The following is a 56,756-nucleotide window of genomic DNA, read 5'->3' on the forward strand; positions in this document are numbered from 1 at the left end:
GGGATTTGGGGCTGCAGGTTGAAATCTCAGGCTTTTCTAAGATTTCTGAGAAACTTCACCACACGCAGATTGGAGGTGGGATGCGATAATCTGGCATTAAGCAACTTTATTTTATTGTTTGCACATAATTAAATTCCAATTTTATTTTGCTGTGTGGAGAATAGTGAGTCTCTTCAACACCACGTAATCAGTTTTGTACACACCTTCACACTGTTCACCTGTATCTAATGATAAATGAAACGTTCCATTGCTACGACTCTTCCATGTGGCATCACCAGACTCCGCCCCATAACATCATCAGCCCCGAGGCATCGCTTAGTCAGGGCTGGCGCCACCATTGAGGCAGTGAGGTGGGCGCCGTGGGCACTGAGGCGCCGGAGGGGGTGCCGGGGGCAGAGGTGTGCGCCATGGAGCTGGCGTGCCTGGCCCGCAGCTGGTGCAGCCGGCCAGCCCTGCACCACCACTGCCGCTGCTGCCACCAACACACGGCCCCGGCCGGGCGCAGCAGCCACAGGCCAGGCACGGCAGGCATCCGGGGTGGCATGCGGAACCTCCCCAGCCACCCACCGTGCCTGACTGGAAGTGCGGGCAGCCTCCATGCACCGTCCCAGCCACCCACCAGTCAATGGGGCCAGCTTGCTGCGTGTGACATCATCATGCAGTCTGGGGGGCACGCTCGCACACTATCTGTGTGCACATGTAGGGGCGGCCATGGGGGCCAGAAACCCTGGCGCCGCCCCTGCGCTTAGTGGCAGTGATGATCACCACCCCTGTGACATCACTAGTCCTTCCCCATGAGTCTTTTGGGACCCCGGAGGCCTGGCAGCCTCCCTTTCTGGACTTCCTGTAAACAAGAAAAAAGGACATGCCCCCAAATTAATAACAATAAACGGATGAATAATGATGTTAATAGTACATTGAGGAGAATGTAGAAGGAATGGCAGGAGGTGAGGCAAGAAGCAGCATGGGGTGAGGAGTTTAGATCTCGATTCCCCCCACCCAAGGACCCCTCGCTGCCTTACACTGAACCACAGATGTGAGTATTTCCTACTCGGGGCCAAGCTAGACATACAGGTTTCTGCAGTTGAAAAGTAAATGGTTGTTAAAAAATAAAAGAGAGCCTAAATGGCCTCAGAACGTCTCCACGAGGAATGGAGGGGTTCCTGCCTGCCCCCACAGAATACTCCACATGGAGCAGAAAAAACGGGGGGGGGAACTCCCTCCTGTGCTATTCGGACATGAGGAAGTGGCTTGAGGGGGGGGGCGGGAGGAAGGCCAGGAGTGTCATGGGGAGGTGGGAGGGGGACCAAAGCTGAATATAATAAGATTTTCTCCAGAGATCTCCTGCCTCCCAATGCAATGTCTAATGGAATATGCTCCAAGGTACACATCTCTTCCCTTGCAGGGCATATACGGGGTGGGGGTGGTGTTGAATTGAGGAAACAGCATGGAGGGAAAGAGTTACATTACCTCTTCTCAGCAGCAAGGCCCTGATCCAGTTTGGGGTGTTCTGGGTTGCTTTTTTAAAAAAGAACCCTTTGAGGACAGGTGATCATTCTAGATTTCTTCGTATTGTGTAGTTTGACCCCTAAGGTATCACATAATGTTGGGAATCCATGACTAGATCCCCTACCATACAGTAGCAACTGTGTGTGTGTGGCGGGGTCTTGATAAGGACAGTGGACTCATCTTTTCAATCAAAACCAGGGGATGCTTACTAGCCCTGGAAATTAAATCTACCAGGGACATCAGATGTTGGAAGGAGGTTTCAATCAGATAATCTCCCCTTCCCTCATGCTGTGGCTCCCCCCGCCCCCATCCAATGCCCTTTAAGGCTAAACTACATCTTGAAGCATCTAACCGCAGCTCCTCAAAATGACATGCAGACTTTATCAATGTATTGCATTTTTATTTCGCCCGCCCTCCAAGGAGCTCGCTTTGACCAGATAGCCCGGGTAAGCCTGATCTCATCAGATCTCAGAAGCTAAGCAGGGTCGGCCTTGGTTAGTAATTGGATGGGAGACCTCCAACGAAGACCAGGGTTGCAGAGGCAGGCAACGGCTAACCACCTCTGTTAGTCTCTTGCCGTGAAAACCCTGCCACGGGTCGCCATAAGTCAGCTATGACTTGAGGGCACTCTTCGCCACCACCACCAAGGAGCTCAGGGGACATTCGTGTTTCACCCCCTCCTTTACCATCACACCAGTGAGAGACGTCAAGCTGATGCAGACGATTGAAAATGGAACCGTTTTCCATTGCAGTAATGTTTTTTATTTAGAATACAAGAGAGCGAGAGAGGTACAAAGATATATACAGCTGTGTACATGATACAGTCAAATAATATATAATATCAAAGTTTTGTAAATAGCATTTTACACAAAGTATTTACAGGGTTAAAGTGACCATCGTTTCCTGGAAGTTTGAACACTCTCTGTGACAACTCTATAAAGCTTCTCATTACAAACTGGAATAGATATGATCAATATCATCAGGATCAAAAAAGAAAGAAACCTGTATTTTACAATATGCTGTGTTGGCAATGCCAAACCCTCATCTGGTGCCCTGCAAACAAACCGTGAAGGTACATCAAGGCTTGCTCGTGCAACCTCATTCTCTCCCAGCCTTTCATCTCTTTTGCACTACGAGTGAATTAGTTACCATCTGGATGCTAGAAAACCAATACTTTCCCTTGCAAAACCCCGATTGCAAATTGGGAACAAACTCTGGTTTTCTGTCTTACCTATCAGGACACGAACAAACTACAGAGTGTGAATTATTAGCTTGCTTCACAGGAGGAGAGAAGGGAAGAAAGGGGTAGGGAGATGGGAGCATGCAAATCTGAACCATGTCCTCCTTTTGTAGGCTTAAAGCAGATGAGTGCTATGAAGGTTTTGGGTGAGGGGTGTGTGTGTGTGTGACAAGATAGCTTGTGAGCCAATGAGTGCTCCAAAACTAAACCACCATATCCAGCACCCCGTCCAGGAGAAGTTTTACCACATGATTCAGCATTAGAGTGAGTGCCCCAAATTCAGTGGTCTACCAGCGGTCACAAATCTGAGGGTCTCAGATGGGAAGATTTGCAAATTCAGAGAGATGCCAGCAAAAGTTGACTGTCCTCAAAATAGAACTGACAGCCTTCACTTGTGCATGTTTGACAGAAGGAGAAAAATAAACACGTCAATTTGGAGGTGTTCACAAATTAATCAGAGACCATCAGCAGTCATGTGGGTGGGCTGAGAGACACCAAGTCTTCAGCATTCCCAGTACATTCATCAGAATCACACAATAAAGTTTTTCCTGGACTGTACCATTTCCAACTGGATGTACAGAGGAAATATAAGTTTGGATACTCTCACATCTAATAGTAATAATACATAACCTATATATTTCGCCTGTGCGTATTCGAAGCACTTGACACACATCAGCTTTTGGTGAGTTTCACAACAGCCCTGTAAAGTAGGTCAGTGTTACTATTTTCATAACGCAGACAGGGGGCAGGGAGGAGACAGAGTGGCTTGCCTAAGGCCATGTAGTCAGTTTATGGCAGAGGCAAGATTTGAATCTGGCCCTTTCTGTATCATCATCTCTCTTTGCCTTCCTATCTGATACCAAAAACAAAGCCTCGTGTATGGAAAAGCAGCAGGCCTGGGAGAAAGTATCCACCTAGCCTAGTCGACCTAACATACTGTTTTGTCTATGAACAGGGTTTGTTTATTCTTCTGTAGAGAGCATTCAAGCATACGTCACTTATCTCCCCTAAACTTAACCCATGTACTGTAAAGATGACCAACTTCTTTCCTTCGCCAATATAGATTGTTGTGTCTCTGCCACACCAAACATCCTTTCCCTCCTTCACCCTCCCCCGAGATCTTTGCAGATCTTTCTCAAAAACCTTGAGCAGTCCCAATGTGTGCCAAGAGGACCAAACTAGATGTTGTCTCTGTAGATGAGAGCCACAAGAGTATGCATTTTCCAAAGTAATGGTAGGGGAGAGGGACAGGATGCCCATTTTCCATTGCTGACCCCCACCCAAAGATGATATTCTCCTACCCAGATTCATTTCTGATTTTGTAGCCCAGCTAGGGAAAATGCTCCACGCATAGGAAGGAAGGAATAGCTTCTTTTCCCTGTGTTTGGACTATGCACACATATGTTGCAGCAGGCCTCATCTCAGAAGAGGCATCCCACCCTGTGTGTGAGAAAGAGGGGGGAATGCCTCTTCTAAGAGCGTTTCAGAAGAGGCATTCCCTCTTACATGGGTGTGGGCGGGGGAAAGAGGACACGCCTCTTCTTAGATGCCCCCTGCTGCTGCAGTTCTGTATTTAAAATAATTAGTCCTTTTTCTGAAGCTGCTACCCTGTAAGTTCCAGGAACTTCTTTAGTCCAGCAAAATGTTTTTAATCAATTAATCTGGCTGCTTAATTGTGTCATCGTTGCAGCTTGCTGAATAATGCCCAAATGAATCGTGTAGACTTTTTGTTATTCTTCCCCGTTTCTCCCCAGCATCGCTTTAACCCGGTTCTCTCTGCCACTGCATCATTCCCCCAAATTCTCCCCGTGATTCTTCCTGAGGTCAGGCAGCCCTGCAGGTCTCCTACCACAAAATGCAAGAAAATAGCTTCACTGGACGGACACTTTGGACGGACACTTCGGAAGAGTTTTTGGATTTCTTTCCTTGTATCCCCAAGTAAAATGAAACATGCCAAGACGTCCCCCCACCAGGAATGGTGTGCCTCACCTGAGCTCAGCCCTCTCCCCTCTGCCCTTCCTGCCGCCCCATAAGAACACCCTTCTGGATCAGACCAAAGGTCCATTCTGTTTCCAAACAGCCACTCGGAACCTCCCAAGCAGGTTGGGGAAGTGATGGCTTGCCTCTGTCTTTCTCAGAGGTACACTGCTTCTGAACATGGAGGTTCCATTTAGCTGTCATGGCTCGTAGCCACGGCTAAAACGATTTGCCATGAATCCCCAGCCCCCTTTCCCCACACCAACGGATTGGTGCCAAGCAGTTCACAATGCAGCAGCGTTGCCAAAACTATGTGATCATCACAGCACCATGGTAGGGATGTGGTGAGCCAGGGAGGTGGGGTGCGGCACCGGCAACGAGGGTGAGTGCGAGTGAGACTGCAGGGAGGCGTTGGGGGGCCGATGCCTGGCGCTCTTCTGATGGGCACGAAGCCCGGCCAGCTGGGAGTAGGCACTTTGGCAGACCTGGCACTTGTACGGGCGCTCGCCGGTGTGGAGGCGCACATGGTTGCGAAGGGTGGAGGACTGGCTGAAGCGGCGGTTGCAGAAACGGCAGACAAAGGGCTTGTCCAGAGTGTGGATGCGCATGTGGGACCGGAGGTTGCTGCGCGAATTGAAGCCACGGTGGCAGATGACACAGCGCATGCGCCCAGTGCTGCTGGCACCGGCCTCTGCCACATGGAAGTCCTCTGAATGGCAAAGAAGAGATAAAGAAATGTCATGCCCGGGATGACAAGCTTTTCTGTTGAGCGACTACCATAAGGGTAATATTTATACGTCCCTGTCTGAGCTTCCTCCCCTCCCTTTCCCCCTTGGCTGGATGCGCTCCACCAAGCCCTGGCCATTGTGCTTGCCACTAGAGGGTGCTGTGCTACTCCTGTCTGCATAGCCTGCTGTCCCTCTCTTCTCAAGGGCCGCACGGTTGCCCAGAGCCATGCGCTCAGTTCTCGTTTCAGCAAACACGTACACATCCTGTCTCTACACGCATCATCTCTTTGTAAGAAAAAACCCACAGGCATTCACTTTATGAATGAAACCGGGGACCCGTACCTAGATAAATATGGGGTTTGTATCACATGTTCAGCTTTACTTGCATTTGCTTTAACATGAGAATTACTCAATGCCCATACAAAAAACAATCAAGTGTACACTTCACACTGATTGTACGTGCGTTCACTGTAACTTGTGAACAACGCAACAGTGCCCTCAGAACAGACTGTGGCCATATCTTATCCATGAAGGTATTAATTGGAATTCTTTTATGAATTTCGCAAAAGATATTGAAAGAAAAGACAGTTACTTAGTCACATATTTGTAATTCCTTGTAGAGCCCTATCACAAGCGTGTGTGCTTTAATGGGGTGCAAGGTTGTAAAATACATAAATAAATGTGTGCACTTTGAGATGTAACAGGCGCTGTTGCAAGTGATCCTGGGCCTAAATCTTGTAGAGATTTATCTCCCTGTTTTGTCCCTATATTAGTCACCTAGGCAAATGTGCTAAAAGCCAAGAAGGGAGAAAGAGAATAGGCAAGAGGCTCTTTTTTTGCTTGGGGTAGCTAACTCCTTTACACTGGATTTTTTCCTGTATATAAATTTTATTTTAAAAAGAAATAAAAATAGCAATTGAAAGTGCGTAGAACCTTATACAAAGTACATTAGACTACATCAGAAAAAGTACACAGAATATATAGTAATAGATTTGAGCTACATGAAAGATATAATCAGAATATATGAGATAACTGGACAACATACTTTTACTCTGTCCTCTCCCTCACTTCCATTTTTAAGGAAGAAAAGAAAGAACGAGAGAGGATCCTTCTAAATGTATTTGATAACTCATTTCTAGGGTTTTTTTTGAAGTGAGATTCAACATAAGTGGAACTTTAAACATTTCATATTCAACATTATATTCTACCACACAATATTTGACATATTTTGTTGTTAGTTTCAGTATTTAACTTTACTGTTAGTCTGTTTGATATTAATTGTGCATTCTAAATCGATAGATTAAGCATATATATAATACATTGATCCGGTCACACAAAGAGAACACAGCAATAATTCGAATAAGAACATAATAAGAGGAATAATATTTTTTTAAAATGAAAATGATGATTTCTGTGGCCTAGTTATACATTAATGATAAGTAACAGAGAATATGAGCTTCAAAATAAGTTTTGAGAACGTTGGCAGCACAGAGCCTTGTGCAAGCAGAAGACATCAGCCACGGTGTGGTGTGTGTGTGTGTGTGTGTGTGAGGCTTCTGGCCAGGCCTCTGCTGCATAGCAGGGTAGGACGACAAGTTGCCAAGGGGCTCCGTCCTTACACCACTGTACAATTACGGGGCTGTGGCCGGCCCATTGGATTGGATCCTGAGGATTGTTCCACCAGTAAAGGCCCTTTCCTCCAGCTTGAAGGGGGCTTCCCTGATGCAAAGCCCTCTCGCATGGTGGAGAGCAGGGCTTTTTTCCAGCAGGAACGCGGTGGAACGGAGTTCCGGAACCTCTTGAAAATGGTCACATGGCTGGTGGCCCCGCCCCCTGATCTCCAGAGAGAGGGGAGTTGAGATTGCCCTCCGCGCCACCGAGGGCAATCTAAACTCCCCGCTGTCTGGAGGCCAGGGGGTGGGGCCACCAGCCATGTGACCATTTTCTCCCAGGGCAACCCACTGAGTTCCAACACCTCTTTTCCCAGAAAAAAAGACCTGGTGGAGAGGTTCCTTCTTCCAAAGGAAAAGCCTTTTGCTGGCCAAATGGAGCCATAGGATCCAACCCATTTTCAATATTTAAATATGAAGGCCGGCATCCCATCCCCCTGGAGCAAACAGCAGCTTCATAAGGCAGACCGTATGGCCCCACAACCTGCTAAGCCCCTCCCCAAACTCCACCCCATATCTCCAGGAATTTCCTATCCTGGAGTTGGCAACCTTACATCACTAATACTTTAGTGCCATCAAAGCCTACTGCACCATGCACCTTTTTTGGACTATAAAATCAGACACCCTCCCTTGCTTTCTACACAATGAAAGCAGAGTGGGATTTCAGTACATTCATCTCACAGTCACTTCTGATTTGGACTCCAGGCTCTTCGAAGCCTGGCAGATGAGGGCTTCCCACTGTAGCCTCATTAAAGAATACCTGTTCTCCACTTTGCAAAACTGAGGAAGAGCTCCCTGCAACCCGAAAGCTGACTTATCGAGTTATGAACCCAACTGAATCTATCCCAATGTGCATATTATTTTATTGTCCTAATGAATTTTGCTTTTCTGCCCACATCGTTTCAACTTACCATGCTTATTCTTCTTCTGCTCCTCTTCTAGGCCCAGCACTCCTGGGATGCCCAGGAAAGTGTTGTGGGAATTTCCATACCAGACTAGAAGTTCTTGGTCTGGAGGGATCATCTGCAGAAAGGGGGGGGGGAATAATAGGAGAAACGGGGTCATTTGTCTGAACGTCGACTCCATTTTTATCCCTTCCTTCCTTCCTGAGACTCAGAGTGGCACACACAGGGCCCGCTCTCCCCCATTTTATCCTCACAACGACCCTGAGGTTAGGCTGAGAGTGACTGGTCAATGTCACCGAGCTTCGCAGCAGAATAGAGTTTTGAAAAGAAAAACCCATTTCAGCCCCAGACCCTGGCTATCCTTATTCAGAGGTCACCACAACACAAACTCGGCCTGGACCTCCTTGATCCCCCAACCAACTCGTGCCTGGTCAAACTGGAAAATGTTAGAGGAACTTTTTTTGCAATCAATAGCAACAACTAGCCTTTGAAATAAGGTGTGTAAGGTACTTTATGAAGAGCCCCGTGGCGCAGAGCGGTAAGCGGCAGTACTGCAGCCCAAGCTCTGCTCACGACCTGAGTTCGATCCTGGCAGGAGCCGGGTTCAGGTAGCCGGCTCAAGGTTGACTCAGCCTTCCATCCTTCCAAGGTCAGTAAAATGAGAACCCAGTTTCCTGGGTAGATGACTGGGGAAGACAATGGCAAATCACCCCATAACAAAAAGTCTGCTGAGAAAATGTCATGATGCAATGTCACCTGATGGGTCAGTAATGACTTGGTGCTTGCACAGGGGGCTACCTTTACCTTTAAGGTACTTTATAGAGCAGCATAAGCAAAAACAGAGAGCACTGCCCTGGCCACAAAGCTTACATTGCACAGCCAAGGAAAGCCAATGGGAGCATGGGGGTGAAAGGAAATGATGGCAGGACATGACTACCAGCAGATGCTCCGGCTTCCATTCCAGTTGAGGTTAAAACTAGAATCCTCCCTCCAAAGCAGCCATTCTCTCTAGGGAAACTGATCTCTGTAGTCTGGGGGGCAGGTGTAGCCAGGTGGTGGCAGGAGATCTCCAGCCACCACCTGGAGGTTGGCAACCTAGCCTCAAGGCTGGAGTCCTACGTTGGTACCATCAGAGTTCCTGTTTCTAAGGCTGGGCTCCCTGCTGCTGGCCAGAGCCATCTGGCCCATTTGTTCCTGCAGGCATTGGAACAACTGGGCCAGATGGCTCTGGCCAGCCGCAGGGAGAAGTCAAAATCGCAGGACTCTTGCGTAACAGAGCGACGTGCAGCTCTTTCCTGTCCTGATGCTCCCCCTCCAAAATGCAAAGATCTCTGAGAAATGTCCCACTTGCTGCTTGAATGGAGGGATAAACAATGCAAGAGGCATCCCCAGTACAATAAAAAAGAGTCCAGTAGCACCTTTAAGACTAACCAACTTGACTGTAGCATAAGCTTTTGAGAATCACAGTTTTCTTTGTCAGATGCGTGGAGATCTTTTCGTCAGCACGCATCTGACGAAGAGAACTGTGATTCTTGAAAGATTCTGCTACAGTAAAGTTGGTTAGTCTTAAAGGTGCTACTGGACTCTTTTCGATTTTGCTACTACAGACTAACACTGCTAACTCCTCTGGATCTATGATCCCTAGTACAGAAATCAAACCATGGGGTGGTAAAACCACAACTGGAAGTACAAGTAATACTGATATTCTATATGAAAATTTTTAGAAAATATATAGTGTGTAAAGTGACAAGCGCTCTAATAAATACTTATAATAATTTAAATATACAAAAATACCTTATAGTCGATTAAATAGTCAATGAAATCTTACAATGCAATATTAAAGGCAGCCAAATAAGAGGTACCAGACTTTTCATATATAACAGTCCAAAAATGTATATTCTTCTCTTTTATAGACAGTGATGCCAAGGAAGGTGAAAACCGAAATTCAACAGGTAAGCGTTCTGTTCATATCAAAGTTGAATAATGATCTCTCTCCTTTTATATTTTTCAGGTGGAGCCGTGGAGGTGATGGTGGACCATGAAGTATCCCACCATCCCAGGTGAATGTGATTTATGGCGACTAGATTATATCATAAAATGACATGTAATACTAACATATTCCATCAATGGCAGAAAAATATCCCAAGAAGTGATGTAATCTTGTATCACAGATGTAGGAATGTCCCATTCTTGCGATATTACAAAACAGCTTCTGTAATGTTGTAGGATGAGCTGATGAGCATCTAGACGTAAACCCATTTCGTAGTTCACCTTCCTCAGAAGTTATTCTTAGTAAATCTGCCTCAGAAGTTATCTCCCTCTTGTTTACAACTCAACACTTCCATAGGAAGCAAGCCAGTCCAATAGCCTCTCCTTAATCTGGTACAAAGCCTCTTGCTTGAATACCGGCAGGCGAAACGCTGCCTCAGCTGGAATGGAGGGAGCACAGTAGCATTGCCAGGTTTCTTTGCCCGCTCCAGGCAAGCATGTATGTATGTGTGGATGCATGGATGTGCATAAGCATGGGGACAGCATGTTTGCATGTGGGCGGGGCATCTTTCACGAGGCTGCCCAAACCCAGATCCAGTCTGATTCCACATGTCTTACCTGCCTGCGGAACATCGCGTGAAAGACCCGGAAGACAGCATCTGCTCCTGCAAAATCACGCCAGGAAGATGCTGTTATCCAGGAGTTTTGAGTGATTTTGCACAAAACTCCCAGGTAACAGCGTCTTCCTGGCACAATTTCTTCCATGTCACAGCGTTTTCCTGGCGCAATTTCTTCCTGACACTGTCTTCCAGGTCTTTCATGCGATATTCCGCAGGCAGGTAAGATGTGTGGAAACGCCCCAAGTCTCAGAGCCTGGCAAACGGGGCTGGGCAAACAGGTTCAAGGCTTTTTGTTGCCCCAAGCAAGGCACAGCCCCTCAATTCCTGGACCTGTGCCACTGATGTCCAGAACCAGCCAAGCCCCTGAGACCTGGTTAGGGTTGCCAGGCCCCCTCAACCTCCAGGCGGGGTATAGGGCCTGGCACTTACCTTTGGGGAGAGGGGGACGCACGCGCAAAGCACACGTGCCCCCACAGGCACAATGACATCATTTCAGAAGTGACATCATCGCGCAGCCCCTGAGAGCACGTCCAGGCTCCACAGGGGCTCAAAACGGTCCCAATCCGTGCTGAAACTGGCCCATTTTTGAGGTGCTGCAGAGTGCAGGAGTGCTTCTGCGCTCCGCAGTGCCTGAAAACAGGCCCATTTCAGCGCGATCTGGCCTGTTTTTGAGGCACTGTGGAGCGCAGGAGTGCTCCTGTGCTCCACAGCGCCTGAAAACGGGCCCAATCTGCGCCAAAATGGGCCCGTTTGGGGGCTCTGCAGAGCACAGGAGCTCTTCTGCACTCCACAGTGCCCGAAAACGAGCCCGTTTTGCGGTGGATCATGCCCATTTTCAGGCGCTGCAGAGTGCAGGAGCATTCCCGTGCTCCACAGCGGCCCTGATCCGGGCCAAAACGGGCCCGATCCTGGTGGCTGCTGCGCACAAGAGTGCGCAGCGCTGTGGGGGAACCCGCAGGGAAGGTGCACCCCCCCACACTGGTTAGGGAAGTGGGGGTGGGGTGGGGGAGCAGGGGATCCCCCGCCCCCACAGGGGTCTGGGATCCCTAGACCCGGCCAGTGGTGACATGAACTCCCAGGAAGGGACTGGCTTGACTGGAGAAGCAGCCCTGCTAAAGAAGGGATAACCACATCTTACTGCTGCAGTCCCCGTTCCTCAATGGGCCTGTCTGTGTCTGGGTGTTTGATTGTGGACATCAGCTTTATACGGCGGGCGTCATGAGGCATCAAATTATTATTACACGTCGCACAGCGAAGTTATTCTGGCAGTGCAAAGTGCATTGAATAAATCGTACAAAATACTTGCAATCAATACTAAATACTAAATACAATAACATGAATAACAATCCAATTACAAATGTTCATTAATGGCATAATAGTGTGAGGTAAATCATCAGTAACAAACTGCTAGCTGCGTTTGTTTTGCCTTTGGGCTTTTACTTTTTTTAAAAAAAAAATTTATTGATGAGTACATAAATTTTACATAAATTCCCCATATTACCTAAATTATAACAACCCCCACCCTTCCCCCCCTCCTTATTGACTTCCAACAGCTTTCCAACCCTTAACCCATCTTATCGTTTAAATTATTTTTAACTATATTCTTCTAAATCTTATATATATTGTATCCCTTATTCTAAGCATGTTCAAATTATTCTGTATCTCAGGGCCAAGCTACAAGTGACAAATGACACTTGAATGGCAAGTGGATTGAGTGGAGGGCAAGTGAACAGGGAGAAATACACTTGCCGTTCAAGTGTCATTCGTCACTTGTAGCTTGGCCCCCAGATTCTCTAATATATCCATTCTATTCCTGACTGTTTAACCTATCTATTTTTAATACAATCTTCTTAATAATAGTGTTAGCTTAGATTAATTAATGACTAAATTTCCCCATTAATGGTAAAGTTACTTCTCTCTCCCCTTTATAAAATCACAAATTAATAATTCTCAAACTGCCACAGTCCTCCTTTCACGTCCCATTTTTTTTCTAAATATTGTTTCAGTTTCCCCCGCCTTTGGGCTTTTACAAGGGCAATTATGTCGTACCGCTATTCAGTCGTACACCAGATGTACCTCCTACTTCCAATGACGGATGCCATTTCATCTGAGCCAACAGGTGACCCAACGGGCCCATCGAATGCTGATAGTTGCCGAGGTTTCCAGGAACCTCACAAGGTTCCAAAACGAATTCCAAATCTGGAGATGTGATTTGAAAATCAAGAATAGTTTTGCAATCATGTCTAGGGCATCCTGGTGCTGTATCTGAAGAAGAAGGCTGTGGCTCACGAAAGCTCATAAGACTCACACATTTTCATAAGAGGCTACTGGCCTCTTGCTCTTTTCTACCGCAGCATCCTCGTTCTTATTGTCTCTAATAATATTGTGCTTCGTGTTTGCACTCAGGTGAGTCTGTCCATCTCTCCCTCCCTCCTGAATCAGGTCCCTGGAGCAGGATAGAGAGAGACGGTGGGGAAAACGTGGAGGAGGACAGCAAGGAAACCCACCAAGTCTGGGGGCTTTGTGGCTTTTCACAGGGGCAGAACAGCCCTCTAACTTGCCCAGGAATTTCCCAGTTGGTTGCTGTCCTGGATGGTCACAGCGGCCCATGTGGTGTCGGCAGTGCCCCAGGGACTCTGGACTCTGCTGACACAGGGCTGATTCAAAATAACAACATTCGATTTATGTACCGCCCTTCAGGACAACTTAACACCCACTCAGAGCGGTTTACAAAGTATGTTATTATTATCCCCACAACAACAAACACCCTGTGAGGTGGGTGGGGCTGAGAGAGCTTCTAGAAGTTGTGACTAGCCCACGGTCACCCAGCTGGCTTCAAGCGGAGGAGCGGGGAATCAAACCCGGCTCTCCAGATTAGAGCCCCGCCGCTCGTAACTGCCGCACCACCCCTGTCCTATCTCCTGGGAGTGAGACCCTGGACTGTATTTCTCCTCCAGGAGAAGGAAACCAGAGGCTTTCTAAATGAAGACACCACAGAGTTTCCCAGCCAGGGTGCTGCACCAGGACGCGAAAAATTGTGGAATGACTAATTTTTTTGAAATACTGAGAAAAATTCCAAATATCCTGTAAAATATCGCAGTTATTAAAAATATATTTAGATGGAGACAGCTGAAAACATTTTTATCTAGGACTGCTTTTTACTTAACTTTGGGCCAAGCTACAAGTGACGAATGACACTTGAACAGCAAGTGGATTGAGTGGAGGGCAAGTGAACAGGGAGAAATCCACTTGCCGTTCAAGTGTCATTCGTCACTTGTAGCTTGGCCCTTTGTTTTTATGTTTGCTGGCAGTCCTGAACGATTTTTAAATCTTATTCATTTAATGACTGTGCTTTTAAACTTTGTTTTATTCGTTTTCTGGCTCTTATTTTATGTATATCGTAAGCTGCCTTGAGTTCCTGCCAGGTAGAAAGGTAGCAAATAAAGGTTTCAAATAAAATAAATACTTGTATTGTGCCTGTGTTTGTTTCGTAGTCTTACAGAACAGTCACAATATGAATGGAAATAATTTAGCAGTAATTGAATTGAGCTACCAGCCGTCAACATTTTCTGGCCTGTAAACATTTTCATATGTAGGGGTTCCTTGGGATTTGAAAAAAAATAATTTAGGGGTTCCTCTATAGAATAAAGTTTGGGAAAACTAGTACAGGGTGTGCCATGATGTTCTCAGCCAACAAATCAATCCTGTCCTGCCGCCTTCCCTAGATATATGATACGTCCCTGCGCAAAAGTGGCCACTTTGTTTCTTGTTGTTGCTATGAGCCTTTTGGCTTTGCCGGCTTTATTTGCAGGGATTCCTGATTAGTTTGTCTCCTCTGTATGACGGAATGCAAAAATAATGTCAAAGCTTGCATAAATATAATAGGAAAAAACACTCCGCATAAGGAAACCGCTAATGGCATGAAAATGGTTCAGGTTCAATTTGCGCAAAGCAAAAAAAAGGGAGGGGGACTCTTCTAGTCAAAACAGCAAGGATAAGAAATTGAAAAGCATCCCTTAATCGCTTGCGCAAAACTTCCAAGCTCAGACAGTATCTCGGAGATTCACTTTAAATTTGCCCACCATCTTGGCATCTTGGCTATTAGTTCTGAAGAATCAACCCTTTCCAGAGCATGATAGACACAGATCTCTGCCCAAGAGGCTGCTCAGGGCAGAACAAGGAAGAGACGCTGCAAAGGCATAGCTATGTCCTGGCTGTTGGGGAACAAGAGGAGGTGACAGGCCTAGCTCCTGTCTGTCACCACATCCCAGACCTGTGCTGCCACCACCTGGGGTCCGAGCCAAGTTCCTGGAGCACAGGAGAAGAGCCAGGTGCACAAAATATCTTTCTGTCCCTTGCATAAATAAGGCAGGTCTCTGCCCCTCAGAGAGTCCAATCTAGGCAGCAAGGGCATCCAAGGGAGGGCAAGGAAGGTTTCCTTTCATTTGCACATGACGCCAAATATGGTATTGAAGGGTCAGGGCAAAGGCTTCATGAAAACAGCGGGTGCCTTGCGATTCCTGCTTCCTCTTTCCCTGCCGTTTCTCTCGTTCCACTGTGTCATACAATAGTTATTTTCTTTGAGAAAGGAAATGGCAAAAAGGATGCCAAAAGGCATTTATAGCCTTCTACTGGGAAATAAACATCCACCCCCCTTCCAGCTCTTGCTAAAATCTTAACTGTTATTTTCCCATTAGGAGGCAAAACCTGAGATACGAAAGAAGCCACATAATAACAGTACTTTGTGATGGACTCGCGTCGGCTGTGGATGCGCGGGGGTGGCTTTTCGAGGGGACCCTCTCGCTTTGTGAGACGTTGAATCACGCAAGCAGAAATGTGCACCAATTGACAGATGTTGCCATATTCCCGGTTTTAATGTTTTAGGGTTTAATTGGTTTGAACTGGCCAATTGAGCAATTAAAGCGGCACTCTCAGGCAGCCACCTATGTGAGTGAGCCATAGCACATGCACAACCAGAAGCATTTTCGAAGGTTATACGGAAGATGATCATTTGGAAGATAAAGCAAGCTAATTTACAATAGGTTTGTCTCCTCTGTCAAGTGTTTGGGTTTTTTTTTTTAAACACCACACTTTACAAACACCCGTGCCCAAACTGCAACCGCTTTTCTTTCTTGTCCAAATATATGGCTGGTTTAGATTTAGAGTTTCCAACCTCCATGCAGGAACTGCAGATCTTCCAGAATTACAACTGATGTCCAGACTGCGGAGGGGATTAGTTCTCCTGGAGAAAAAGTTGCTTTGGAGGGTGATAGTCATGGAATTATATTCCTCCTCAAGACCCACTTCCCCCAAGCTCCACCTCCAAATTTCCAGGAATTTCCCAACCTGGAGTTAGCAAACCTATCAGCCTTTCCGAGGACAGTGTCTTCGAGAGCCGGTTTGTACAAGAGGGACTCTGGAGAAAAACTTATGGTTTTGCTGCAGTAAAAGTCACAAGTTTTGGGGGAGAAAACAAGTATCTCCAAATGCAGGATTGCAACTATGGCCAATTTTGCTTTCTAAAAAGTTCTGGCATCTCAAGCCAAGACGTTGCACATATGCAGAATTCAAAGAATCTGCATTGTGAAGTAGGAAGTCCTCAGTTCAAATGGAAGAGGAGCTTTTGACATGCAGAATTTGGACTGGATTACGGCTGATGCATTTACCAGCAAACATGGTTGTTGGTTTTTGTTTTTTTTACTTTTTATTTTTGAGGGTTTTTTGTTTTATAACAGCAGCGATCATAACATGCTTTTTAAAGGATGGGCTTTATTTTTTAAAAAGGCAGGTTTCAAAAACAGTACCCTGATCCATATGGCCTAGACTAGCCCGATCTAATCAGATCTCAGAAGTTAAGTAGTGTCAGCCTTGGTTAGCACTTGGTTGAACACCACCAAGAAAATCCAGGGTTGCTACAAAGCTGTCGCCTCTGTTTGTCTTTTGCTTTGAAAATCCTCTGGGGCTGCTGGAAGTCAGCGGCGAATTGACAGCACTTTACACAAATGTCCAGCAATAAGAGTGAAGTGGCCGGCCATATGACTCGGCAATGAAAGGGAAGTCAGCAGGCTATCAGAGGCAGCAAAAATCTGTGACTGGATCTCCAGGGATATTCTTTTAATTAAGTCTAATAGTGGGGTGGTGGTGGTAATAAATATTTTCCCTGCCATAATTTCCCAATTTAAATATTCTATTTTTCCCCACAGGGTATTGTATTTGTAATTTTTCCCTCAGGGCGCAAATTTGCCTGGAAGAGGCAATTTAAAATGGGAAAATGAGGAGCGAGGTTACCCTTCCAAACACCATGGCTTCAATCGAATTTGCACCAGCCCCATCCACACCCTAGTATTATCTTTTAAAAAAAAAAATGAACCATGTGAGATCTGTTTGTGGATCTCGGTTATCACAGCTAGTTCAGAGCTGTGGTCAAGATGGGGCCCAGTCACTGAATCGTTCCATCTGAAGCGGTAATTCTCCTCACCTAAGTATGTGAACGCTGTTTACATTGTTGTTGTTTTTAAAGAGCTGGTATGGCTTGGAAGTGGACTGAAGAGTCTGGGGCTTTTCAGTTTAGAAAAAGCAACAACTCATACTGGTTTATAAAATTAAAATTATGCACCGGGCGGAGAAAGGGGAGAGCCGGAGCTTTTTCCTCCCTCTTCCATACTATGACAAGTCAGGGGCACCCAACGAAATTGTTGGGAAACAGTTTCAGGACAGAGAAAAGGAAATTCTTCTTTACTCAGTGGGTTGTAGAATTAGTAGACGTCATGATGGCCACAAGTGTAGATGGTTTTAAGAGAGAACTAGAAATATGGAAGGTAACACCATCGATGTCTACTGGGCCTGATGACTAACGGGAACCCTCCATAGTCAGAGGCAGCAAAGTTTGGAATCCCCGAGCCAGGAGGCAACATCAGGGGAAGGCCTCTCGGCCTTGTTGTTGGCTGCTGTGTGAAACAGGATGCCGGACTAGAGGGATCACGGGTCTAATCCAGCAAAGCTTTTCTTATGGATAGCTGCTCTGCTCCTTAATTCGAAATCTGCCTGGCACATTTTTCTCTCACCCTTCTTTCCTCTGAGAGCTCAGGGACGCATACACGGTTCCCCTTCCTCCATTTTATCCTCACAGCAGCTGTGTAAGGCTGACTGGCTCAGCATTGCCCAGCAAGTTTCACAGCAGAGGGAGGATTTCAACACTCTTAACAATAACGCCATGGCTGTTTCCCCATGTCTTAAACACAGAACGTTGGAGGCTCTGTCGCGTGATTTTTGACGTCACTGTTTCCAAAACAGAGGCAGGCAGTTATGATTCTATTTTCGAAAACAGAATCATAACTGCCTACCTCCGTTTTGGAAACGGTGACATCAGAAATCCTGTGACAGAGCTTCCAGCGTTCCGTGAATATTTAAGATGTGGGGAAATGGACCGTGTGTGGGGGCAGGCTACAGGTGCCCAGCAGAAAAGGGCTCTGCACATGCTCAGAAATAGTCCTCTTATACATTTCGTCTTTCAAGAGGGTGTGTGACGAAAGGTGGGATGGGAAGGGGCAGTCAAATGGGTGTGGTTAAAGGAGGAGAGGCGGAGCCTCAAGACAAGGACTGAGAGTTACTGTAAGGGGTTTTATCTGCTTCCCCTGCAGCCCATTTGGTGTAGTGGTTAAGAGCGCAGGACTCTAATCTGGAGAGCCGGGTTTAATTCCCCACTCTTCCACTTGCTGGGTGACCTTGGGCTAGTCACAGCTCTCTCAGAGCTCTCTCAGCCCCACCCACCTCACAGGGTATTTTGTTGTGGGGATAATAATGACATACTTCGTAACCCGCTCTGAGTGGGCATTAAGTTGTCCTGAAGGGCATTATATAAATTGAATATTATTATTATTATTATTATTTCCCATCTGCTGTGCTCCTGAGATAGCGTAGACAGGAGAACAAGTTCTATATCCTCTCTGCCATGCCCTATAACAAGTCACTGTCTTTCAGCCTCAGCCTCACCTATCTGCAATGTGAGGATGATCACACTGGCCTACCTTACAGGGCTGCTGCAAGGCTTACCGAGGGCAGGGCCAGTTCCAGGTATTTTGTTGCCCCAAGAAGAGTACCCATCTTCTCTCTGCCATGCATGGGCACCCTCCTCCTCGCTGTGCATACTTAGGTTGGTTGGACTGGAGAACCAAGCCTGGATGAGGCTCACACTAGGTAGACTGTGAATCTCATGGCATGACTTGACAGCCATATGGGGCCCCCGATTCAGACGCTGCTCAGTAGAGGAAGGAGCTTTTACCCTTCCAACGGCTGGGTAGTTTCATTGTAATTGATAACTGCCTGCAGTTATCATCCCATTGAAGGAAAACCAGGCTAGTAGTCTTTAAAGGGACATTGCATCTTGTTTCGTGTGTTGCTTTAATGTTTGTTTGATTGAATTTGTTTTGCATTGTTTTTATGTTGTTGTAATGCTATGAAACTTAGGTCCTAGCATGCCTGGGAGAAAGGCAAGCATGTAAGTATTTTAAATAAATAGACGAACTGGCGGCGGGGGAGGGGGGAGTGTCAGTTTGCAAAGGTGTGTGAGGGTGAAAGGGTTAATCCCCACTCATCTCTCCACATGCCCCTTGGCTGTAATGGAGCTTACAAAGATGTGCGATCAGATTTCCCAGCATCTCCTCCATTGAGTGCTTGAGATAGGATACATGTCGTGTCCCAAAAAAGCACTTTATGAACGCTAAAGATTTTCATCGCTGTTACATCCCGGGCAATCAATATTGTAAAAGGTCTAAAATAAAACCCACTCCCCTCCTCTGCAGGTTTAAACATTCAGCACAGCCCCAGAGACCTCTGGGCAAAGTTGCCGGCTCCTGGCCTGTGCTGTTCTTTTTAACAGCTTCACATGATGTGGGAATGGTAAGATGGCCAACCAGGGTCCTTTCGTTGTTTTCTGGAACAAACTTCACTTAACGATGTTCCTTTTCTGCTTCCAAGAAAAATGAAGGCTGCATACAGTTGCAACCCAGATACTTCTCCTGTCTTGAAAGGCTATCTAGGGGCCGCAGCCCCAACTTGCCAGCCCTCCTTCTTCCCCCAGTCCCATCAAGTGCCCCCCTCCCCAGCAAAGTACGACTGTTACTTCCTGTACCCCGTTGCCAAGAGCAGCACAAGTCCAGGGGGGGATGCCAGTCCCCTCCCATGTAGCCAATAGCAGCTGAGCAAGCCAAGCCCCTGAGCGGTTGCTTGAGTGGCTTGGCTGGAGAATCCATGCTCCCTACGACCCTGCAGGGTAGGTCAGTCATACTGCTGTATTAACATTGCAGAGATCACGGCTTGCTTTGGACTTTTGAGTTAGTTCATGGCAGAGGAGCGATTGAAACCGGCAGGGTTTTCCTAGCTTATAGCACGGCTCTAGTTCTTTCCGAGGTCACTTTTGCACTTCCACCGCCCCTGCCCTGCACTCTGGCCGTCGTCACACGGGCTTTTATTTAGCGCTAAAATGGCGCTATTTCCCGGCAAACACCCACCTTATTCCAACACTGTAGCGATTTTCTCTCTTCTGCTTTGTGCTTGATAGCCGCGCTATTTTGTGCCTCAGTATGAATGCCTCACATCGATGTATTTCGCCTCGCAACGTCCTATGCCCTCCCTTCAATCCCAGAATCCATTTCTTCCTGCGACTCCCCTTTTTTTATTTTATTATGTCCTTATAACGCCATAACGACATAACACAATGCAAACTTTCTGCTGAAGTAAAAATGACTCAGTCGCCATGGCAGAGTCTTCAGCGATGGGGATCACGCCAGACAGGGAGTTTTCTGCGGGCAAAGGGCTATTTATATAATTTCAAATTTGAAAAGCAAAAGGGTCATAATGTTTTGCTCTAACGGAATGTTTATATGCTGTTATTCCGTTATAGCGGAATTAAACTCCAGAATAATTTAAAAAAGGGGGGGGAGGAGCTGCTTCTGCGCGGTTAGAGAGAACAGAACAGAGTGCTTCGGTGTGGACAGCTGGTGGCGCGAAGAGCCATTAGGTGACCCAAAGAAACGTTACTGTGCCGATAACAGGTAGGACGCTATATGCTGTCAATTTAACGGAAGAGATGCCCGTGTGACAACGGCCTCTGTCTGGCCTTAAGCCCCATTCCTTAAACCCACTAAATGTAGACTGTAAGCTGGGGGTGTTCATATTGCACAGAATGGCACACGCTTCCAGTAACATTTTATCTGGCGTATAACGGGAGTACGATTTACATCCTGCTTTCAGTCGATCAGAAATTGTGCCTGAAGGAACTTAATGATCTAATAATCCTTTGTGTTCAGAACGTTCAAAGAATTTCACATACATGACCTCAATAATCCTTTCCGACACCCGGTAAGGTAGGCAAGCGTTATTACCCACATACTGCAGAAGGGGGTGGGGAGTGAGCCTTAACAGAGATTGCCTAAGGTCACCTGGTGAGTCTGTGGGAGAGGGAAGTAGGCTTCCAGTTTTATAGTTTGGTCTCATAGCCACTGCATTAAACTGTTTCTGAACTTTTAATCTATCTGCTGCATTTTTATCCTCTACAGAGCTCAGGATGGAATACATAGCTCGTCCTTTCTTCATTTTGCTCCCACAACAACTCTGTGAGGTAGGCTGGGCTAAGAGTCTCTGGCCGAAGATCACCCAGGGAGCTTCATACAACTGAGGAACTAGCAGCACAACGCATCTATCCTAGGCATGAGCCTGCAGGCTGTGGGAAGGGTGGAATACAAATAGAATTAAATAAATAAATAAAAATAAATAGGCATATGCCCAGGGCCGGCCCATCCATTGAAGCCGCCGCCTCAGGATGCTAAGGCGCCGGAGGGGCGCTGGCTGGGGGGGCAGCGGAGCGCACCACAGAGCTGTTCCACTGCCGCCAGCCAGGAGCGCATGCTGGCGGCAGCAACGTGGGGCAGCTGAGCAGGCAGCCGCCCGTTCAGTTGCTCTGCAGGCCAGGCGCAGCAACTGAACGGGAGGGCTGGAAGGCCTCCCGCGCACGCATCAGCCCTGCATGATGACGTCACACACAGTGATGTCATCACGCAGCCTGGTGCACACACTTGCGCACGTGCACAGAGGCAGCCATTAAGCTGCCTCAGGTGCCGGCGACGCTGGAGCCGGCCCTGCATATGCCAGGATCAGGTCAACAGACATGATCTATAACAACAACAACAACAACAACTGTGCCAGGGCTCATTTCGAGGGGGAATGCACAGGAACGCAGTTCTGGCAGTTCCCCAAAGAGGTCACATGTCATGTGGCCCCGCCCACCTGACTCGGCCATTTTGGGCCCGTTTTGGCCTGGATTGGGGCCAAAATGGCCCTGATTAGGCTTCTGACAGGTGGTGGATCACTCTTCCACTCATCAGTGGCCCGATCCTGACCATTTTGGGCCCCTTTTCAGCCATTTTCAGCCCCGTTTTGCCATTTTGGGCCCAATATCGGCCCTGAATGGCCAGAATTGAATCCAAAACAGCCAGAATAGGTGATGTCAGGGAGTGTGGCATATGCAAATCAGTTATACTAATGACATACTTCCAGTGATGGCAAGAGGTGTGGCATATGCTAATGAGTTATGCTGTTCCTCCAGCTCTTTTTCTATGAAATAACCCCTGAACTGCTCTTATATACTACTCTTCTGGGCAGATTAGTGCCCACTCGGAGTGGTGAACGAAGTCAGTATTGTTATCATTATCCCTATAATACGGCTGGGGAGCTGAAGCTGTGCTTCTGGCAGTAGTGGGATTCGAACCAGCAGAAGACCTGCTTGCAGCCCAGCCACTTAACCATTATACTACAACAGCTCTGTCTGCATTCTCAGGTGTGCATGGCCCAGTTTGGATCAGGGGCATGGGGAGAGGGGACTTAAGTCCCCTCGTTTTTCTGATCTAAAAGAGTCCCAGGAATCCTCAGCCATTACATGATGGGAAAATGGACAAGTTCCAGCTCCTCTGCAGTCCTAATCCAGACAGTGTGGTAAAGTGGTTAGAGTGTCAGACTAGGATCCTGAAGATCCACGTTCCAGTCCCACCCCCCACCCGCCCATGCAAGTTTGCTGGGCAAGTCATACAATCTCAGCATAGGATAAAATGTAATTTCTAGTGATACCCACAGAGGGAATTTTAACCCAAATCTCCCTGGTAGTGGTTAAGCACTCCAACCACTATCCCATACTGCACGGCTTTTATTGATTTGTATTGATTTTAAATGACTTTTTTAAATAAAAAAGAAGGGCTTGCTTGCTGCTCTGGGCTTCTAGAAAGACAGTGTCTTGTTTTCAAAATGGACAAACTGAAAGATACAGCGGAAAATCTTCCATCTGTACAGTGAATTCTGTCGGCACTTAACACTGTGCATTTTGCCCGACTACAGCAATACAAAGAGAATCAGCAGTTTGGAAATAGGCCTCAAATGTCACATGCTGGGGGACCCCAATATAGTGTTTCCCACTTTTGCAAGCCATTTTGGTCCAACCCATTCAGAAACTGCTTTGCTTTATATCTCGGCCCAACACAGTGCAAAGAAATACAATAGACACTCATTTTCCTCTTGGCTGAGAACAAGTTCACACTCTTCTTCCGAGATTTCACCAAGCACAGCCCACAAACTTAGTTTTACACTAAGGGCTAGAAACTTGACCATTTAAAATTCTTTCCTCAGAATGGTGACTTTTTTTGCATCCGAGTGTCACTTTGGAACGTATATAATCCTGTGCATAATTTCCCTGAGAACAGATCAAGACGTGTTAGTCTGCCTGTAGCAGTAGGAAAGTGCAAGTGTCCGGTAGCTCCTATAAGACTAACAAAATCTGTGGTAGGGGATGAGCTTTTGTGAGTCACACAGCTCCCTTCTTCAGATGGTGTCTCCCATCCAAGTACTAATCTGGTATCTGAAGAATTGAGCCAGTAGGGATTTCTAACACAGACATCCAGGTTCATCTCCTCCAGTCAGAGACCAAAACACTAGAGAACAAAGCTTGCTAATGGAACGTTCCCTGCTCAGCTCCCTCATCCATTTTCCGTTCTCTCTCCCCCCAAGGTCCTTACCTCAATGGCCTTGTAAAAGATGCTGTTGCCAATCTGGACCACCTCCAGATTTTGTTCCTGTTCATTCCTGGCACACTTGATATACGTCATCCAGCTGCGATGGTCCTCTTGGCTGGCATCAATAAAGTAACGGACTGTTCCATCTTCATTGAAGACCTGAAATAACGCAAGAGCAGTTAGTCCAAAGACTAAACCAGAAGTCCCATGGCACCTTAAAAACCAACAACATTCATTTCAAGGTGAGCTTTTGTGAGGCACAGCTCACTTCATCAGATAGTAGAAAAGAGCAAGAGTCCAGTAGCACCTATAAGACTAACAAAATTTGTGGTAGGGGATGAGCTTTCGTGAAGAAGTGAGCTGTGGCTCATGAAAGCTCATACCGTACCACAAATTTTGTTAGTCTTATAGGTGCTACTGGACTTCTGATATTTCCTTCCGCTGCAGACAGAATAACACAGCTACCCATCTTGATCTTCAGATATCTGAAGAAGTGAGCTGTGACTCACAAAAGTTCATCCCCTACCACAAATTTTGTTAGTCTTATAGGTGTTACTGGTCTCTTGCTCTTTTCTACTGCTACAGACAGGGCTACCCATCTTGATTGTTCTGTGGACTTCAGCATCCATGCTGAATGCTCTTTGTTAGGGCTGGCTCAGGATTTTCTAGCTTCTTCAGCAGTTCCGGGCCTCTCTTGAATTGTGACAGAGCCAATTCATGAAAGAGGCCACACCTTGGACTTTTGCATCAAGCCTTTGAAAGAAGGTCTTCTTTCAGGATCTGAGATTTGGTTTGAACCATAGTCTGACCTTTATTTACTGAAAGCAAGCCTGAATATGGCCCAAACACCCTCAAAAGGGAGAGAACCATTAAGATGGTCTACCGAAGCAGCCTCGTGGATCATTCTGGATTCCAATAGGCTGGGGAAGGGGTAGAATTCCTAACACTGTCTTTGTTGAAATTGCAGTGGGAGTTTGGGATATAAAGTTCCTTGAAGCCATTGACAAGGTTGCTCCTTGTTGACATCTCCTGCCCTTGGGGCAGAAGTCACTGCTGGTGCCAGGGTTTTTGGCGCCTGCGGCCACTCTCCACACAGTGTGTGCGTGCCACGGACTGCGTGATGATGTCATCATGTGATGACATCATCACGCAGCGCAAGCCAGGGGCATTGGCTGGCGGATGGCTGGGGTGGCGGGTGGAGGCTGCTCCGCGCTCCACATGCTGCCCCGACAGTGGCTTGTGGCTACTGCGCCCAGCTGGGGGCGTGTGGTGGCGGTGGCGGCATCACAGGGCAGGCTGGCTGCAGCAGCTGCGGCCCAGCCACATCAGCTCCATGGCTTGCGCCTCCGCCCCCGACACCCCCTCGGGCGCCCCTCTGGTGCCCTTGCGCCCTGAGGCCACCACCTACCTGGCCTCAATGGGCACACCGGCCCTGGCAGAAGTGAACCCTGTAGTTTATAACAGAACTGGGTGACCTAAAGAGGTCTGGAAGACATCTAGAAAGAAAACCCACAGTGAATCTGACAGAGCGTGCTCTATTAGACCTCAATCAGACCATGGAAGACCTTGTAGCACTGGCAATACAGGGCCCTTTTCACACTACTTGCTTGCTCCTGGAACGTTGTGAAACTTTGTGCAAAAATTGCGGAAGATAGCGTCTTCTTGCGAGAGTTTTGCGCTATGTCGCGCAAAACTCTCGCAAGAAGACGCTATCTTCCACATTTTTTGCAAGATGTTTTGCAACGTTCTGGGAGCAAGCAAGTAGTGCGAAAAGGGCCCCGCAATGAAAAACAACTTCTCTGTAACCACTGCATCACGACCATCTCAATTGTTCAAGGTATATTGACATCTTCTGATTCTTAAAGACCTTTAGCCTCAAGAACAGACAATTAGCTGTGACACCTTTACGAAGTTTTATTTCTGACAAAATAGCATGAATATGTTCTATTCTGCATGCCACCTGTGTTATGGGTGAGGCGGAAGTAATGCTTAATACACCATCTGGTCTGCTTATGAACTACTTTGACTCCTTACAGTAATGCGTATTGGGAGGAAACTGGCATTTGTGAAGGCCACAGCTTACGCCCGCGATCGTTGCCTATCTTGGCTGATAAAGTCCTGTAAATCACACATAAATGAACCCTTGATGTCTATCATAAATCAGTCACTAATTCAAGCTATCTTCCACCAGCCACTCAAAGAAGCACTCATCCACCCACTGCTTAAAAAAGAATCTCTAGACAAAAACGATGTGGCCAATTATTGTTCAGAGCAATAGTGCAGACCAACTCTTAAGTTTTCTTTGATAACTCCAGTGTTCTGGACCCTTTTCAGTCGAGGTTCAGGCTGTGCTAAAGGACGGAGATGGCTCTGGTGGCTTTAGTAGTACATTCTGTCTGAAAGTAGACAAAGGCAGTGCTTCTCTCTTGCTCCTCCTGGATTTACCTGAAGCTTTTGCCACAGTAGATCATGCCATCCTGTTGAGGCATTTGGAGGTAGAAGTAGGTATCAGAGGATCTGCCCTGGACGGGTTGAAATCATTCCTCATGGATCAGACTCAAAGGGTTGCTGTTGGAGACCAGCTACCCTCACAGTGTGAATTATCTTGCAGGATCTCACAGAGCGCAAACTTATCCCCCCTGCCATTCAACTCTGTGTAAAGACTTTAGGAGAAATAATTTGTAGCTATGGAATTGGATGCCTTCAATATGCAGATGACCTCAGCTCTATATCTCATTATCCAAATCCTCTAGTGATGCAGTTGAGATGCTTCCTGACAGCTGTGACCAAACGGTTGAAAACAAACAAACTGAAATTAAACCCAGACACAAGGAAAATGATGCTATTTGGGTAGGTGGAAATATTGAAGGACATTGTGCTCCCCACTTTCGATGGGGCTGAGTGGACTCTTGCAGACTAAGAGCCAAGCTACAAGTGACGCCTGACACAGGTTTGACACTTGTCAGCTTCCCTCAAGTTTTGATGGGAAATGTAGGCGTCCTGGTTTTACAGCTTGGCTCTCCATTACAGCTGCAAGACCAGGATGCCTACATTTCCCATCAAAACTTGAGGGAAGCTGGCAAGAGTCCAACCTGTGTAAGAGCCTGGGGGTTATGCTTGGTCCAGCACTGCTGCTATAAAAATGCAGCTTCGAATAATGCCTTGTACAAACTCAGTCTAGCCAAGAAGATGCCCCCTACCCTGACGCTGCTGATCTGGCCACCTGAGTCCATGACATGGTAATATTGAGACTAGATTACTGTAATGCACTCTTCATAGGTCTACCCTGGAAGTCAACTCAGAGACTCCAGTTGGTGCAGAAAGCCACAGCTCAATTATTATCGGGAGCTAGGTGCCATGTGCACATTACTTTCATTCTGCAATCACTCCATCGGCTACCCATCAGTTACCAGGCTCAATTCAAAGTTTTGGCTCTCACATACAAAGCCCTTCATGGCCATGTGTCCCCTCATACCTATGGGACTGCCTCTCTCTATAGGCTCCACCATGGCAGCTTCAATCATCTGAACAAGAACTTCAGCAGACGCCACCCTACAAACAGGCAAAATCAACAGCTGCTTGTACCCGTGCATTCTCTGTAGTGGCCCCCACCTTATGGAATGGCTTGCCTATAGTTGTCAGGAAATCGCCTTCTCTCCTGGCTTTCTGTAAACTGTGCAAAACTGAATTATTCAGGAGGGATTTTTTTAATACAAGTAATAAGCCTATGCTGTAAGGAAATGGTTCAGAGAGACCCTTTGATAAAGGGATAGGGACTGTAGACTATACTACTGTGTATTATCTGTTGCTGCAAGTATGCATCTGCTGGGTAGTTTGTGTGTCATTTAATATGTCATGTGTAATTGCTTATGTTTTCTTCATCTCTGTTTTAGATTCAGCTCTGTATTGAATTTCTGGTTGCTTGCACGTTTCTGCAATTTATGCCCTATTGCATTGTCTACTGATGGTGTTATGTTGTGTAATCTGCCTTGGGTCTCAATAGTGAGAAAGGTGGACTATAAATAATGTAAATAAAATAAAATTTGTGGGTCTCCCTGTCACTATATGTGGGGGTGACTGCTGGCTTGAAAGGGGCACCAGACCAATTCATGAAGAAGAGATCCATTAGCAACAGTGATTAAGGCAATCTGCCTCTGAATACTAGAGATTGGGAGATCACAGAGGGGCAAGAGTATTGCCTTCATGGTCTGTTTGCAGATTTCCATTATCAGCCACTGCTGAAACCAATTTGCCAGACTAGACAGACTCTGATTGAACAAAGCATTTCTTCATCTTGAGTGAGTCTTTGTGATTCCTCCCCTATATGAACAAGATTCAAGTCCAGTTGCACCTTAAAGACCAACCAGATTTCCAGACTATGAGCTTTCAAGAGTCAAAGCTCCCATTTTTAGACAGAAGAAGTGGAAGAAAAAAGGAGTCTTTAAATTTCAGGCAGAGGGTGGGAGGGGCATTGCAAATTATAGTGTCAGGAAGCTAGGTATAATACATATTATAATTAGTTTGATAGGGTAGAGGTGCAAAGTACAGAAAATTAGCATCTGTAGTGTGAGAAAAATTCAGTGTTTTGATTCAACCCTGGGGGATCCATTATTCCAAACTTGCAAATTCCAAACTCGGTTTCAGCAATCTTGTAGGGCAATTTCCCTTTGAAGTTTCTCTGTTTGAGAACTGCAACTTTTGAGTCAGCGATGGAATAGCCTGGAAGATTAAAATGTTCATCTCTAGATGGACTCCCGTATCTGCACTGAGCCTCTGATTCTCTGAGTTTGCCATGTGGAGTCTCTGGAGACAAGGCCAATGTGAGCGCTAACTGTCTTACACAGGTGGAGTGCTCTGAGTGAGTCCAGAAGTCTCCACTAAACAAAGTCTCAAACAAGCAAAGATAAACAGGATAGGAAAGAAAGGGAGAAAAATGAGACTCTCTAGCCATGAATTTCTAGGCTCCCTCTGTGGTGGGTTTCCCAACTCGCTTCTCCTATCTCCTTTGCTCTCTTCCTGGGCAGACCCATTCCTGTGCCATGGGGACTACATGCAGTGGGTACCCCTGACCTCCCACAAGAAATGTAATCTTACGGCAGTCAAGTGAGGAGAGGGTGTTTTCTCCGCTCTGTTACACATTTAGTACATTTCTTTATTGGGTGCGAACAAATGCACAATGCTTGCTTCAAGGCAGCTTTAAGACTTTAAGACCCTTCATGGCCTGGGGCCCTCAGACTGCATGTCCCAGTATAACCCCCTGCACCAGCTGCTTTCTTCAGACAGCCTCCACCGTAAGGTTCCCTCCCTCAGGACCACGTGCAGCTACAGCAAGATCACAAGCTTTTGCTACACTGGCACAGTCCTTTGGAAGGGCGTGCCAGAACAGGTGAGGTCAGTTTGCCAACCTCCAGGTGAGGCCTGGAGATGTCCTGGAATTACAACTGGTCTCCAGATTTCAGTTCCCCTGTAGAAAATAGCTGCTTTGGAAGGTGGACTTTATGGTGTTATACCACACAGACCTCCCTCCCCTCCCCAAACTTTGTCGTGCCCAGACTCCACCCCCAACTCTCCAGGAATTCTCATACCCAGAGTTGGCAACCCTAAGGTGAGGATGGCGCCTTTCCTTGCTACATTTAGGAAGCCATGGAAGGCACTCCTCTTCCAGACAGCATTTGGCAGAGGGCAAACTTCCCCAACAGATTTGGCTGTGAGTTCGCTAATCCTGTGTATTTTCATTCTTGTGCATTTTCAGTCTCAACCCTTTTCTATTCGTAATGTGTGTTATTTTAATTGGTTTTAATTTTGTTGGGCTATGCTTTACGCCTTTGTAACTCAGTCGCTGCCTAGTTCTCCTTGACTCCAAGGAGATAAGACAGATAGAAAGGGCTTAAATAAATAAATGAGCCTGCAGTCCTTGTCATTGTAGCCAAGGCTCAAGTCTGAAACAAGCAGTCCCTGCAACACTCCAGCTCTCTTGAGTCCGCCTGCGCCTGGCTGTTGGTGGCCCTTCAGAGCAGCAGCCCTTCAGTAACTCTGCTGAATAAGTAAAAGGACTGGTATGCCCAGCGCTTTTTTCCTGGGAAAAGAGGTGGAGGAACTCAGTGGGTTGCCAGCACAGGGGGCAACTCTCGGCAGGAGGTGATGCCCTTGGTACCACATGCGCACGCACAAAGTGCACACACACTCCCAGGACTGCACAATGATGTCACTTTGGGTCAGCTGGAACAAGAGAGGAGTTCTTTAAAGTTTAAATCACTCTTGGCGGCGCGGAGGGCAATCTCAACTCCCCTCTGTCTGGAGATCAGGGGGCGGGGCCACCGGCCATGTGACCATTTTCAAGAGGTGCCGGAACTCTGTTCCACCGTGTTCCAGCTGAAAAAAAGCCCTAGATATGCCAGAAAGTGACTTACAGCTAGCACACGTAAGGAAAATCCTGCTAAGGGTCGCTAACATCAAGTTCCCCTTTTCCCATGGGGCCACCAAGATCGATTCCATTTTTATCCTGCTCCTTCTCTGTGGAATTGAGAAACGAATACCTGATTCTCCCCTCCCCCAGGTTATCCACACAACGACCCTGTAAGGGAGGTTAAGCTGACGGAAGGTGGCCCAAGGTCAGCCAATGAGAGTCATGGCAGAGTGGAGATTTGAACTCAGGTTTCCCTAGCCTGATGCTCTAAACACTGTGCCACAAAGGCTCTCTTTCTCAGGTGCCGCCAGAAAATTCACAAGCAGGCCATGAAAGCAACAGCCTCCCCGTCAGTGTCTCCCAGCACCTTATATTCAAAGGTATACAATACCCCTAAACATGGAGGCTCCATTTAACTTATACCTTCGACAGATCCACCCCTTGTGAACTGATTTCATTCTCTTTTAAAGCCCACTTAGCCAGAGGGCCACCAGTGCAGTAAATCAGTGAACGGTGTGTTGTGTGAAGAAGCACTCCCTTCCCTCTCTGCTGAATTTTCCACCTTTGCATTTCATTGGGTGGCCCCTCCCAAGTTATAGTATTTGGAGGGAGTCTCTCTACCCGCTTTCCATGCATGTTTCATAAACCTCAAAAGGAGCCATTCAGTTCTTACTTAATTCTTTCACTGGATGGAACTGTAAAATGCTTTGTATCACCTCAGTCATGCCCTAGGAAAGCAAACCAATAAGCAAAAAAAAAATTTCCACTACTGAGACACCACCCCAGACTAAAAAGCAGTGGTAGCCACATTTGCTAGCAAGCAAGCCCAAACTTTAAATGGCACCCCACAAACTCCTGGAACAATTCCCGGATGACTGTGCCTAGAAGCAGCTTTGCCTCCCTTCATTCTTGGGGGCAGTGGAAGTGTGACGCTGAAAAAGCAGGCAGGATCACAAAGCTTTGATTTACGTAGCCACATGTAAGTAAGACTCAGAGCTTTGGGCTGCAGTCAGGAATGCCACAAATGTGTCTAGTACTTTATGCTTTGTTCCAGATATCTGTAATCCTAGTGCTATTACATTGTTCATTAGATGTTTCATCCTATTGGTTGCATTGACTTACGCTGGGTAATCTGACTGGAGTCTCAGCAAGAAAGGCAGAGCATAAATAAATAAACATCAAGACTTGACTATTGTAATGCACTATACGTAGGTCTCCCATCCAGATTAGATAGGAGACTCCAACTGGTGCAAAATGCCACGGCGCAACTGCTATCAGGAGCGAGCAAGGGCATGAACGTTACCCCCATTCTGCAGTCACTCCATTGGCTGCCTATCAGCTACCATGTTCAGTTCAAGGTCTTGGTTATCACATACAAAGCTCTTCACGGCCTTGGCCCAGCATACCTATGAGACCGTCTCTCTCCTGATGTTCCTCCACGGCAGCTTTGCTCATCTGAACAGGGTCTCCTGCAGGTGCCACCCTACACAAGGGTGAAATCAACTGCAGCCCGTATACAGAGGTCAGGAGAGCCCCACAAATGATGCAAAACCGAATTATTCAAAAAGGCTTTTTACTCAGATAGGAGGGCTGTATTGTAGGGAGGGGGTCTCAGACGCTCCACTAATGAGTTAAGAACCATAGACTTCACCACTATGTTGCCTTACGTACTATCTGTGGTCTTAAATATGTACTCCTATATACTACTTGTGCTTCATATTGTCCAGTGTCAGCCCTAGAATTGCTTATGTTCTGTTTCAGCATTTCTTCAACTCTGTATTGGATCCTTACTAAAGCTATGGCCCTTTCCACACTGCTTACCTTCACTCACGATGCGGAACATAGCGCTAAAAACGTGGAAGAACATGTTTTCTTGCGCGAGATTTGTGCGCAAATCTCACGCGAGAAAACATGTTCTTCTGCGTTTTTAGCGCGATGTTCCACGCCATTGCGAGTGAAGGTAAGCAGCGTGAAAAGGGCCTATGTCTTTGTAAACTTGTGTATATTTATCCTATAGTATTGTTTATGGAAATATCCTTGAAACTAACTGTACTGGTCTCAAATTGTGTAACCCGCTTTGAGTCTCAGTGAGAAAGGCAGACTATAAAGGACATAAATAAAATAAAAAATAAACACAGTAAACAAACAAATCTGACAAGCCTGCTGCTTGAGCACGGTGCATGGCTTCACTGCAAAAATGTGGCTCAAAACCACTTCCAATAAAAATCAAGGGAAATCTTCACATCCCTTAATACACCTGAGTCTCTCAGCTTCTTTACGAGTAGCAAATTTTTCTTTGAGCCTAAGGTTTCCCGAGCAACAGCCCACGGGCTTTAGCCTCCTGCAAAGCCACCAAGCCCCTGCTTGGATAAAAGCATTTTTGTCTTTAAGGTGCCGCACGTCTCCCCTTGGTTTTTTCTGCAGCTGACTAACACAGTAACTTCCCTTGTGGAATTAATTTTCTTTAATGAATGGGGTTTGTGTCCTGAATGGGCATTTCCCTCACAGGCAGGTTTGCAAAGTCCAAACTGCCCAGTGACGAGGCAAGTCTGGGACCGGGTCAGCCAGTGTTCGTTTGTTGTGCCAAACGAGGCCAGAAACAGGGAGACCAGGTTAAACCCTTTCCCCTCAGCGCCATTGCCCAGCATCTAAATTGCTCCCCAGAGCTGACTTTGGTGATGGACAGAGGGACCTGTGCGGGCTGGCTGAAGGCAAAGCTCCCGGGGCTCAGGGGATCTTTCTGGGGACCGGATGGAGCAGCAACACATCTCAGCTTCTCTTCCTTACCCTCTGCTCACGAGTTTCTAGATTAAGCCGTATTATAAGAGTACTTTCAGAGTCTCAAAAACATTCTCGGCCAAAGGGAAGTAAAACCAGCAGATCTGCTATTCCAACTTTTCATCATCCAAGGAGAACAATGCGCCACATGGCAGATCAATGCGCCACTGAAGGCTACCCACCAGTAAGTCAGTCTTCAATCTCTTGCCCATTCATAGCCATCTCCTGATGAGGGGTGTATGCATTTGCACAAAGGAACAAATCGTTGCTCCAGTGCATAAACTTGCTGCAGGCCCTTTCAGTGCTTTGCATGCTGATTTCATTATTTACTTGAGATCAGGCTACAGTTGCAGCTCTGCGCATGTTCTTCAGTGTCTGTGGGGTTCTGCACTGGGAAAACTGGCTTGCTTTTACTTTACTTTATTATTTTATTTTATTACCAGCTACATAAGTGTAAATACTTCTTTTTATAAGAACTGATCTACTTATTTAAGGGGAAAGGATGCTGGTGGGGTTCTCCTGAGATCCTTTGGATAGGGGTGGGGTGTGGCTTTATGAGTCTGAATTCAAAGGTTCCCCTGCATGGTGAAAACTAACACATTAAGAGAAAGCTGAGCCAGAATCTCTCTTTTTTTTTCTGCAGGTGCCCCAATCCAGAGAAAGGTGTGTTGATCAGTCAGGGGAGCATGCAGAGAGACCCTTCAAAAAGGTAAAAATCTCACTGATCAGCAGCTAGGGAGGACATGCAGCCCACTCACTGTTTCCATTCCCCCAAAGCAGACGGTCAGAATTTTAATCTTGTGCAACTAAAACGGTGCAAAACCAAATTATTCAAAAAGGCTTTTTACTCAGATAGGAGGGCTATATTGTTGGGAGGGGCCTCGGATGCTTCGCTAATGAATTAGGGACCATGGACTTCACCACTGTGTTGCCTTACATATTATCTGTTGCTTTAAACATGTGCTCCTATCATCTACCTGCGCTTCATGCTGTCTAATGTTAGTCCTAGAATTGCTAATGCTCTGTTTCAGCAGTTCTTCTACTCTGTATTGGATTCTCGCTAATGCTATGTCTTTGTAAACTTGTATTTATTTACCCCTATGGTATTGTTTATGGAAATGTCCTTGATATTGACTATACTACACTGTGTAATCCACCCTGAGTCTCAGTGAGAAAGGAGGTCTACAAATGACGATAGATAGATGATAGATAGATAGATGATAGATGGATAGATGGATAGATGGATAGATGGATGATGGATAGATGGATACCCACCCATGCCTGGCAGACTTTCCTTTAACAACAGAAGAAAATGGCAAAATGACCCCAGAGAGAGATTTCCCCCCTCCCATGCCAGAAGACTGAAGGCAAAGCTCTCCTAGGTTGGTTCGAAGTATTTTGTCATCACCTACCGGGCCAGGGCTATTGTCATGCATGTCCAAGACAAATCCCAGTGGTAGTGTGGGCCCTTGCTGCTGATAGCTGGAAATAATCTGAGTTTCTGCAGGGCATCAACGGCCTCCTCTTTGTGCCACCCCAAACAGTCATTTGGGAAGCATGCCCAGAAAACTGGCACTGAAACTGGCAGCTGCCCACGTTCCCTTTTTGCCAGGTTTTAAATGCCGGATCAGCAGTCTCCCCCACAGATTTGACTCTCCGTTGGCCCTTACCTCCCACATGAGATTGTTGTTCTTGCAAAGATCCACGTGTTCCGGGGAGATGATCCGGCCAGTGAAGGGTCCCATTTCTGTGCCAGCTTTGATCCAGGTTTTAGAGAAGATGCCCAGCCCTTCCCCAGGGATGGAGCTCTGGGCGATGATCACCTCCGAAGGAAGCACCAAACTGGATAATTTCTGAACCTCTGCAGGAGAAAGGGAGGAGAGGGATGGGGGAGGGGGTTGATAGAGAAGGAATCAAGGGATCAGCTTCCACTCGTGCTCGTGCGTCGATACTGTATTTGTGCGTAAAGTGCTGTTAAGTCGCAGGCCACTTCTGGTTAACCCACACCCGTTCATCACCTCATCAGGCTAATGTGGCCCCAGGTGTGTGCTGAAGTCAAATGACGGAGCAGCTTTGCAGAGGCCAAGGAAGTCTAGCCAGAACTGGCACAGGAGGAAAACTCTGAGAACCCGTCCTCCAAATACAACCTCGAGAAACGTGGGATGTCAATCAGTGAACAAACTGATGAGCATGAGTCAAGTCCAGCAACAACTTCAAGGCCAACCAGGTTTCTGCGGTATACGCTTTTTGAGAATCAAAGCAGCTTACGTCGTGGCAATCTGGTTGGCCTTTAAGGTGCTGCTGGACTCGAATCTTAACCTGGTCCTGCAGACCTTCTACAGCTGCCCACCTGAAATGAACAAATAATGTTGCCGCTGGGGCAAAATAATTTGCTTCAACCGCCAACACATGAGATTGTGTCTTCTCCGCACATCCTGGCTCAGTTCACATTTCAGAGCTGTTTAGGGATTGTGCTTATGTCAATACTGTGGCACTGAATGCTGGCGTAGCCTAACAGCCGAAAACAGGATAAGATCTGGTTTGCTGGATCAGACCAAAAGTCCTTCGAGCTCAGCATTCTGTTTCCATTATGGCCAGTCTCACAAGAAGGGTTGGAAGGACATAACTGCAGCTACTTGTCCCCTGACTTTTGAGATATAGTGCTTTGATATATGGAGGTTACATTTAGCTGTCTTGGCAATATCTGCCAAGGGAGCTACCCCTTTAGGAATCTGTGTAATGCTTTTCAAAGTTGCCTAAACCTGTAGCCATTGCTGCTGCTTGTCTAGAGTTCAAACCTCACTGTAGGTAAGCCACTGTGTGCTTGACTCTCAAAAGTGTATACCCTGGAAACTCTTGTTGATGTTTCAGGTGCTCCCAGACTTTAATCTTGCCTATCTATTGCAGACCAACACGGCTGCCCACCTAAAACTACCCCCAATCAGTGGCTGATAGCAACACAGGAATATTGTACAGAGTTTAAAGGTTGCTGAAAGACTACATTCAAAATATTCAGAAGCCTTGAAAAGCACTATATAAAATACTCCGTTTGATAAACGCATTTGTGAACTTGGAAGATCTGTTGGCTTGTCAAAGAAGTCTGATTGCAGAAATAATAAAAACAGGCAAGAACCCCTAAACTAATTCATGACCTTTGCGGGGCTTCTGATGCTCGATAGCTGGAGTCAGTACCACCACCAGCCACAAAAGCAAATAATCCATTTACCCAAATCCACATACAATGATATTTTCAATCTTAAGTGTTTTGCCAATAACTCTGTGATGCTTTGTTGGTACTCTGCATTCTCAGCTACAGTCCAAAAGGAGATAGGGACGTTAATTGCCTCGAGTGGCACAAGGGACTCCAGGGAATAACCAGGGATACAGATTGGGAATCTTCTTCCCAGCGAACCATCTGGGATGGGGGTAAAGGAGACCAACCCTGTGCCAGCAACCAGAGCGGTCTGGAGACGACGTGCTGCCAATTCACAGCCCCGCTGTCATCTCTCAATGTGGGCATCTTTAAACAGGATAAAAAGATGCTCACTGTGCACATGGTTGTGAGATAAGTGTCCTATGTTCAGTCATGAAAGAGTTAAATTGTTCTTCTGTTTATTTAGTCAGATAGTTTGTTAGCCTAGGACCACTTAGGCCTGGAGTAAAAGTTCCTGCCATAGAAGTCTTTAGTCTCAATGAAGGAATCTAGGATTGTCCATCGGATAAACCAGTTTATCCAGGTGGGGAGCAATTAACTAGCAACATATACTAAGGTTTTATTGCTCCTCGTTCAGTTCAGTTAAGTGTTCAGCTCACTCTCTAAGCTGTAGACAGCTTAGATGTAGACAGTTAGCTATTCCTTATTTTCTTACCAAATGTACCCTTTTCCCTGATATGTAGTAAAAGTATTTTTCTACAGCTAAAACCACAGAAGTCTGTCTATTTATTTCCAGTGTGCTAATATTAAACTCTGCAGCTTCCTTTTTAAATTTCACACCAACAAACAGGTGAATAAAGCACAACACAGAACCCAGTCTGTGGACCGGCTGAAAGGGAGCCTTTGGACTGAAGCAAGCGAAGTCCCTTGGAAGCTGCGGGTTAAACTGGTTCTGAATTCTCTTTTAACAGGGTGATGGGATCGGATCAGAAGATCAGTAATCACAATATGCAGAAAACGCAGGAAGGCCCTTGTGCCAGTTGAACAGAAAATGCACATAAGCTCTGCTCATCTTGCACAGTCACACAAACGCGCACCCGGACAGAACAAGGCGCATCGCTCAAGTAGTGTTGCAGGGGGTGAAATCAATTTGAGGAATTTCCTTCATTCCCAGAGGCCCCCCCCCCACACACACACACACCCAGATGAAGGTATTCGTGTGAGGTTCAAGGCACTTTGTCATCCCCAAGCAAGGTACGACCATCTCCTCTTGGCCTTCTCCCACATCTGGCTTCTTGGACCCGAGTCCGGTGGTGCCAGCCCAAAAGGGCATGCCAGTCCTCTCTCGTGCTGCTGGGGGCAGGGGGTGAACTGAGCCCTAGTCATGCAATGGTGCCCTCGTCGTTGCGGTGCCCCAGCATTTGCCTGGTGACTTACCCACAGCCCCCCTCCCCCCGGTTTTCTCAGTCGAGATGGCAAGTTCCAACAGTGTGTTCACAATGAACAGAACACAAAAGTCGCCTTGACAGGGCAACAAGACCCCTGGATGAAGCTGCGTTCCCAGGCTCTGCTTGGAGTCATGGTATATTGACGGGACAATATACGTAACTTCCATTTATGCTGTCAGCTCGGGCACATTTCCCATGCCTTCTCTTGAACATAAAAAGAGCAATGTCAGATCAAGTCTCAAGGCTCCACGACCGTCAGTCGGCTGCCTTCAGGAAGCCCCCGAGCTGGGCATGAAGAGAACAGCCCTCTGTCTCCCTCTTTGTCCCCCCCCAACCACTGATATTCGGCAGGACCATGCCTTGGCACATGCAAGTTCCATGTGAGTGGCCACCACTGCTGGGTATTTTAAGTGTACGTGCTTTTTAACTCTTAGTAATCTCAGCACACACACGGTAACACACAACAGATGCAAGACAGGATAAACAACTATCTGCACAGCATACACAAACGGCGCCCTCCCCCCATAGACCTTCACACCCCTCCATTTCTTTCCCTGGCACACAAATCACTTACCTCATTGAACCCTAATCTATAGAGCACATCATGCATGTACACTAAAAAAAAAGATGCTGCACACCACAAAATAACCCCAAATATGAGCAGAGAGGGGCTCTTGCCAGCTGTTAGCCATGATAAACAGAACCTCCATCTTCAGATGCAGTATACCTCTGTATTATTGAATGAGTTCATTTTATCAGCTAGATAGACTGTAGCGGTCAGTTTTTCAAAAGGCTAGCACCGAATGCCTACAGCTGGCGGGAACAGAGGACAGTGGAGGGCTGTAAGCCTTCATACCCTGCTTGCATACAACAGGACAGTGGACCGAATGGCTTTTTTGGCCTGCTCTAGCAAGGCTTTTTGTAAATCCACGCACACCTCTGGACACAACACCACATTCATCAATGCAGCAGGCACCCACCCATCCTCGCCTCTCCACGGTGCACCATACACGTTATGCCTCGAATACACACTCCTCAGATGTACCATGAACATGGACACACCGCGCCCAGAAACCCTGACCTGAACAACTGTGCACTGGACACTCCTGTACAGGCCATACATACCACGCACCTATATGGGTCATGGCAGAGTCACCCACATGCTAGCACGTCAGTCACACCTATGCTCCGTGGTGCTCACAGCTGCCCCACACACATCTCTGTGCCCCTCTGGGCTCCTCACCCACCTAGCGGGTCCCAAATGCAACTGGAGGCTCTAGGTTCAAATCTGGATGCCCAAGAGAGGTTGGTTGGCCCTTAGTTGCCATCCCGATAGGAAGCAGCGGGCCCTGTCCCAGCCAGTCCTCCTGGAAGTGGCTCTGCGGTCATCTTTGCTGCTTTCCATACCTCCCATCCCCCTAAACTCCAAGCTCCTCTCCGAGACATCCCCCCCGTCTCCTCTTCCTCCTGTGACCCCTGCCACATGGCAGAGACTTTCGTCCCCCGCAGAGCTCTGCGCCACTGCCTCTACCCACCCACCCACCGGGTCCTGGCCGGTCCCAGAGCATATTCTGGGGGCTCCCCCAGTTCTCCCCATCCATCTCGGAGGTGCCTTCGCTCCCAGGCACGGTGTGTGCATTCCCGTGCACCCTGTGGGATGTGTGCGTGGAATCAATAACCTTTTACAAGACTCCCCTCCCAGGCAGCCAGAGGAAAGGACCTGGGAAAACCAGTGCGCCCAGCACAGAGAGGTCTGCGGCTGAGAAAAAGGGGGTTAAACGGTGCCTATTGCAGTCCATAAAGCAATTTGTCACGCTGTTTAAAGTGATCCGCATTCATTCAAGTCACTTGGAAGGAAAATCGCTAATTCTAAATTCATTAGCCTGCGAAGAATGCTGTTGCCGAACATTGGGGTCTGAATGGCCAAAGAAACGTGTTTTAAAAGGCCCAGGAATTTCGCTTTACAAAATGGGAGAGATTAGCTGGATGACATCCCCTGAAAGGCGACAGAAAGGAGTTTTCATGGCAAATTAAGAAAGGAACAGAAATCTTCGAGGGGGGAAGAGCGAGAGGGAGCGGGCGGGGGAGCGGGGAGCCCCCGAGGTGCCGGCGGCGAGGGAAACGGCCCGGCCCGGGGCTGAGGATGAATGGCCACGGAGAACTTGAGACGTTGGGGAGAAAAGCAGCGCTGCCCGGCCGCCCCCCCGGCCTCCCCCCCTGCCCTTTTAAAGCCCGGGGTTTGAGGGGGGGGGCTTTCCCAGGTCAGGCCCCAGTTAACTCCATGCATTTCCAGCAATGCTCCATCAGTCAAGTGCTATTACACGCCCAAGAAGGCGCTCAATGCCCCGGCCGGGGAGAGCCAAAGGCGCCGAGGGCAGCGGGGGGAGGCCAGAGCGGAGAAGTCAGGGAAGGCGAGCGGGGCGGGCGGGCGAGCGACGGGGTGGGAAAGGAGCCGCGACGGGGGGAGAGGCGGGGGGGGCAGCGGGGGGGGGGGCTCTGCTCGCTGGGACGAGGCCGGGGGGAGAAGCAGCCGGGCCAGAGGCGGAGGGGCAGCCGGGGCGGCCGGAGACCCTCTTGGGGTCAGAATGCTGAGCTCGAAGGACTCGGCCGTCGGGGAGAAGCTTCACTCTGCCCGGGAGGCCCGGGAGAGGCAGGCTTGCAACTCGGCCCCGGGGTGCGGGGGGGGGAGACCTGGCTGGATTCCACCCGGGGTCGCGCCCGCCGTCGGGGCTCGGTCGCCGGGGGAGGCGTCGGCCCTCCCAGGCGCGTTCGGTTCGTTTCAGGGCCCCCGACCGACGCTGAGCTCGGGGCCGGGCGAGAAGCGACGCGCCGGGGGCGCCCTCCGAAAAGCCCAGGCGGGAGCGCACCTGTTTGGCAGCGGCCGCGCCTTCGGCTTGTCTTCCTTCCTTGCGGCTCCGTCCGGAGCCCGGCTTGGCCCGACGGCGGGACGCTGCGGCTTGCCTGGGGAAGAGGCCCGCGGCAGACGCGCCGCCCCCCCGGCCCTGGCTGCGCTCCGGCCCCGGGGACAGAGCCCGCTTCGAGCGCCGCCGCCGCCGCCGCCACAGGCGCGCCCTCCCGCTGCCCCCCGCCCCGCCCCGCCCCGCCGTGGGCACGATCCGCCCCGAGGCAGACGCGCGCCAAGTCCCGCCACCGCCCGCCGCAGACGCGCCCTGGCCGCGGGAAGCCCGACGGGTGCGCGGCCGCTCGGGCCGGGCCGGGCTGTGGCCTCACCCACCTCCGGAGAAGGACTGGGCCAGCACCTCGGCCGTGAAGGCGGTCTTGGGGTTGCCGTGGCCGGCGCCGTTCTTCTCCTCGAAGAGCTGCTCGCCCAGCACGTTCCTCCAGCGGCCGTAGAGGAAGCTGTGCAGGATGTCCGACGTGATGACCTCGGCCAGCGAGAGGCTCGGCGGCTTCAGCCCGCTCTTGAGCACCAGGGCCTCCGCCGGCAGCACCGAGCCCATCATGGGGGACGCGGGCCAGGCAGGCGGGCGGGCGGCGGAGGGCTGAAGTGGAGCGGCCCGGCCGGGGGCGCCGGTTCCTGGCCGCTGGGCAACTGGCAGCTCCCGCCTGCCCAAATTCTGGGGCTGCTATATATGCGCTCCAGTGACCTCCCTAATTGGTTATTAATGGCCCCCTCCCCTGACGTTGCCGGCGAGACTGGCGCGGCCAGAATGAGCCAAACCTTCCGCGGGGCGGGAGAGGGGGGGGCGGAGGGGGGGGGGGAGGCGGAGGGCCGGCCCCTGCGAGCCCTCCCGGAGCCCACCAATCCAGAGCGCCAGAGGCAGGGAACGATGCGCCCCCGGCACCTGCCAGCCCGGCGCCTCTCGGCGAACCTGGCCAGCCGGCGGCTCCGTTCAAGGGCAGGGAGGAGGCTTCCTTTGGGGGTGTCGGCTGGCTTGTTTTGAAACAAAGATCCTCCCCCCCCTCAAAGAGCCCCTTCGCCCCTTCCCCCAGTTCTGGACCGGGACGGGTTCGTCTCCTGCCAGGCGCGGGGCTGAGCTGAGCGAGTTTCTCTCGGGAGGCTGATGGGGAAGAGCCCGTTGAATGAACTCCGCAGACCGAGCGGAGGGGAAACAACCCCAGAGCCGGCCGAGATTCAAGCGACCGCGAAACTGACAACGCGCGTTTGACCCGGGCCGGGAAACCGACACGGGCGCGCCGCCGGAGCCCAGCCCCGAGGGCCCTCCGGCTGCCCGCCGCCCCGCCGCTCCCCCCCGGGCTGCTCTTCTCCGGGTTCTTTCCCGACCCCGGACCCCGCTCGGGCCGCTGCCTCTCCGGGCAGGAGGAGGTCTTGGGGACGCCCCGCGGGTGGAAGGAAGCCGGCAGCCCTTCCCGAAGACGCCGCCTCGGCCGTCCCCGCGTCCGAAGACGGGCCCGCAGGGCGCGTGTGAAGGCGAAAGCGGGTCGCGGCGCTGCTGCGGCCCGCTCGGCCAGCCCGCCTCTTCCGCGGGATCCAGTCGCCGGGCAGGTCCCCCTGGATCCCGCTCCGGTTCGGCTCCGTCGGTTAAGGCTTCGCGCCCGTTTCACTTTTTAACGCCCCCGCCGTTCGCGTTCCTTCCCGAAAGAAAACCGCGGTGGCCTGAAAACAGAGAGCCCGGGAGGCGGAAGAGCGCTTTGGTTTTTTCGTTTCGAAAACGATTTTTCCATGAATATGCCTCGAACGCAGGAGTGGGGTTTTTTTCCTCCTTAAAAGAGAAACAGCTTCACCCACCCCCCAAATTGCGACGCCGTCTTCCTTTGTCTAAAACGAAAGGTTGTTAAATCCGGAGTGAAACTGGATTAAAGGAACATGTTCAAAAATTTCCGATCTGACCGATTTATCGAGAATCAGAATTATTCATCTTAATGTAATAATGATCTTTATATCTATATATTGTAACAGAATCAAAATGAATAAATTTTGTGGTGCGGGTTGTCTCTCCCCCCCCCCCCCCAACGCCCAGTTTCTCCTGCGGCGCCGATTAACTCGTTTCATCGCACTAAACAGTTTCAACGCCGTTTAAACACACACAAGACATTTTCTCGGGCTGTCTCCTCTCTTTTCAACCCTCTTTCCAGAACCGGACCAGCCTCCAAATAACTTGTTTATAAATACTTTACAAAATAAGTGTCCGCAGGTGTCTTTAACGCGAAAGGGGTTTTAAAATTTCTATTTGGGAACCAAGCAAGGTTTTGATTGATGGGATGGAAAAATGGTTTAAAAAATAGAATTATACAGGGAAGCTGCCTGTATTCTCCCCTTACTTAAATACTTTTCGGGAGGGAACAGATCCTTTGTGGGGAGGGAGAACAATCAGCACGTGCGATCCTAGGACTACTCGGAAGTAAGCGCCAATGCTGAGATTTACTTCGGAGGAAAGGGTGCAGACGGTCCAAACAGACAAGAATTTGACCATCGGGGCTCTGGGGTCTGGTGGGCGGGCGAGAAAGGGACTCTCCTGTCGGACTAAAATTCGGAGTTTGTCTCTTTTTCAAGCAAATCGAATTACTCTGGATGCCGCTTTGGAAGCTCCATTTTCGGCGGCGGCGAGGGGGGGGGGGTTGCAAACAGACCCACAAAAGCCCAATAGGTTTCTTTTCAGAACGAAAGCCCGAAGCAACGCCGGCTTGGGACTCGGCAGGTTCTTACGTCGGTGCTCCTGAATCCTCCTTTCTAAAGCAAAAGTCACGTTCCCGATGATTTGACAGCACCGACACCGACCTGATCGCGGGGAAAAAATAAAAATAAAAGCGGACGACGAGGGAACGGGGAAATCCCATTTGTTTTTTAATGTACAGAAAATAAGACATTTAGAAGGAAACGGATTTGGTAATTAATTGGGTATTTTTAAAATCGTGTATCTTGCGGGGAAAGGGAGGAATCTGCATTCAGCCGTAAACGTACGAAATAGAGAGAACTCGTGCCCGGCTCGTTGCGCGTTCTCAAGATCCGTTAACCCGGGATTGGTCATCTCGCAAGGCACTTTCGGCCCTCTTTGTCGCCTGCCCCATCGGAGCGGTTGCAACGCAAGGTGTCGCGGGGTGAGCGCGGACATCGAAGCGGGGCCGGTGGATTCACACGTTACTTGATAGGTTAGCCCAGGAAATTAGCTGGCTACACGCGGTCCCGGCTCGGCTCGGGATCGCGGCGCTGAGGCTGGCAAGAGGCAGGGAAAAGGAGAATGAACGGATTGGGGGGCAGCGAACGGGGATTCTCGAACGCGTCCCGCCATGCTGCACAGGCACGCCAACACGCGCGAACGGCTGTGTTGATACGCGTCTTTGGAACGTGGGAAGAGGCCATTCCTTGGTGTTGATTCAGGGATTTTTAAATTCTTATCCCGGAGAAGGGAACTGACTCCTCTTTCTTCCCCAACGTTGCCACCTTTTTTTCTTGCTCCTGCTCCTCTGCCAAGCGTACCGAAGCACCTTGAAGTCCGTTTCAGCGTATCGGGCCGCGCGTTCGAAGCGCAGAAAGGCGGCGACGCTCCCCTGGGATGAAGGGTGGGCAGGACTGAGGATGAAGGGGGAACGCCACGGGCGAGGACGAGGCCGTCTTGCGGGGCTGGCAGTGCCCCCAAAGGGTTAACGTCAGGGCGGGCACCGGCAGGGTTGCCAGCTTCAGCCTGCCTCCCTAGCTGCGCCTCCAGGGAGTCGAGGTCCGCAGGCGGCTGGCATCTCCGCTCAGGTGCCCGCAAGAAGGCGTCGCTGGCCCGCGGGCAACCCTTCCGCCCGAGCCGGGCCGCGAGGGGGTGGCGGGCGGCGACTCTGGGCTTCACGCCCGGCGCTTTCCCCGCTGCGACTCGCAAGCTCTCGGCCGCCCTTTCTCCCGGGTCGCTTGGAGAGGACTTTCAAGCGGGTCTACTCAGAATGTTACTCTAGTCTAGTCAGTGGTGCTTACTCCCAGGAAAGTGTCCTTAGGCTTGCCTTTCCTTCCAAGCACCTGAAAGGGGGACAAAGAGGGATTCAGCCAGGAGAGAGAAACGGGGCGTTGGCAAAAGATGCCTCGCCCTGGCATTCCGCTTGGCCCTTCGGGGCACGGGCGCCCGGCAGAGGTGGGCAGAGGTGGGCAGAGGGCTCCCCGACTGCCCGGGGCGGGGGGCTTCCTCGTGCTGCAGGGATCTGTGGGGCTCCCCGGAGGAAACCGAGTGTCCGCCGAGGAACCCCCGTTCTGCGTCCCGGGCTGCGCTCCAGGCAGAAGCGCGGAGGGCTGGGACACGGGAGCGGCGCCTGCCGCGGCGCCACTGCGGAGCTGCCGGTGCTGAGTCGGCCTCCTGAGCCAGCCACACCAGTATCGCCTGCTCGGACTGGCAGCTTCATCCCCGGCGCTGCCCAGGGCCGGCCCGGCAACTTTCTGCGCGCAAAGCAGACGCGCCGCAGCCCCAGGCCAGACAGCGCCCCACACTTTTCCGAAACAAGATCCCCGCCTGTTTGCACCTGAGAGGCCGCCTAGATGTCCAGAGTCAAAGCTCCCCTTGTCTGCCTCCCGAAAGCTCATCCCCTGGAAATCTCGTTGGTCCTTAAGGTACAACTGGGCTCGAATCTTGCTCTTCAGACCACCCGAATACTGTATTTCTAAACGAAAGAACACTCGACGCAATGCCGTCTGTCCTGCAGTCCTCCTCTACACACTCCCCTGTAAAGCCGCTGTTCAGGAGGAGCCAGTGGTAATGTAGTGGTTTATTTTATTATATTTATGTCATTTATATCCCGCCTTTCTCACTGAGACTCGAGGCGGATTACACAGCATGAGATTAGTACAGTCAATATCAAGAACATTTCAATAAACAATAGATGCAAGTTCCCAAACACACAGCATTAGCAGGAATCGAGTACAACATAGTGGTGAAGTCTACGGTTCCTAACTCAGTAGCAAAGCATCTGAGACTCCCTCCCTACAATACAGTCTGCCTGAGTAAAAAGCCTTTTTGAATAATCTGAATAAACTCTAAGAGACTACGGTTCACATCTTCTGCAACAGACGTTTGCTGTGCAACCTTAGGCCAGTCACATACTCTCAGCCTACTTGCCGGGTTGTTGTAAAAATAAAATGGTGAAGATTCATGTAAGCTGCTTTAGGTTGGGGGACACAGTATAAAAGAAGTCAATAAATCAATAACAGACTGCTCCTGCTCAGAAACTGCTGTGCAAAACTCCTGCCTCCAGATCTCTCTTCCCCGCCAGTAGTCCTGGGTGATTGGAAGTACTTCTCTGGGTTAGGCTACAGACTCAGGGCCAATGGGAAACTGCAACAGTTATCATTCTGCTAGGCCTACTGCCCTCACTAAGCCTCTGAACAAGCTGATCTCTGGCTTTTTGGCTACTGTCTTGGGGTGGGGATGTTTCAGTATTTCCGAAGTGATGCGTAAAGAAAACAATTATTCTAACAACTGTCCCTTGCACAGCCTTTGATGCTAGTTTCGTGTTTCTGGCCAGGCTGTCCTGAGGAAGGTGAGACCTGTCACCTCAAAGGACATTTGCAGGCAGATATAATAGGAGAGAATTTTGGCAGATGTAATTTTTTACATGAGTAGGAAACGCTGCATCTTCTGAAATCCCCTTTGAAGTAACCATGAAAGAGAAAAGGCACAGAGGCTGGTTTAATTCACATCTCAGTAAAGTTGCCAGGCATAGAAGTCATAAAGAAAGGTGTTCTGAGGCATGGGCGGGGCCACATGGTCCACACAGCACCATGTTCACCATGTGCCACTATGGGGAAGCACTAGAAAGCACATTCCATGTGGTGGCCACAGTGTGAAGGCTGGCCTTGCCAATGGTCAAAGTTGACTGGAATTCCAAGGCCACCCAAAACACACTTCTGGAAGGAGGCACCCCTAATAGGCATAGCAGAGTTGTGTGATCTGGGAGGCTGCTGGTTCTGATGTCACCTCCGCCACATATTCAGTAGGCGGCCTACTTCACAGGGGCATTGTAAGGATTACCAAGACAACGCAGAGGGTTGCACTGGGAGGCATCATGCTTCAGTAGGTGAAGTGCTTTAACCACTGAAAGCACCACATCAGTGTTAAGGGTTTTTAAAAAATTATTATGCTGAGTATTCTATAATGGCTGTTCAGCTAACGTGGATTCACCTGGCCAAACTGGGTCCCATTCTGCTTGCATTCACCTCTGTCTGCTGTGATCGAACCTGCGCGGGGCTGCTTCTGAGACAGTTCACAAGCTTTCATTGGGGCAAAACGCATCAGCATAATTGTGGGCCACTTAGAAGGGAGACACCTGGCTAGTCTTCAAACGTCCACAGCAGCTGCCCCTCCCCTTCAGGGCTTTATTCAAAGTGCTGATGGGGATTACCTTTCAGCCCTCAAGGACTGCCTGCTCCTCTCCATGCCTGCCCATCAGCTGAGATCCATTTAAACTCCCCCCTCTCTCTGACATAAGGTGCATATTGTTTAGGAGCCAGGTCTTCCTAGTTGCACCCCCCACCCACTCTTCACTGCTTGCCCCTTGGCCATTTCCTCAAATTTTCAGCACCACCACTGAGATTCTCTTTATTTTCTTTTGATGAGCTGATTGCAGCTTTTCTTTTGGAGGTAGCTGGATAGTTTGAGCCAAGTTCTGCACTGACCTGCCTAACTGATTTCGCTAAAATTTAATATTATTGGAGCAAAGTTTGTTTCAAACTGAGAAAAGGATAAGAAATCAGACCAAGGGTCCATCTCACTGCACTGGCCAGCCAAGTCCTTCTGGGAACCGACCCAGTCTTTTGGCCCAGTATTCCAAGACATATTGCCATTCAGCCTGGAGGTTCCATTCAGCTATTGAAGAATATTTATCTCCACCTTATCTTTGCAAGCTGAAGGCAACTAACAGCACAGACAAAGTTGCAAGGGATACAGATAGCAGAAGCATCCAGCACCAAATGAAAAACCGGCTCACAGCTTTTTCTGCCCTGGCCCCGGCCTGGTGGAACGCTCTCCCGCTGGAGATCCGGGCCCTGTGGGACCTGTTACAGTTCCACCGGGCCTTCGGCTGAGTGCCAGCACGTGTCCTCCTTCTTCCATCTAAGACCACCACTTCTTCTGGGGCTGCCCTCGGCCATCTGCTATGCCCATATATGGACTCCCAATATTTGTTTAAATAGCCTGCTCCTGGACTATTTTAATGATTTTTTAAAAAATTATTGTTGATTTTATGTTTTTGTGATTTTAATGTATTTTTTAATGTTGTTAGCCACCCTGAGCCCATCTGTGGGGAGGGTGGGGTATAAATCGAATAAAATAAATAAATAATAAATAAAATATGCAGTTGAAAACCAACACATATAGAAGATGCTAGCTGCTGCCAAATGGACCCTGCTAGGTGAGGGGACCACCAAGAGCAGCTTGTCAGAGGAGAACAGCTGCCCCACCAGAATAACACACACACACCCTTCATTATGGCATGGCATGCCTCAGGCTGGTTTTCATTTGCAATGTTTTTCCAGTTCTGTAACCCTGGTCAAATCAAGCCTGAATTCTTCCTAGAAGTTAAAATGACAAAACTGAGGCTGCCGTACTTTGGTCACATCATGAGAAGACAAGATTATCTGGAAAAGTCAATCATGCTAGGAAAAGTGGAAGGCAGTAGGAAAAGAGGAAGACCCAAAATGAGATGGCTTGACTCAGTCAAAGAAGCCACGTCCTCCAGTTTGCAGGATCTGAGCAAGTCTGTTAAGGATAGGATGTTTTGGAGGTCTTTCTTTCATAGGGTCATCATGTGCCATGTGGTGGGGAGGGCGGAATAAAAATGGAAATAAATAAATAAATGAATAAAATAGGTCAGAGGCGACTTGACGGCACATAACACACACACACACACACACAACCCTAGTCCTACTGCATTTTTATTGGCAGCCCTTGATGTCCACTTTTCAGATTTTGTAATCCACCTTGAGTCTCAGTGAGAAAGGAATGAAGAATGAAGTTAATATTATTAATAAAAATAACATTAGGAGATGCTGTTTCAAGAAGCCCCGTCATGCAGAGTGGTAAGCTGCAGTACTGCAGCCCAAGCTCTGCTCACAACCTGGTAGGTTGTGAGCAGGTTCAGGTAGCTGGCTCAAGGTTGACTCAGCCTTCCATCCTTCCAAGGTCGATAAAATGAGAACCCAGTTTCCTGAGGGTAAAATGTAGATGACTGGGGAAGGCAATGGCAAACCACCCCATAACCAAAAGTCTGCTAAGAAAACATCGTGATGTGATGTCCCCCCATGGGTCAGTAATGATTCAGTGCTTCACTGGATGACCCCAAGTTCTTTTATTAGAAGAGGGAGAACATCTTCAAGACTTTTATTTTATCCTTCCCCTTAGGGGAAAAAAAAGCGTTTCCCCATACGGGTCCAACCTTTTTGATCCTTTTAGGTAATCTGTCGGGAGTGACTATCGTAACAACAGGACTCTTCAAATGGGGATCAGATGGTTAAAAAATTTAGCCATTAAACAACCAACAACAACTCTTGATCCAAAGGATTTTAGTAATTACAGGCTAGCCTCAAATTGACCATCCTTGTGTGAAGTACTTGAAAGGGAAGTGGTTCCTCAACTCCAGGTGTTTCTGGATGGGATGGATTACCTTGATCCTTCTCAATCTGGGTCCAGGCCTGGGCAGAAGCCACCTTGGTTGCTGATCAATTGATGGGGAGAGGACACTGGCTCTCTTGCCTCCCTCAGTAACTTTTGATACTATTGACTGCATTGCCTTCCCAGAATGGGTTGGGGGGTGCTATTTTTCAAGGTCTCCTTTCCCCCTGTTGGGCAGGTGGGGGACTGCTGCTCTGTCCATGGCCTTTGACCTATGAAGTAACGTAGGATGGAGTCCATCTTCTCCTATGCATCTGTGTGAAGCAGCTGAGAGGGGTCATCTGGAGATTTGGAACAGAACCTCTGGACCAACCTTCTCCATGTCCGTGGTTGGACTTTCCTCTAGCAATCCTTTCTTCTTCCCTTACAGACAGTTGGAGCTCCCATTCCTGCCTCTACTCCGATTTTGCTGCTCCACAGCCCAGAGTTCCCCAATTTTGCAGTGGTTTGGACAAGATGCAGGACTATTTTTGCCACAGTTCAGAGTTCTAAAGGATGTAACAAGTTATCACATTGTATTGGAGTTGCCTTTTTAAAGAGGGGGCACCAAACAGACACAGCTAAAAGGAGAAAGGGTCAAGCTAAAAGACCCCAATCAAGATTTGTTTTCATTTCTTGCCTCAGCTCAGACGTCTCTAAGTAAGTAGTTAGACCAGGAAGAAAAGATCCTGAAGTTCAAAACTCTTGAGTGTTAAGTGAAAGCCATGTTCTGAATTATTCCAAGAAAAAATGTCCTAAGAAAATCGATTCATTTGAAATGTGGTGCTGGAGGAGAGTTTTGCGGATACCATGGATGGCCAAAAAGACAAATAAGTGGGTAGTAGATCAAATCAAGCCTGAATTCTCCCTAGAAGCGAAAATGACACAACTGAGGCTATCGTACCTTGGTCTCATCATGAGAAGACAAGATTCTCTGGAAAAGTCAATCATACTAGGAAAAAGTGGAAGTAGGAAAAGAGGAAGACCTCAAATGAGCTAGCTTGACTCAATAAAAGAAGCCATGTTGTCCAGTTTGCAGGATCTGAACATGTCTGTTCATGATAGGACATTTTGGAGGTCTTTCATTCACAGGGTCACCATAGGTCAGAGCGACTTGACAGCACATAACACACGCAAGATGTCCTTGGCCTTCCCTCAAAACCATACTGGCAGTCTCGGTTAACATGGAGTCATCCCAGCACCAGAGGGCTCCCCTGCCATTTTCAAGGCAGAGATAGCCAGGCCTGGCCTTTTACCTGAGGGGAAAACAGCACTGTAGACCGGAAACACCGACTTGAGACCAGTTCCCAAGTGTTGGTCCAGCCACTTATAGGGTGACCAGGACATGTCCTTTGTTTTGCTGATGTCCAGGCGCCTTTTGTTTCAGTTCTTGAAAATGTTCTTTTTTCCCTTTGGGAAGCTGAGCCTATTTCGCCCTACAATCCTGCAGCGGAGAGAAGCTTCCGTTTTGCCACCAGATAAATCTGGGCCTGGTATGGCCAAGGAACCAGAGAGGAGGTTATGGAATTGAAAGTGAAGGGGAGAAACTGGGAGTATATCAAGCCGCCACGCCCCAACCCCAGCCAGGAGCCACCTCCCCACCCTTGGCCTCAATCACCACAGCCCAACACTACAGCAGGGGAGCCATTCTGGTCTTCATACCACTGAATCCATTTTAACAGAAAACGCCAGTTCTTACCAGTTTCATTCAGACCAGATATGCTCCCACTGGCTTCAGCCAAGGCCCCGTTGGCTGCCACGACCAGCGCCTGACCCTAAAGCTCTGTAGCTGTCGCCCCCTCCCCTAAAGTCTTCAGTGACTTGGCCGGGCATTCTCAAGGCCAGAAATGCCTTCTCCCTTGGCCTAGAGAGAGCCTAGCTAGTAGCTACCTCCCAAAGTGGGACTCCAAGGCCTTGCTGAGTGTCCTTCTCCCAGGCCACTGACCAACACAGACTTCTCCTCACTGACCTCTCCTTCAGTCTTTTATTGGCCTCTTCCCAATCATGCCTCTGAGCTTACTCCCAAGGAGATCTTTTGCCTTGAGGAGGCCTTTACCCCCAAGGAGGCCAGTGCTGGCAGACATTCTTCCTTCCTGCCCCTTAGTTACCACCAGAGGCCTGCTTGGCTGACCCCTCTTCAGTGGCTGTGTGGCTGCCCCTCATGAGGATACCCCGCGCCCCACCTTTCACCGCCCAACTTGGGCTCCCTGGACAGGGTAACCTGAGGACATGGTTGCCGATTCTGGGTTAGGAAATTCCTTGAGAGTTGGGGGGTGGAGTCACAGGGAGGGTGGGGCTTAGAAAGGGGAGGGACATCTGCAGGGTTATCCTAGTATATAAAAAACAAGACATATTGGCAACGACTTGCTTTTTATCCTCGCGCAGGCGCATTGCCAATGACTATGGCCTCGAGGCCACTACAAAGCGCCTGCTTGCCGCCGGGAGGGGGCCTGCTGAATCACTTTCCTAGAGTCCCTTGTATTTTTTCACACAGCGGGTGTTGTTGCTAGTAATGCCATAAAGTCCACCCTCCAAAGCAGCTGTTTTCTCCAGGAGAACTGATCTCTCTTGTCTGGAGATCGATGTAATTCCAGAAGATCTCCAGGCCCCATTTTGAGGTTGTCAACCTTAAAGGAGTAGCAGGGTTTTTCAGTCGTTTGTAACAGGGGCTGGCCTGCACAGTCAAAGCTTGCTAACAAGAGGGAGATATTTATATAGGTACAGGAGAGGGCACTTCACCAGCCACACAGAACATGGTTCAGCAAAACAAGTGTCTTGGGCAGCACCTGCTGACTCAGGGGGCAGAACCCGACTGTCATGTGATGGCACTCAGAGCAAAAGTTCTCAAGCCATGCTGAAAATAGCCCCCACCCCCCCGGCGCTTGCGGCTTCTGGAACTTCAGGCCAAACTCAAATTTGGCGACCAACAAAGAGGTGCCCCCGGTAACAAACCATTGATCCAAGGAGTGGGCAACCCACAACTGGAGGAACGGCGGTACCACGGACCCCAGTAATAAGCAAAAAGAATAATTCAAATGTGAATTTACATATGCTAACTTTCAAAGTGCCTCTATGCTTATATAAATACTCATAAATAATCTACAAATTCATACAAAATTCAATCAACATTCCAAAATATACAATCTATGACAATTAATAATGCACACCCAATCAGTTCATAAGCAATATCACCGAAAAGTCAGCCATACAAAAATACTAATGACTATCTAATTCAAAAACTTAAAGATAACATGATCTTTTCTTCTCCTTTAGGTGCGCTGAAGGGGAATGATCCATGACCAAGGCAAGTCTCTAATGGAAACCATGCTGCCGTCTATAATCTTGTTAGCTTCTCTTTTGCAGGTAGGATCGTGAGAGAGTTGTGGGTGGCGTAGGGTGCCAACTATGGCTTGGGCAACTCCAGGAAATTTGGATGGGTGCCAAGGGAGAGTGGCGTTTAAGGAGGAAGCTGAGCAGGGGTGGGATGCCATAAAATCCATGCATAGACATTGCCCTTTCCTCATAGATAACATAGTCTGTAGTTGCAAAATAGTAGAGTCCAGTAGCACCTTTAAGACTAATCAACTTTATTCCAACTTTATTATAGCATAAGCTTTTGAGAACCACAGCTCTCTTCATCAGATGCATGATGCATGTGATGAAGAGAGTTGTGGTTCTCACAAGCTTATGTTACAATAAAGTTGCATCTGACGAAGAGAGCTGTGGTTCTCAAAAGCTTATGCTACAATAAAGTTGCATCTGACGAAGAGAGCTGTGGTTCTCGAAAGCTTATGCTACAATAAAGTTGGTTAGTCTTAAAGGTGCTACTGGACTCTCTACTATTTCCTCAAGGAGAATTGATCTCTGCAGTCTGGAGAACAGTTATAATTTCAGGAAAAGTCCAGACTCCGTGTGCAGCTTGGCAACCCTAACCAGCAATGTGCCTCCCAATTGACCCTCCAGGCAGTTTGAGGTTTGCTGGAGCAGTCTTGGAAAACCAGCTGGCTGGCTCTTAGGAACCCTTGGGAACAAGGTTATAAGATGGCAATAGAGGGGGCCCTGGTGGGCATTGCACCTCCCCCAAAGTGTCTTGCTTCTTCTTCCCTTTCCACCACAATAATCTTTAACAGCTCATCAAAGATTAATTTGAAAATCTACAAAACAATCACTTTCATGACTCTTGTGTTTTAATCCTGCCATTCCAAGGAGGAGCACAGGGTGGAGTATCCTCACAGCAACCCTGTGAGGTAGGCTAGGCTGAGAGAAAGGGATGGATCCAATGTGAGCTTTGTAGCTGTACAGGAATTTGAACCTGGGTCTCCAGGCCTGAAACACTTGTGTAACTATAACACTCTGGCTGTCAATCATGCAATATCCATAGACAGTATAATGTAGCAGTTAGCGTGCCAAAGGTTCTGCCCCCTCTTAACCATTGCACAGCCTTGGGCCAGCCATTCCCTCTCAGCTGATCCAACCTGACAGAGGTGCTGTGAGGATACAATAGATGAGGGGCCCTAAATGAAATCCTAAGTTCCTTGGAGAAAGGGTGGTTTTTTTTAAAAAAAAGCAATAAATAATATTATTTTGCTACAATGCCCTTGTAGGGGTTTCTGATTTTTAAACTGCTGTATCTTTTCCCATGCTGCTTCTAGTTTAGCATTGAATTGTTTTTCTTTGTATTTTTGTACTCAAACCATCAGTCGAGAGGTACCCTCTATGAATCATCTAAAGAAATACCTTTATATATTCTTTCCTTACCACCACCCTGTAAAGTAGGTCAGTTTTGTTCCCACCATGGTGCCTACGGAAGAACGGAGACTGCGAGAGCAGCTTGCCTAAGTAGTGTCCGAGAGCCAAATGCAGAGAGAGGCTGGAGAATCTAAAAAGGGATCTCTCAAGATTTTAAAAAGTTGGTAAATGGCAGCTGCAGTGAGGGAGTGAGGGGGTTTAACCTTTCCCCCCAAGCCATTTTCATGACCTCAACACCCCCCACCCCCACCCCCTTGGTTTGCCACATTGAGACAACACACAGGCACCCTTTGTGTTCCCCTGGTGGAGCAAAAAGATGCAGAACTTGCTGCACTGTATTGAATGGGAAAGCAAGCTAATATTTGGGATTCTCCTGGGACAGGTAATTACTAGGTGTGTCTGGGCTACACTCTCCGTTCAGAAGGGGCAGCAGGGAACAAATGCGGTGGGTGGATGTTCAGGACATATCTTTAGAATTGTTTGCAACATGCAGGGATTCCTTGCAAGGTGGGCCGGAATTTTCAGCTGGAATGCAGTGGAACGGAGTTCCGGAACCTCTTGAAAATGGTCACATGGCCGGTGGCCCCGCCCCCTGATCTCCAGACAGCGGCGATCAGGGGGCGGGGCCACCGGCCATGTGACCATTTTCTCCAAGGGCAACCCACTGAGTTCCACCACCTCTTTTCCAGAAAAAAAGCCCTGCTAAGAACACATTCTTGGGGGTGAGCTCCATTGAATTATAGGGCTATTACTTTATGACTAGACTGCTTAGGAGTGTTTCCTGACAGAGTGTATGCCAATAAAATCAAAGGCTGGGAAATTCAATAAACAATATGTTCAATTTAAAATGCAATTGAAATTTGAAAAACAAGCAGAAGTCTGTTACAAAGTTGAAACAAAACATAATGGGATTTTATTGTATTTTAATGAGTTGTGATCTGCCCTGAGCCCACTCCTGGGGTGGAATAGAAATGTGAAATAAATAAATAAACAAAATAAGTAAATTGACATGACATTTTTGTGACACTGAGGAGGGGATCCATCAATCCTCGCAGCTGACAGGTGTGCGATTGGGTTTATCCCCCAAGCGCCACTCTTGCATCCTGTTTGTGCCCTCCCTTCTGAAGGAAAAAAATTTGGGCAACCCTTGAAACAATCTCATGTGCTCCATAAGCACATACATAACCTGCCAAAGGTTGCTTTATTCGCCACTACATCCCAAACCCTCCTGATCTACTCCCCCTGCCCTAAGCCCCGTGGCGCAGAGTAGTAAGCTGCAGTACTGCAGCCCAAGCTCTGCTCATGACCTGAGTTCGATCCTGGTGGAAGCCGGGTTCAGATAGCCGGCTCAAGGTTGACTCAGCCTTCCATCCTTCCGTGGTTGGTAAAATGAGTACCCAGTTTCCTGGGGGTAAAGTGTAGATGACTGGGGAAGGCAATGGCTAACCACCCCATAACCAAAAGTCTGCCAAGAAAACGTCGTGATGCAACATCCCCCCATGGGTCAGTAATGACTCAGTGCTTTGCACAAGGGACTACCTTTACCTTTACATCCCATGTTCAGGACATACCATTAGAATTGTTTGCAATATGCAGGGATTCCTCGCAAGGTGGGCCGGTGAATTTACTGCTGCACTCTAGATTTGGGGCGGGGGGGGGGGGGAAGCTGTTCCTAAATCCAGACTGCTGTGATTTGCCAGCTTTGGGGAAGGGGGAGAATTTGAGCCTGTTTTCAGATTGGGAAAATTTTGGATTTTAAAAAAATAACCATAAGTGAAGTGCCCCCCCACCACAAACTTCACCCACCTGTCCATAAACACACGTGCACAGCTTTCCTCACAGTATCCAAGATTCCCTCTGGCTCAGGGTGGATTTTTCAGGGTAATTATAAAGATTTTTTCCATTGCTGAGATTTTGAGCACAGCAGAGTGCTTTAAGAGAGAGTAAATTAAGAGCAAAAGTCCAGTAGCACCTATAAGACTAACAAAATTTGTGGTAGGATAGGAGCTTTCATGGGCTGCAACTCACTTCTTCAGATACAAGCTGCGGCTCACGAAAGCTCATACCCTACCATAAATTTTGTTAGTCTTATAGGTGCTACTGGACTCTTGCTCTTTTCTACTGCCATGGACAAACACAGATACCCATCTTGATCTAGAATAAATTAAATTAAGGATATTATTATTTATTTAAGAAAGGGGCTCATTTTGAAGCAGGGAAGAGTTTCCAAATTTTAAAATGACTTTTTATTCCACGTATACATTTGTGACTTTAATATACCACAAATGCTAAAACACAGAGAGATTCTTAAGCATAGCAAGAGGGTTCTAGAAGCGTCTATGGGTTATGAATGAGTGAAGCCTCACCCAGCAACGACAGGTTTCCAAAGCCCGTGAATCTGCTTGAGGTGAAATGTTTGCAAATGTCTCTGGCAAACCACCAGCTAGCACTGGAAGTCACATCAAAGCGCACAGGTTTTCACTTCCACGGAGATTTTGATATGCAGGAGCCTTCCAAAGGGGCATCTTTTTCCCACACTCTCCATTTTACCCTCTCAGGATTCTGCTTGCAGCTGGATATGCAAGCCAAGCCATAATGTAGAAAGAAAAGAAGATGTGCGTGAACAGACCACTCGGCATGTGTTTTCATCCCCAGAAATAGTTTGTGCTAGCCATTAGAATCATAATAACCAGGGGGCATTTCGTAGAAAAAGAGCTGGAGGAATTCATTAGCATAACTCATTAGCATATGCCACACCCCTTGACATCACCTATCCTGGCTGTTTTGGACCCAATCCCAGCCATTCAGGGCCGAATTTGGGCCCGGAATGGCAAAAGGGGGCTGAAAATGGCCGAAAGGGCCCCCCAAATGGTCAGGATTGGGCCGCTGCTGAGTGGGAGAGTGATCCATCAGCCATCAGAGGTCAAATCCGGGCCGTTTCGGCCCTAATCCAGGCTGAAACGGGCCCAAAATGGCCTAGAGTCAAGTGGG

General features: G+C 48.4%; 1 protein-coding gene across 1 annotated transcript; it reads right to left on the reverse strand.

Moving 5' to 3' along the window:
* Nucleotides 1–5,046: 5,046 nt before the first annotated feature.
* Nucleotides 5,047–40,943, reverse strand: PRDM12 (PR/SET domain 12). The gene is made up of 5 exons (XM_054998608.1): nt 40,715–40,943; nt 34,548–34,738; nt 23,697–23,852; nt 8,036–8,147; nt 5,047–5,435 (listed from the first exon to the last, which is right to left on the reverse strand). The coding sequence occupies exons 1-5, from the start codon at nt 40,941–40,943 to the stop codon at nt 5,047–5,049; spliced, it is 1,077 nt and encodes a 358-aa protein (XP_054854583.1).
* Between the last annotated feature and the right edge of the window lie 15,813 nt (nt 40,944–56,756).

This window comes from Eublepharis macularius, chromosome 14 (assembly GCF_028583425.1).
Source record: "Eublepharis macularius isolate TG4126 chromosome 14, MPM_Emac_v1.0, whole genome shotgun sequence".
Taxonomy (NCBI): Eukaryota; Metazoa; Chordata; class Lepidosauria; order Squamata; family Eublepharidae; genus Eublepharis; species Eublepharis macularius.

Bases quoted from the DNA above. Each gene is read 5' to 3' on its own strand.
- PRDM12 (XM_054998608.1), bottom strand. From the start codon at position 40,943: ATGATGGGCTCGGTGCTGCCGGCGGAGGCCCTGGTGCTCAAGAGCGGG. The intron at 8,148-23,696 runs GTAAGGACCTTG...CCCTTTCTGCAG, and splicing joins TCTTTTACAAGGCCATTGAG to ATGATCCCTCCAGACCAAGA. The intron at 5,436-8,035 runs GTAAGTTGAAAC...TTTGCCATTCAG, and splicing joins GCAGAAGAAGAATAAGCATG to AGGACTTCCATGTGGCAGAG.